This window comes from Coptis chinensis, chromosome 3 (assembly GCF_015680905.1).
Source record: "Coptis chinensis isolate HL-2020 chromosome 3, ASM1568090v1, whole genome shotgun sequence".
In the NCBI taxonomy this organism is placed as follows: Eukaryota; Viridiplantae; Streptophyta; class Magnoliopsida; order Ranunculales; family Ranunculaceae; genus Coptis; species Coptis chinensis.
In genome coordinates, this window is record NC_141458.1 from 7,679,374 (window position 1) to 7,751,462 (window position 72,089).

Consider the following 72,089-nt stretch of genomic DNA (forward strand, 5'->3'; position numbering starts at 1 on the left):
TAAGCCGCTACCAACCGGTCCACTCGATCTGCTTTGAAAGCAAATACTAGAGCCAATGGGGACAACCACACAACCCACACCCAACTCAATAAACTAGTGTAGCGTGACATCATCCCATCAAAGTCACCATCACACTCAACAGACACGAGATTCTTCACGCCAATAGGTCTATTTACTGAGTGTAAGACCTCTATATTTATTAATGTCCAAAATTAATTATTTCACAAATTTAATATATTATTGACTATGTCATACGTTGACTATTAAATTGAAGTGAATATGTATGTTTGATTTTTTTTTTAAAAAAAAATGTGATAAAATGTTTGTTTAGTTTGAAAATTGTATAATAGGAAAGTTTTTAAGTTTTAAATAATGTGTAGAGATTTGATAAGAAAGGAAACTAAAAATATTTAAGGGAGATAAATAAGGGAGAAAATGTGTAGAGAATTAATTGATATGGAATAATATTTAGCTTAATTTTGGGACCTAAAAGAAAAGAGTTTGCTTAGAATGTAAATAAAAAAAAACAAGAGAAAAAGTGGAAGAATTGAAAAAAGAAATAATGAGAGAAAGAAAACAAAATGAAGAAAAAAAATATGAATATATATAAGTTTCTAGACTTGGTGTTTTCATGGAGATTTTCATTATTTGGTGTTTTTCTTGGATTCTACATGGAGTATTTTATTTTTATTACTAGGTAATATTGCATTGGATTTTTACGCAGAGCGTATGTTATTTTTCTTTGGTTGTTCTTTCACAATAACAATAGGTGAGTAGACCTCACGTAATAATAAGCTATTCTAATTACTTCGATTATTATCTTTCAATTGTTTTCAATTTATTAAAATAAAATATATATTTTGGTGGTTGGATATTTATGAAATGAATTGGTGGATGGAATGTTAATGTTTGGTGTACGTATAATAATTATGAGATGTAGCACATCAATATTGTTATTAATTTTAATTGCATGAAATTTATTAGCATTACATTATTATTATTATTATTATTATTATTATTATTATTATTATTATTATTATTATTATTATTATTATTATTATTATTATTATTATATATGAGAAGAAAATTAGGTGTGCATTTCCTTTGTGGGTTTAAACAATTATAGGTTGGAATTATACAAAGTTAATTTAGTATTTTGGTTAGTTTGAAATAAGAACATGAATAAATGATATATTGTGGATTAATTACTACTTGTTGTATGGCAACGTTCATTGATTATATTTGCAAGAATTTATTTATTTTATTCGCATGTGATAATTGTAAATTAAAGTGCAGAATTTTAGTAAAGGGGAATATATTTGTTGTTAAGATTTGCTTGTTGTTTAAAAGGTGTTTGGAAGGATTAGAAATTATTTAGTCATGAATCAAAATATACGTATATTTTTTGTGTAACATTATGACATTGTTGGAATGCTATAAAGTTGTTGTGTAACATTTTATGGAGTGATTATTACATTTCGTTGTAAGCTGAAATTTATGTGCTAAATACTATTATATGTTATACTGTTGTTCGATAATGACATAATTAAATAAATGATCAGTTATATTTTTGAGATGCTACTAAAAGTTATTGTAGCAGTTAAATGGAGATTTGTAATATTTCTAAAGGATTTATAGTTTAGTGTAATTATTTATTTAGCACGTGAAATAATGAAAATTGTTATAAGATATATTGAGATAATATTTCTAAATCTTGTGGTTTAGTGCAATGATTTATTTGGCACGTGAAAGAATAAAAATTGTTATTAGATGTATTGAGGTATTTCTAAATATTGGGCTTAGTGCAATAATTTATTTGGCACGGGGGGGAGGAGGAGGAGAGTACATGAGGAGTTACTTACAGTCTACTCACACAGTAGCACTATAAGAACTTAACAAAACCTATAATAAACATGTTCTGGAACCTCCCATTTGGTTATCCATGGGGGTTTTACAATAAAAACAACTTGATCATTGTCTTGCAAACCCGACCGAGTACTTTGCCAATTGATATGCTTTGTGAAATTGGCTTCTCTCCAAACCGAGTCAATTTGCGATGAGTCTAAAAGATTTATGCATCTCTGCCATCTCGCTTCATACACCAAGGTACACTTGAAGTTCCAAAAGCATTAACCGTAGATGTCGAAGTCCGACTCCACCCATACCTTCCTCCATTTCTCTTAATAGCATACTCCACCGCCTCTAGAATTGCTAAACATTCAGCTATGAAATTAGCCTGCGATGACCAATATTCCCGCAAAGACACGCTAGGAACACACATTCATAATTTCTAAAGCACACACCATAGCCTGAAGGGCCAGGATTACCACAAGAAGCCCCATTGACATTTACTTTTATGATATCATCCTCAGGTGGGTACCATTTGCAATCCTTAATCCTAGGTGCCCTCCCTAACTTGTCTTGCAAACCCCAATTCTTCAAGATACGAGACTCACTACCCCCTCTTTTCATCTGACCTGTAGCAAGGCAGTAAGAGAATTGGATATTAGTCCTCAATTGTGCTTTTCTTTGACATAGACTCAATTTGTTCCCCCAAAGATGCATCGATTTCTACTTCTCCGTTGATGACCATGCCCTTTAATACCGTGAAACCCACAACCGCTAACGAGAAACCGCTTCTTCTATGTAGCCTAAGTGCCTCCGAAAAATTTGTAAAATGTCGTTACATCCAAACTGAAATCCAGCCCATTCCCATAACTTCTTTGCCTCTCATACAATCCCACAAAATATGTTGGAGTGTATCGGCCTTTACATCCCATGTAGCATCCGAAACCTGTTTAACACCTCTTTTTGGAGAGACTCATCGCTGGCAAAGACACGCTTCCTCAATAGCTTCCAAGCAGTACCCGAGATCTTTGGTTGCAACCAATTGTGCCACAAATGTTTGCACCACCAAGAGCCTGGTGCTCTCCTTCTAATTGTCTCAAATGCAGATTGAACCGAAAATTGACCTTGTTGGTCAGGCTTCCAAATCGCATGGTCTGCCCCATTGATAATAGGCAGCTGATTTAAGTTAAACCCTGCAATCATAAGAATGACTTGAAGAGCTTGAGGAATAGACCATGCACCATCAGAGATAATACTGCTAACCTTAGCTTTACATCCCTTGAGAACCTCTGGTTGTAATTGTAGCCTCTGTTGAATTGATTGCTCCCCAATCCAGCAGTCTCTCCATAGATCTACCTTCTCACCTGAGCCCAAAATCCACTGAGCCCTAGAAGAAACTTCAAGCAAAGCCCACTTAATTCCTGGCCATATAGTAGACTTTGCATAATAGTTTATCAACTCTCCGTCTCTAGTAAAGAACTTCTTTCTCATGAAAACAGCATAATCATCATCATTAAACCTTATATGCCAAGCTAATTTCATTAGCAAAGCCAGATTTAACTCCTTCAATCTTCTGATACCGAGACCACCCTCCTTATTTGGCACACATGTGATAGGTAGAGTGAAATGGTTATGAGATATAAATGAATGATATTTGAATAAGTTACGTAATGAAAATCCTAGATCCTAGCTACCACAACTCATTTGATTATATGATGTTGATTTACCCTTGTAAAGGGAATGTGATTTTGTTTCAAGGAACTTGGAGCCCTTGTAGCCAAATGATGACTTTATTTATCTCGTCGCCAATTCAGTACGAGACGAACGATATTTTATGTCTAATAAAGGCTTACTCACATAGTTTTGGCATCCATGTGGGGGTTACCTTGTATGCGACATCCCGTTTAGAGTAATTACGCTGGTGTGGTTCCATTATGTGAGTGAGGCATGCAGATGTGCATGTTTGGCTCGATAGAGGGGAGCGATTGTGGTAGACAGTAACCTAGGTAAAACATAGAGACGATGTTATCCTAGGGACACTTGAAGAAATTTTAAATAATTATTATTATTTGTCAAATTGTATGTTAACACAATAGTAAATGATTGATTATGGTTGTGAGATTTATCGTGAAGTTTGTTATCCTTGGTTTGATGGAATGATTGGAATTTTGTATATGATATATTTTGTTTTATAATATTTTATTTGCACTCACAACAGTTTTATAGAAGGGTGGGTAGAATTAATTATTTATGCAGGTATGACTCACTCTGTGATCAGGCCTACACCAGTGTAAGTATAGAACAAGTTTTACTTTTGTTATTTAATTATTGTTAGATGCAGTTGATCTAGTTTGAATTAAGGCGCGCTTTAGTGGAGGAACTAACTACCTAATTAACTCCACTATGCTCTGTCTTATCCCAAAGATGAAAAATGCCTCGAATGTTGCTTCCTTTAGACCTATTGCATGTTGTAATATTATATACAAATTAAATGTGTGTCCAAAGTACTAACAAACAAAATGAAGACTTGTATCTCATTGTTGATTTCTGGCTCCCAATCTGCCTTCATTCCTTCCTAGAAGATCTATCCAAGACAACCTTCTCTTAGCTCATGAGTTGTTAAGGGGATATGCAAGAAAAAAAGGCCAGAAGAGGTGTGTTATCAAGCTGGACATAAAGAAAGCCTATGATTCTGTTTCTTGGCAAGCTCTAGCCCCACATTTCCCCCTTTGTTCATAGAATGGTTATGTATGTGCTATGCGTCTCCGTGGTACTTAGTAATTGTCAATGGGACCCCTGAAGGGTACTTTGAAGGAAAATGAGGGCTTCGACAAAACTTCAAAAAATTGTTGAAGAGGTTCACCATAAATTGTTTGGAAGATGGATTGGTGGGAGCTGTGAAGGAGAAAATGTAGTATTCTTAGCTTTAGGACTTGTTTTTAATGACTCAACTTGTATTGAATGAACAACTTAAATGAAACAAATTGATTGATGAAAGAAAACTTGTTTGAGTGGAGATTGAAACATAAACTTGAAAAAAATGATTGAATTGAAGAACAAAAAGTAAAACAAACTTGAATGTAAATAACTTGAAAATAAATCATACACTACTCCTACATGACACTAGAATAAGTCTAGGTGCATTCTTTCATCCTACTTTTTGGTTCTTATACCCCTACTTTTACAAAAGTCTGATTTGCCCTCTCCCTCTACAATCAAGATACCTCACCATGTTTGTTTTATGTTTTTTGCTTTTTCTTTTGCTTTTTCATGTCTTCTTGATCAAGTTAGATTTTGAGCAAATCTTCCTTTGTATCAAGGCCATCCATCTCTAGTCTTCTGAGTTAAGGACGTGACTTTCAGTTTTCTGATTTTGAGTAACCTTTGACTTTGACTTTGACTTTTTCAGCACTTTTTCATAGCAGCTTTGAGTCTTCATAATAAGTGTTAATAAGGCTCATTTTGGTGCTAAGATGCAACTTTTATGATAAGTGGTCTGAAATGCTCTGTAACCTGGAAAAAGCAATAAAAGCTATAAGTTGTCTTTTCATTATGCGTAAGAAGGCTGTAATACAGTAATGTAAAGGTAATAAAACGCATATTTAAGAGCTGATAAATAGTCAGGTCCACAACCGCTTTAACATTCTTCTTTCTAGCCAGCTTTGCAAAATCAATTACAACAACACCCGTCTTCGGCCGTTTCAAACTCGATCCCCCACTCAAAATGACTCCACACCCTTTTCTCCCGGTTACCACCTTTCCTTTTCAAACATTCTTTTTCCATATCGTCAGATGAATCTCTCAACAAGTGATGATTACCGCCCCCCCCCAACGAGATCTAGCTCGATCCTTCTGCAACTCCCTCTTTTCACGAGCCACAACCGATCCACGTTCTTCAAAATAATGAGAAACCGAACTCAATAACGACTTCTTAGGTTCCCTCCCTAAAACAACAAACCTTGATTCTTCCCACACTGCTCGCCAACCGACACCGTATATTTTAGAACCTCTGCAAAACCAAAAACAACAAACATCAGCAACTTCGAACCTGAACAAAAATATACAACCAAACAACAAACCCTTTCTTACCTTCATTATTACACCGCCTAGAGTTCAAAGCACAACCCGATTCATAATATAACCCTGTAATATCAACACAGGATGTTCCCACCACAACTCTTGGTTGTTCAACTCCAAAATATCATATATACCCATCCTCAAACTCAAAACACACGTCATGATTTTCCTACACTTCAACCAAGTAAACTTCACAAACATGTATTCCAAAACATCCTTCACACTGATATCATACCCCTGTTTCTCATTCAGAAGGTCAAAACCCCTAAGGTACCTCCAGCTATTTCCAGAAAATTGCATTGGTAAGGACTCTTCTTACAATGATTCATAAATTCTACTGTCAACTTCAAAAAGGGAATCCTCAAACTAGCACACACTTGACTAGTACTTACAACAATGGTCTGCAGTGACAACTCACAGTCAGAAGTCCTCACCACATGCGCATCCGGTCACAAGTCAACAATCACCTTAAATTTCAACTTTTTCACCCCTAAGATCTCCCTAAACACTTTCTTAAGAGGTTCAACACTTTCCGAACCTTGATGCACCTTCCCAGCCACAGGATCACCCATTGGCCCATTACCCTCACTCGATCGGCCCTCACCCTTATTTGTCTCATCACCTAACCCATGATCACTACTACCGCTACCTTCCTCTCGATTCGATGACACTTCATCCATATCTAGAATCGCTTTACAAACATGACCTCTTCCACCAAAATTCACCGCAAATACTACATCCTTCGAACAAACACTTTCTTTTTCACTAACAGACTCTTTCTCTCCTGCATAAGCGTCATCAAAATTATCACTATCACTCTTTAAATCACAGCCAAATATCCAACCACACCTCCTAACCACATAAAAAGACTTTTGTCATAACACAAACCTAAAACAAACCTTCTCTAGCCAAAAACAAAACAGACAAAATTCAAAACAAAAACCGATAATAGAGATCAAGAAACACACATTTCTAACAGATACAGACTCCACTCCTTGAACGCTTCACCACCAACGATAGATAACTATTGATAGCACAATCTCCCTCACAACAACACACAAAACTCCTTGCAGTTCTAAAATAAACCTTTTTTGGCCCACTCCTTCGAGTTATATAGTAACACAAGCTAATTAAACCACAACCGTTAGATGGAAAACCATCATTTGCCTCATCTATGGCCTACAACCACGAGCTTTTGCATAACCATTTTGAGCGCCAAATTTCAATCTAAAAAATCTATATCCATGGCTCTGAGTAAATCCATCCAACGGTCCAACATCAGTACCGCCCATGTAGAACCCAACCAGTGCATTAACTGCCACGTACCCACCTTGAGCTCCACAACCGTCTCTCCAAACGAAAAAACAATCATAACCGCAACAATTATTGTTCTAGCCGTTCACCACTACTCCACGTAACCGTCCCATCATGTGACTATGGTTTCTGGATTTCTCGTCAACACGCTTTTTTCAACAGTATACTAACGAGAGAAGGCTATGTAAGGGACATCCTACCTCTCAGGCACGTGATAAGCATACAGTTCACACGCAACGACTCTGCCACTCCAACTCGACTCCACGAACGTAAGCACTCGCTTACCCGTCAAGATCGGTTCAGTACCAATGACTCGTCACTCGACTTCATCTCGTGACAACATCAACACCTGTCACTCTCATCATTGCTATTATTAGCATTGAGCATTTACCTGCCGTAATACTCAAATCAGCACCATCATTACAACCTTAGCCACACTCTCACCATCATTACACCCTTAGCCCTACTCTCTCTCTATGCCAACTCAAACAACCTAATATCCGGAGCTACCACACACGTGCCCGCAACCTGTGAGGACGTGCCGCTCATCCTAACAGCACACATGTCCATACCACCACACGTGTCACCCAACCACTTGTTCACAACACCTATAAAAGTCAACCCCATAACTACGTTGGCTTGATTCTAGTCTCACTCGCTCACACGTACAGTGATTGATACATAGACATCTTCTCACTCATGAAGAGCAACCATTTCCATCAACCAAAATCATCCCCTTTCTTCATCTAAATTAGAACTAAATCATAAACACTTGGTATAATGTCTTGTTAATCCCCTAGGATAAAAATAGACATTTATAAGCACTATCCACTATCCAACATCGTCCTAGCTAGCAGGTAACCAAAATATATATTTTCAGTCTAGACTCCGGTAACTGGTGTCAATTGATTTTCCACAAGTTTTAGCCCGTACAATACGTTCGTGATTGTGCAGAATAAATTCAAAGAAAGGCAAAGGATCTTCAAATTATAGAGGTTACGTTACACACTTACATTACGCATACCGTATTCCATATACTACGTTGCATGGCACGACATTTTGGTAGATATCTGTCTTGCGCCTAAGCGGGGTGGTGTAACATTAGCTTCTCGTATGGAAGTCTTCAGTTTTACTCTACGTCCCATTCACTGGTAGAAGTTCACTGGTTTGCAGTGGATGACTTTATCCATGTGCCGCCAGCCGCCGGGTCTCCCCTCTTTTTCTCATGAGGCATTGCTGGAAAAAGTTATTGAAGCCTTGAGAGATTAACTATTTAACTGTCAAACAAAGAGTATTTGGTCATTTCGCAAAGTCTTAATCAACATTACGTGGCTTAACAAGAATACCGTTATCTCTTAGCTAAAAAAACACTTTTTAACTCGTAGCTTTCGGAAACAACTTTTTTCTCTGGAGCTGCATTTTCTGTATGTGTTAATAAAATGAGAAAATTAAGTGCATTTTCTCACCTTATATTTTTATATTTCATAGCAAACGTCAGCAATGGAGATGGTTTTGATCCCGTAATTAAGCTTCCACAGTTTCAAAGCTTGAAAAAACAAGTCAAATCCAGAAGGGTTGTTTCTGTACATCATTTTGGAGCAAAAGGGGATGGTATCTACAATGACACTCAGGTTTAATGACTAAACAAGTTAAACTTCAGTTCTGTTTGTTTTAAATTTTCAGCCTTTTTTAGCTGAACTGCTTTTTAGTGTTGAAAATGGCGTTCTTGAATTTCAGTGAAACTAAGCAATTTGGTTGATTTAAAGTTATTTTGTGCCTAAATGTGGAAATGCGAGGTAAAATGAAGATTACCTGGAAATACATACTTTTGAATTTGAGGACAAGTCCAATGTAATTTAGTCGAAAATTCAAGCCTACTGACTTAACCCCACATTTTTATCTCTTAATTTTGAAAACTGTTTCAAAATTAGGGGGTGAGTAATGACTTAATAATAGCATTGTTGGATTTGAGAGGATGACATAATTGGCCAAATGAGCATGACTGTAAAGATTTCCGTGTTAATAAGCTGATGTTGCGTTCTTTTCTTACTATTCTGTGATAGATACTTGTGTGTAACAAATTGGTGTTGTGTTTGTCAGCTTCTTCAACATCTTTTGTATAAGGAGTCTTCTTTAGAATTGCAATATAGGCACATTAAAATTATATCGATCTATTGTCAAGGAAACAAATCTCTTTTCCAAATAATGTTTGTCCACTATTTCAGGCATTTAAGGACGCTTGGGAAATAGCATGCTCCTCTCCATTACGATTCACAATAGAGGTTCCATCTGGAAGCAGCTTTCTTGTTGGACCAATTGAGTTTGTTGGGCCTTGTCGATCAAAAGTAACATTGAGGGTACGTACCAATTAAGTGTAAGATTGCTGTGCACAATCAATTGAAGAAATTTGCTTCAGTTCTCAATCTGATACCAAAGACACCAATGTAATAGGTCACTGGTAACATTATTGCTCCTAAAGACCCTGGTGCTTGGGATGGTTTAAATCCAAGAAAATGGCTCTATTTCACTGCAGTGAAGCACTTAACCATTGACGGAGGAGGAGTGATCATTGGCATGGGAGAGGAATGGTGGAGCAGGTCTTGCAAGGTCAACATAAGCAATGTAAAGAGATCTTTCCTTGAAACTTTTATATCTCGGCTTGTTATTATTTTCTTTTTCTGACTTGTGAGAACATTTTGTCTTGGCAGCCATGTCGACATGCACCAACAGTCAGTGCTACTTCATACTCTGAGCAAGTCCATGGTTCCTTTTCTTACGTGTCTGTTACTCATTATCTTTCTTTGGTCTTACTATCTTTAATAGAAAGTCTGCTTGTTCCATATGTTCAGGCTGTTACTTTTCACCGATGCAAGGATTTGAAAATTAGCAACGTGATGACACTAAATAGTCAACAAATGCACATGGCCTTCACTAACTGTGTCCGGGTCAAGGCATCACTGCTCAAAGTGATTGCACCTGTTGATAGCCCTAATACTGATGGAATCCATATTAGTGCATCCTCTAAGGTTGAGGTCACAAACAGCATCATTAAAACAGGTTCTAAATTTTATCCTCTCGATTGTTGTATCATTTTGGTTCATAAGTTACAAAAACGTAAACCTACGAATGAGTGAAAATGGATTTGGTTGCTTCTTAAAATTTGACATTCTTGATGCATGCTATGTGGGAGTGGGTAACTGAAACGATCAAAATATCATTTTAGCTTAAATCTTAAATTTCCTTTGAACACGTTATCTCCTCTAACTTTAATTCATTTTAGGTGATGACTGCATCTCAATAGTCAGCAATTCTTCTCAAATCCAGATTAGAAACATTTCCTGCATGGCTGGCCATGGTATAAGGTAATGATTCTAAATATCGATTGCTAATATTTTTGATTATTTTTACTGTTAAGACTAATTAAAGGTACCTAATAGTATTGGAAGTTTGGGAAAATCAAATTCTTGGTCAGCAGTTAATGATGTGTCGGTAGATGGAGCCCTTCTCGCTAATACAAAAAATGGAATGAGAATTAAAACATGGCAGGTAAACCTATGTCCATTCTCTTGTACACTGTTGATAAGGAAGAGTCCATTTGTAATTAACTCCTCCAATATTTTTGCGTTTTTATTAGGGAGGCTCGGGTTTTTCCCGGACGATCAGTTTCCGAAATGTGCTAATGGAGAATGTGTCCAACCCAATAATTATTGACCAGTATTATTGTGATTCTTTTTTACCATGTTCGAATCAGGTATAAAGTTTGACATTTTACTAATTACTAGTGAGCATTTTAATGAACCTGCTTAGTTCTGTAGAGGTATACCAAAAAAAATCAAAAGATATACCATGTTGTACGTGAGGATGGATTTTGTGAACCTTACCATTGGACGGAGTGGGGTAAAATAGCCTATTAGGAGCCTCGACACACAAAACTCCTTCCTTTCAAATCATCCGGGCTTTTCCACATGGAAAAGTGGAAAACTATGTCTGAATTTGTTTGATATTGGAATAAAGTGCCTTGCCAACTACTGCAGAGCTACCCATATAAAGGGAAGAACAGATCCCTTCAAAAGATGGAGTTGATCCTTTAGAGGAAATTAAGAACTGGTTTTTTTTATTAGACTACCGAAAGAAAAACCTCGTCTTTTAGAGGGCAAGTCTGTACTAATCTTTTCAAGTGGTAGATCCGTAGTGTTTTTCATATATGGCCACTTGCTGATATGCAGACATCAGCTGTCAAAGTGGAGGATATATCTTTTGTGAATATCACAGGAACTTCTGCTACTGAGGAAGCTATACGATTTGCTTGCAGCGACACCTACCCATGTGAAGAAATATATGTAGAAAATATTCAGCTCTCGTCATACTTGGGGGGATATACAACATCATTTTGTTGGAATGTCAAGGGCTCTAGCTGGGGGGTAGTATATCCCCCTTCTTGTTTGTCATGCAGTAAAAGCTTCATAGAATTGAAGACTCTTCCCAGCAACGGTCATCTTTCCTTCTAAGATAGTCCACTGCTACTTTTATCTGGAATATAGTATTTATGGCATAATCAAGCCAAGTGAGTGAAGCCCCCTGATTGATGATATGCGGTGTATATTCTGTCAAAATTGAATTGAAATATATCATTGTACGTGAACTGCGCACTACTGTCTTCGCACAGGAAATAAGTCCACAGCCAGACAGCCTTATAGGCAGTGGGAGATATGAGTTCGTAGAAATTAATTCTTATTGTATATACGTTCTGTCAGATTTTGACAGACATTTTCCTAAACAGAACCTCTCTATTTTATCTATCCTAAATGCAAAAACAGACTGCCACATAAGTTAGGCCAAGCCATCCACACCATTATAAAATTACATAATTACCATCACTTTAGCATTATTTTTTCCAAACCATACACTTACTACCACATAAAAAGACTTTATTGTTTTTTCACAATTGGTTTTATCTTAGCATACATATAGTTTTTAACAATTGTGAGGGTAATCATGTAATTTCATAATGTTAAGGGTGTGGATGTTATTTGATAATGATTGGTAGTAGCTGTCAGATAGAGTTTACAAGATCATGACATGTGTCTTAGATGATTTGAATTCCAATTTTGTTTTTGCTTTGCCAAAGTCACAATGTATTTATGTAATTATACCTAGAAAAGGGCATTAGAGTCTAGATGGAAGAATGGGGGAGGGTAAAACTAATTGGTTTAAGTTCTGGGGATAAACCATTAGATAAAATGAACTGGGGAATATAGCTAATTGGCCCAAGTTTTGGAGGGGTAAAGTTAGAAAATAAAAAGAGAAAGGGTAATGAAGTTTTTTTACATGTATTTTGACCAAAAAAATAATATTGAAGCATGTTCTTGAGAGGTAAACCTAGGGGTGACTTCGGATCGGATCGGGGATAAAGTTAACCTCTTTCGAATTTTTCCAAAAAATTTCTAACTAATAAATAGCCAAATCCGTTCCAATTTTTTAGTATTCAAAATATATTTAACTATTATCAACTTTGAGCCAAATTTCTCCCTAACTAGATGGAAAATTAGGAATACTTGGTAAATTTTCAAAGATCTCTTTACTTTTAATTATTTTTCCTATCATACACCAATGTTCATTGTAGGGAGAGAAAACCATGTCCACAACACCAATGTACCAACAACAATACGACTTGTTTAATTTTATCTAAAACCCATTTTCATTCAAACAAGTGATCCAAGAAAAACGGAAAAATAACCCACAAACCAAATAATAGCAAGCATTGCATTCTATTGAGGTCCGGGTATTTGTAATGTTTCATCTCTTTTTTCATCTCTTGTGGAAATTAGAAGAAGTTTGCCTAATGATGGATTATGGTCTTGGACTCTAAGTAGTTTACATAATATTCTATCTAAATCAATTTGAAAATGATTTTGGTTAGAAGTGTAAAACGTATTTACTCAATCAACATTTTTTTCATATCATTGTTGTTATGGCGACGGGTTGAATGTCCGGCATGAGAGAGAGGGTCCAATTCAAGTCTCAAGTAGCATCTAGGTTATGTTTTTGTTTTGTTTTGGAAGTAAAAACTAGAAAATGAATGAACGGTCGAGATCTAAAATGGATAAACCGAGAAGTATATATTCTTTCACCCAAATTTCTCAAAAAAAAAAAAATTTGAATTTTCAAATCGGATCGGATTTTAAAATTATATCCAATCCTATCCAATTTTTTATCCGAATTTTCAAAATCGGAAAATTATAAATTTCCCATGAAAACTAAATTGAAACAGCCGGACCAATTTTAATCAAATGATTTTGGAAAATTATAGAGGAAATTGGCAAATGGAAAAGACACCCCTAGGTAAACCTATAGATGAAAGAAAACTTGAGAGGGATAAAGCTCATTAAATCCAAGTTTTGAGAGGGGTAAAACTTTAATCCAAAGGTTTAATTGATGAAGAAATAAATAAAGGGTTAACTAGTATCATTTGGCCCTAATGAGCCAATTAGGATTTCACTAGATGGGGAAATTAGGGTGTCCTCCCTCATATAGTTTTCATAAAAAAAAAAAGTTTTCAGTTTGATACAGAAAATTGCATGGTTTCTTCCCTCATAGTCCGGACCCAAAAAATCCCAAATTGATTTGGCCGTTTTTTTGTGTGTTTTGGTCAGGTGAGACCCTAATTTCCCATCTAGTGGGGAGGAAATCCTAATTAGCTAATCTAGGGGGTAATACTCGTTAACCCATAAATAAATAGCAGTATTTATGCTTATTGCCGAATTTTATCATGGGTGTAGTGTTTATCTCTAAAGGCCTCGACATAGAAGAAGCTTGCCTACGTCATCAACAAGAACTGATCGAGATTTCGGTGCCAAAATTTATTGAAAATCAATGAAAATGATGGAGTGGTACAGTAGAGAGGGAAACAAAGATGTTTGTACTTGTTTTTTTTGAAGCTGTAAATAGCACTTGGGTACTAGGGTGAACATAATAACAGGTGTCCGTGATTCCGAACGAAACTTCGGAATTCCTCCTAATATTTCGGTTTTTTAAAAAAATTGGAATTTCAAATATAAAGTTGAAATATATGAAATTCTGAAATCATCTAAAATTCCAAATGTGATAGGATCGAAATTTAATAAATTTCAATTTTTAGATTTGTTGGAATTCGGAAAATTCCGAAATCCCAAACTATACATGTGCGTCATGTCTCAACGACTTCATGAGCTGCTTTGTGGGGTTGTGGCTGCAGCTTGCAAGTAGAAACCTAAACATTAGAAAAGTCCTAATACATAAGCCAAAATGCCTTCACCAAAGGACGACAAATCTCTGATAACTCTATTACGGTGCATGAAATCCTCCGTTTTTTTAAAAAAACAGAAAAGTGTCTCGGGCTGTTGCGCTCTAAAACTTGATATGAATAAAGCCGTCCATGGCATTTCCTCCTATCCTCTCTTCGAAGCCTTGGCTTTTGTCAAAAGTGGTGTGACCGGTAAGGGTGGAATTTGAGCAGAGCAGCTCAGGTTCAGCTTGTTTAAACTCGGTTTGAACTCGCTTGTTTAACTATATGAGCCAAGCTCGAGCTCAAATTAAAACTCGCTTAACAAATGAGCTTGATGAAGCTCGGCTTGTTTAGTTTAAATACCATATTTGTAGCATAAAATAACCGAGCTACTCGAGTTCGCTTGTTTAAGTATATGAGCCGAACTCGAGCTCAATTTAAAACTTGTGTAATAAAGGATCTGAGATTGAGCATATTTTGCATTTTTTCCCCTTCTTTTTCCATTAAAATAAATGGCATTCTCATGGTTTATTTAAACCTTCAAGGGGTTACGACAAGGGCGACCCGCTTTCTCCCTTTCTATTTATCATTTGCACCGAGTTCGCTTTCTCCCTTTCTATTTATCATTTGCACTGAGTTTCTCTCCAAAAATCCGCAGATTTTAGAAAATAAAAAGCTTATCCATGGAGTGCGAATTGGTAGAAGCTGTCCTCCAATATCACACTTACTATTCGCAGATGACTCGTTGCTTTTTTTTCAGAGCTAATGCGACTGATACTGGACATGTTAAAGGTCTCCTTGATTCCTATTGTTCCATTTTTGGGCAAGCCATAAATTATCAAAAGGCTGCCCTTATTTTCAGTCATAACATGCATTGGCAGGACAAGCAGATGATAAGTCAAATGTTAAAAGTTCCGGTCTCCTCAACAGAAAGCAAGTACTTGGGTATCCCAATCAATCCCATGAATCCGTCAAAACTTAGTTTCCAGCACATTGTAGATAAAGTCTTGTTGGGTTGTGGAACCGTCGAGCTTTGCTCCGGTGTCTGTATGCCGCGTTCACGATTTTTCTGCTTGGAGAGGGGAGCGCAACCCGCGCCTTGGTTGGCTTTGGAGGAGGCGCGACCACGTTAAGTTATCGAGTGAGCCACCGACCAGATTAGGATTAGCCGAGGCGTGACCCGCGCTCATGCCTTTCGAAATTTTTACTGATTTTCGAAATTTCGGCCCAAAGCCCATTTTCTCACCTTTTTCTATGTGTACCTATATAAAGGAAATATAATAGGGTTTTGAGATAACTTTTGAGAGATTCATTTCTTGGGTATTGTGGGAGCTCTATTGAGCTAGGGTTTGAGTGAGGCCTATTGTTCTTGATTATTGTTACTTCTTGTAAACTCTCCAATCTTTACTATAAAGAAAACTTGGCTCTTGTGTGAATGTAGGTAATATTTACTGAACCACCTAAATCTTTGTGTCTCTTTGCATTATTTACTTTCTTATTTATTGTTTGCTTGTTATGGGTGATGATAAATTAGTGACTTTACTTGTTTGAGTTTGTTGTGATAACTACCAAAGTCTTGGGTGGGTGATTTTCTTGGTGCGATCTCCAAGTTGAAATCATTTATGATAGAAAGTAGCTAGATTGAAGTGTGACTTTCTAGTGAAATCTCCCAACAAGTCTCAGCTAAAATTCAAGGTTGGCAAGCTAAATGTCTTTCATTAGCAGGTAGAACTATGCTCATCAAGAGTGTAACCTCTGCTATACAAGCATACTCCATGTCTAATTTCTTATTGCCTGCTCATATCAATGATAAACTCGGCAAGCTTTCCAAAAGTTTTTGGTGGGATTCAAGCCTTGGCAGACCTCATAGTCTTCACTCAATCAACTGGAATAAGATTTGCAACAAAAAGAGCAAAGGAGTCGGGTACATGAAACTGCAGAACATGCTTTAATGGCTAAATATTGTTGGCAATTGACTGCAAAAGCTACTACACTAGTTGGGGAAAACGATACTAATCGATCCTCGCTAAGATAGCTTGTACTTGGACAATCTACTACTCCAAACAAATATATAAACTTTAACTACAACCAACAAACACAACCTAAATTATGGATAAAACTATCACAAATAGGCAATAGTAATATAAAGAAAGTAAAACATACCACAACACAAGATGTAATGTGGTTCGGCCAACGATGCCTACTTCTACAAGAGCAAATCTTTTATAAGTATGGGAAGGAAGATTACAATCACTCCTCTCAAGTCTCTCTAAACATACTAGATCACTCATCTCTCCTTACAAGCTTTTTCTCTTTGCAAAGGTTTCCTCTCAAGTTTGGTTGCTCACAAAATTGGGTTTCTCTTCAAGACTTTGTTTTCAAAAACCTAACTTTTGTTTTTATAGTAATCTGAAATTTTGGCACATCTGCGAAATTTCGTGTTTACTGTAGAAAAATCAGAACTTGGATTGTTTAGGCATGAACGCGGGTGCACTCTTGGCAAGGCCAATCTGACCACGCGCGCCCTCTTATTTTTCCAGTTTCCAAACTCCAGCAGACATGTTTCGTGAGAGGCTAAAAAAAACAATCTTTTTTTTTTACGGCAATGGCGCAAGCGCGCCTTGGGCACGACCAATCTAAACGCACGCTCGCTCTTAACTTCTTCACACGAACAGTACATGTTTCTCTATTCTTCCTCATGTGAGGGATAACTCCAACAATCTCCCCTCTCGAGCCATGAACGGGGATACCTCCATGCATTCTCAAATCAACAGGAGGAGTGTGTTACCATTCCGGCGGTAGCACAACAAACATCAAACTTACCTTTCGGTAAAACTTTGGTCATCATATCCGACCCGTTCTTGTCGTTATATATCTTCTCAATACACAATTGCTTGTCTTTGAGAACTTCTCTAATTCAATGATAACGTACATGTATGTCATGCTTGGATCTAGAATGAAAACATGGATTCTTGCTCAAATGGATGACGTTCTGACTATCATATAGAACTACAACCTGTTTCTGCTTTAGCCCTAGTTCCTCGAAGAACCTCTTCATCCATAACATCTCTTTGCAACACTCAGTGGATACAATATACTCGACTTCTGTAGTGGAGAGGGCAACACATTTTTGCAACTTAGATTGCTAAGAAACTGCTCCCCTTGTAAAAGTAAACAGATAACTGGAAGTTGACTTCATAGAGTCAACATCACCTGCCATGTCTGCATCTGTGTAGCCTTCAAGCAAGGTTTTACTCCCACTAAAACAAAAACACGCCTTGGAAGTGTCCTTGAGATATCTCAATATCCAATTAACACCTTCCCAATGCTATTTATCCGGATTTGACAGAAAACTGGTTACAACACCAACAATGAAAACAATTCCGGTCTTGTACACACCATTACATACATCAAGCTGCCTACTGCGGATGTATAAAGAATATTTTCTATTTGACTTTGATCATGCTCACCCTTTGGACACATATCTTTGGTCATGCAGAATGGCCACCAAGCGGACAACTAACTGGTTTCACTGGATCCATGTTGAATCTCTTCAACACTTTCTCAATGTGGCTTTCTTGAGAAAGCCACAACTTCCCACTCTTTCTATCACGAGTGATCCGCATCCCAAGTATCTGTTTTGCTTGACCCAAATCTTTCATCTCAAAGGACTTACTCAAGTCTTTCTTCAGCTTGGATATCTTGTTGATGTTTTGGCCAACTATCAACATATCATCCACATACAACAATAGCACTATGAAATCCCCATCAAGAAATATTTGAAAAAACACACAATGATCGGAAGCAGACTTCTTGTATCCATGCTTCACCATAAAATACTCAAACTTCATGTACCACTGTTTCGGTGCTTGCTTCAACCCATACAAGCTTTTTCTCAGCTTGCATACCAAGTGCTCCTTGCCTTTGACTTCAAACCCCTCTGGCTTGTCCATGTAAACATCTTCCTTAAGATCTCCATGAAGAAAAGTTGTCTTGACATCTAGTTGCTCAACCTCTAAATTCATCTTTGCGGTCAGACCCAATACCACCCTGATAAAAGTCATCTTAACTACAGGAGAGAAAATTTCATCAAATTCAATACCTTTCCTTTGATCGGATCCCTTCACAATAAGGCAAGTTTTGTGCCTTGGGTGTGGATTATTCTTCTCATGCTTGCCTTTGAAGATCCACTTATTATTGAGAACTTTTCTTCCTTTCGGTTTCTCAACGAAGTTATAAGTGTGAAAGAACCCATCTTATCTTGCATGGCTTTCAACCACTTCTTTTTGTTTGTACCTTCAAGAACCTCTTGATAGTACATAGGTTCTCCACCATCAGATAGTAAAACATACGTATGTGGTGGATACCTAGTTGAAGCTTGTCTCTCTCGTTGGATCTCCTTATCCATCTTTTTGTGGCTCAGGAGGATGCACTTCGCTTTCTCAGATGGTGGTTCATTATGATGCCCCAAAATATATTTCCAACTATTAGTCGGCGGTCTAATTTCTAGGAATATATCTAGAGACTTCATGAAAAAGTATACAAAGCCTGGGACATTCCAGGTCAAAACTTTAAAGTTAAAGACTATTAAAATACAAAATGGATCCAAAATACTTTTATTAACTATGGAAAATAAAACACTAAACTCTTGCTAAATAAATAGCTTATTACATCATGTCTGAAATAAATAACTTGACACTGAACTTGTCTTTGGAAGAGAATAAATACTGTTTAAAACAAAAACGCCTAAACTAAGAATATTCTGGATGCCAAATCATGCCAAGACTCTAAGAACGTGCTCTACGTATTATATCGTGCTCACCTGTAAAAAAATGATAAAATAGGGGCAAATCAACACGCCACAAGTAATCTCTACAAGAACTGTCCTCCTCGTCTAATCAAAGAATAACCAAGACACTTACATATGTGCCTAGAATAACATGTGAGGTATAATATTAATCAACAAAAGAATGCAACAAAGCAAAGCAAACAAGAATGAAACAAAATTGAATCTACAACACTCTTCATTAGAAAACAAGATCAAGACTCCTAATTGTTTCGTCTTGAACATTACAGGATAAAACAAACAAAACCACGCGACTAGCCAAGATTACTATCAGAAGTGAAATTAGTAGCTTATTGATTTATTACTTGATTAAGTTTACGGGAAAATAACATCTATGCCCGTGACTGTACATATGGTATGGTAATTATAGTCTTTCCATCAATTCCAAACCCCATATTTCCCTGGTCAAATAATACGGCGAATTTTTACCAAGTTGTCATATTATATATATACACGATCACACGCACGTATTTGCTTATGACGGTCATGTGTCGAATTCCGCCTCTAAGTACCTTATCCAAAACAAATATACCATGTCTTGGGTACAACAGTAGATCTTAAATATTTCACCGCGTTTCCATATTCGAATCAATTAATGTTTCAACAAAATATAGTTTAAACTATTAAAGTACAAGGATTTATATAAAACTAGTTTACCATTAACATTAATATGAGTAAAGACTAGGGGTGGGAATTTGGCCCTAACGACCCTAACCCGGCCCTGACCGACCCGACCCTAAGCCCTATATAGCCCTCACAACTAAAGCCCTCACAGAGTTTAGGGCAGGGCCGACCCGACCCTAAGGCCTTCTAGAGCAGGGCTAGGGATAAGGTTCTGAAACATAGGCCCGACCCTAATTCAGCCCTAACCAAACCCTAGTTATAGTTTTACATTTTCACTATAAATATACGTACCATAATTGTCCAACTCTTTGTTAAATATTGTAAATTAAAATAACATTGTCCTTTGTAATTTATCACTTACACCCAAGGGTACTTCCAATAACTTGTCAACCTATCTAGCTGCCATGAAGAACAATGAGCATTAGCCTAATAAAAAAATAAGACTTTATTCCTTTGATTATCAAATCAAAGTCTATAACTTATTATTCTCAATTTATTTTCCCACTTACTTCTTATAAATTATATTTTTATTCACATCCAAGCCAAGTCTAGAACTAAAAGTTTCCGTCTACACCATTAAAGTTTTGTAACAAAACCAAAACCAATCTTTGTCCTAAAAATGACATTTGTAAAACGAAGAAAATATATAGGCCCGGCCCTAAAACCCACCTCTAAAGCCTTTAAAGAGGGCTTAGGGTAGAGTCAGGGCTTGAGATTTAGACTTGTGACCCGGCCCGACCCGATCCTATGCTGATTTTAGGGCCGGGCCGACCTGACCTTAATATCTAAAGGGCTTTTAAATGTTTAGGGCTGGGCTAGTGGCAACAAGGAATTAAAGTATACACGTAATACACTTACAAATCAATATGGATATTTGTACTGTACATCAATACACATATAACAAGTTGTGAACAGTTCTCAAACATTTCATATGCATACACGTATGTTACTTATATTAATTACCAACAGGTACGGTTATATAGTATTGAAAAGTATAGATTAACATGATATGAAGTAATTTATTTAAGAGTTAGAATGCTTAGCAGCAACATACATGAACTTTAATTCAACAACTAAATAATATAAATATCAAGGAATGACCTACGAGAATGAATAATAATCATTGACAACATTAAATCAAATAAGTTAAATTATGTAGAACCAAGTTACCATGATACTTTCAGGCCACATTCATAGTTTTATGAGAATGTTTACAACACTAATAGGAGACTAGATATTCTCAAGATCATCACTTGAACATGAATACGAACATGAGTTGAACAAATTTATAGTTAAGTAGTAATCATATTACAAAAAAGAATTGAAATTCTAAGACTAGAAAAAGAGTAGGTGCAAGTAGAGAAACTTGCTTGATCGTAGACGGTCGGAAACTTGTCAGACAGCTAGAAGCAAAAGAAAGATGTATTATATATCTCTCTGCCCACTCAAAGCTAATGCCTGCGTCTCCTACTCCTGAGCAACCTTCTGTTCATTCTTTTATTGTTTTGTTTTATATCTACTCTAAACCCTAAGATTACCATTTATCTTATCTCTTGAAGAGTTCTACAAAGTTTGGAGACTAACAGTTCAACCGACTGTGTTATTTCCTTGTAGCTCTAAACTATTACATAGGCTTGGGCCCTAAAAGAATACTAAAGAGATATAATAGGCCCAAAGTGTCATACTCCGAATTTCGACAAAATCGGAAAAATAATATTTGTTCCTGACTCTTCGATTTTTGAGGTGTGATGCACTCTCAACTTCCAAATTAAAATCCATAATCTGTTTAATTATTCCAATGATTTGAAACCAATAAAAAATTTTTAAATAAACAAAAGTCATTTTCATTACAAAAATTCACAAATGATTAAGTTACAAATTTCTTTTCAACAACTCTTTAATTATAATTACAACTGAAAATACAAAAGTATTGTCTCGATCAACTCTCAACTTAAAATCTATTGCACCTCAAGGGAAAACAAAATATATTTTGTAATGAGACGCTAACATAAACCACAAGCAGCAATCAACTTTCTTCAACATTAATCCTATCAAGACTTATCAACTATGTTCATTTTATGAACACACCCGATAAGTAAACATGCAAATCGGGTCAGCATTATAAACAATTATAAAGCCAATCTTTCATATGATATATATATAAATATATATATATAATCATATATATATATATATATATATATATACACAATCAATAAGACAGTTAGTTCCTCCACCGAGGCGCCTTAACTTCCAATGAATAATATAACATTCTTAAATACAATAATTAAGGTATGTAGTTCCTCCACTGAGGCGCCTAAACTTCCAATTCAATAATAATAAGGCATTTAGTTTCTCCACCGATGCACCTTAGCTTCAAACCATACTAGATCAACTGCATCTAATAATAAAATAACAAAACTAAAACTTATTCTATACTTACACTGGTGTATGCCTAATCACAGAATGGGTCACACCTGTATAAATAATCAATTTAACCCACCCTTCTGCAAAACCATTGTGAATGCAAAATAAATTACAATAAAACAAACATATCATATACATAATTCCAATAATCTCATTTAACCAACAAGAACAGTCTCAATGACCCATTTCATAACCACAATAAATCATTTATTATAGATTTAACGTATACTTTGATATATCATCACAATTATTGTTTAGAGTTTATTCAAGTGTCTTTAGAATCATGTCGTCTCTATATATTATCTAGTTTCTCTAGCTACCACAATCGCTTTTCAACGCCAAACATGTACATCTATATGCCTCCCCTCACGTAATGAACCACTCCGTGCGAAATTACCCTAAGTGGGATATCGTATACCAGGTAACCCTCACACAAATGCCATTAGGTGAGTACTGTTACTATTCGGTATAAAATATCGCGTGTCTCGTTCTAAATTTTGCGAACGAGATAATCAAGCCACTATTCAGCTACGATTGCCCTACACAAGGGTCAATCAACATCTCATACACCCTACACAAGGGCCAATCATATCACATATGCTCTACACAAGGGCCAATCACATGAGTTGTGGTAGCTAGGTTATAGGATTTTTGTTACGTAATTTATTCAGGTATCATACATTTGTATCTCATAACCATTTCACTTTATCACGTGCCAAATAAATTATTGCACTAAGCCACAATATTTGGAAATATCACAATACCTCTTATTTTCATTCTTTCATGTGCCAAATAAAAGATATTGCACTAAACCACAATTCCTTTGGAAATATCCAAAAATACTATAATACCTCATAGTAGCATCGTCTCACAAATATAATGATGGAGTGTTTATATTTATTTCTCAAAAATATGGCATTTAATATATATCATAACATATCATATCATTTAACAGAACAATAATTACAACATACCACATAATGTCACAATTGTTCCAAACGTACCGCATAATATTTTTATAGCGTTTTAGGAATGCCATGTCTCTTAAAATTTCACTCTCATCACGTGTCCATAATTGCACAATATCAACGTCAAATCTCTCTTAGATAATGACCAACCAGTTTATACAGGCTTCCACAACATTCTACCATTGGATTAGTCTATAAAATTTAATATATAAAAATATAACACAATAAACAATCAATAGTCAACAATCAACAGTCCACGATCAACGGTCAAAGGGCCAAACCCAACAGTCACTAGTCCCAAACTGGTGTTCATCAAAACGGGTCCTGACGCAAACCCGTATGTAAAACACTTCAACCCATGGTCCTAATCCAACTAAATAAAATAAAGCCCAAAAGTCTAAACAACTTAAAGCCTCAACTTGACCCACTTTAAGTTATATGAACCCAGCCCAAAACAAAAAATAGAAACCGGCCCAAAGAAACCAACTAATTGGTTTCGGCCCAAGCCCAACCAAAATAGAAACATGATCGCCACCACCTCCTTCTTCTTCCTCAACAGCTCACCACCTCCACCGATTCAACCACCATCAATCTCACTCCCCACCACACCAAAACCGTGCGGTTTTTCTCCCCTTCAAAAATCCAACTCTCTGCCATTAACAATTTTTAATTCCCTCACTTCTCCAAAACTTGATCTCGACCGCCATTAATAAATTTTTGGAGCTTCAACAACACCTTTGCCAACCACCAACCACCACCAAACGGTTCGGTCTTGATCCCCATAAAACCAAACCTTTGGGTATAAACAAAACCCAATATCCTCACTCCTCACCAATTCGATCTCGACGCCGTTAACGCCTCCTTCAAGCTTCAACAACCCCACTCTCCAGCACTCAATCACCCCCACTACCACCAATCATAAACCAATCCAAAACAACAACATTATAAACATTATAAAGGTTTAAATAATATACAAGACGATTTCTCTGGGCTTGCGCCGCCATTAGCAACCTCTTCTAGAGTTCCACCAATTCCAATAGTTTCAATAATTAAGCAAAACAATATACTAACTATATAGACCCCCACTTTGTGGCTCATTAACCCACGGATCCAGCCCAGTTCAATTAAGCCCAAGGGCTTAATCCAAGCTACACCTAATAACTGGTCTATTTATGAATATGTCCAGGTTCATTATTATAAAATATAAGGATAGATGTTCAAAGAGATAAGAATTCTTTTGACAAAAACAAACAAAGTCCTCGTAGGACTCAATCTCTTCATTCATATAAAAACTACTTATTCTAATAATGTGAACTACGTTGAAACTTGATCCCTGGAGAATAGATCTTGGGTACGTAGGCAGCTATTATCTTGGTTCAGTTTCATCTCCCCCAACATCAAATTCCTCTGTTTCTTAGTGCATTTTTTACCATTGCTCTCGTTGTGTTGAAGCAGGTTATTGTTTAAACATAATTGCCGCGTCTGTGGGGAATTTAGAATCCATTATCACGTGAAACAATCAAGATGGTAAGCACAAGAAGCAGACCAAATAGTCAATATATTCCTCCTACTAATAGGAATCGCAATCCTCAAAATTCAAATCGGCCAATGCAAGAACCGTTGAACAATCGAGTTGCTCCTAGTGGTAGGATCAATTCTCAACATCCAACTGCAGCAGCACCATCGCCAACGCCACCGCAAATGGAAGTACAAACGCCGCCACCACCACCCCTAACAGTCTTGCAACAAGAAAACTTGCAAGTTGGTAATCCCTCACGTGGTCTGCCGTCCGTCCGTGTCAATCCTTTAGTTGACATGGATATGGACGTGGACATTACTCTCACACAAACTAATGAAAAAAGGGATAGTAACAGCCAATACACCCCTAATATGGTTGAGCATGAGTTAAGACGAGTTAAAAATTTAAATAGGAACTTGAGAAGGAAGTTGGCAAAGAGGCAAAGGCCGGTGGATGATGTTGCCAATTCAACTACATCAAGGCGACCACGCAGGGACGCAGGCCATTCTAGTGTATGGGACCGTCTTGAAGATCCACTTCATCATCCTCAGCAACGTGTTACTTTTCAAGCACAGTCAAACAGTGCACGCTCTAAGAGTAATGATCTTATTACTGGTACTTATGGGGAGAATCAAATTGGCAGGGATAACTACTACCCTAGACATGTTCAATCTCAAAGGGAAGATTTACCTCTGAGAAGCAATTTCAGAGAAAACCACCATCCGAGATATGTCCGACATGATTGGGAAGGCAGGCATCCCAGACAAGAGCAACAAAACATGGAGAAATGGTATAATTATACCAACCACCCTGCCAAGGGTGACTACCGGCCTAGACAAGCTGGTTACAGGGATAGACAAAGACAATCACCGGTCGGAGCTGATCGTGGGTACCGCCAAAGATCTCTAACTCCAATAAGAGATAATGGAAGGTATCCTTCTCCACATGGGCACGATCGGGGGCGTCCAGTTGTTCGAGCCAATACTTTAACTCTAAAAGAACAATAGTTGAAAGAGTTGATTGCAAAAGAACTTAACGATAGAGAGTCAAGGGATGTCAGAATGAAAAACTTGATACCAATGATGGCGTGCCATAAGTTTTATAATATTCGTTTTACCACCATCCCGACTTCAAACAACCCGATTTTGAACTTTATGATGAGTCGAAGGAGATCCCGGCTTGCATGTTCTATTGTTCAAAAATAAGTTGGTTTATGGGGTCAGATGATCTGCTCATAAAGCTCTTTCCATCAACTCTAAAGGGAGAAGCGTTACGCTGGTTTAGTGAGTTACTTTCAAGATCAATTCACCAATACAATGAACTAGAAAATCAATTTGTTAATCGTTTCCACCACAATTGCAAGATGCCAAAGGATGTCGACTCACTTCTGAACATCAAGTAACAATATGATGAAAAATTACGTACTTTTGTTACTAGGTTCCGAAAGGCAACATCGATGTTCTAGAAGTTTTTGATGGAATGCTTCTTTTTGCCTTTAAAGAAGCATTATATTATGAAAGAGATAGAAGTTTGAATTTCATTGTAAGGGATCTTTACCACTCTTTAATTAAAGATGTCCTTAAAACTCGAGATGATCGATCGTATATTAGTAATTTTGAACAACACATCTGTATCGAGGAGAACCCGCCGGGCGAAAAGCAAGAGACAAAGATATTCGGAGTAAAGATTTTTCTGACAACAAGAATTCTAACCCAAAGCAAGGACAGTCAGATCAACAACATAACGGTCAAAAGAATGACAATCAGAAGCAAGCCAATTTCAATCGTGATGGAAAGACTCTACCTGAGCTAAAACTGACCCCGCTCAATGCCAAATACTCTATTATATATGAGAAGTTGAAAAGTGGGAATCTTCTTTCCCCACCTTATCCACTTTCAGAAGATACCAAAGGTACAAGGGACAAATCCTTGCGGTGTAAATTCCATAATGACTATGGCCATGAGACAGAACTTTGTCGCTCTCTCCAGGGTCGGATTCAGAAATTAGTGGAGAAAGGACTTTTAAATGAATATCTTACTAAAAACTCTCAACAGGCAGTTGCTGCAACTTATGAGCATGTCATTAATGTTTCCCATTCTCATGTTGAGTCTATTTCCAAAAGTCAGAGTAAGAATCAAAAGCTTTTGAAAGTTAGTTATGTTGGTGAGTTTAACCGTGTCAACAAAGTCGATTTTGTCAAAGGAATCCAGACCGAAACTTCTGAAGAAGAGCCCCTCTGATTCATTGATGACGATCTCCTTGGTGTATATCACCCTCACTATGACGCAATCATAATTACTGTGTCTATAGGTGCTTCTCATGTTCAACGGGTAATGATCGACCACGGGGGCCACTTTCCGCCATTTTCAGTGGATGTTATTCTCGATGCAACTTTGTGGAGGGTGATCATCGCCCGAAGACAATCCTATCATCGGTTTTGACAGGACAACATCTTCAGCTGTTGGAAGAATTACCTTACCAATCAAATTAATGAACAAAGAAGTTGAGCTCGATTTCTTATTGATGGACTGTCGTTCCCACTATAACGCAATTTTGGGCAGAGATTGGATACATTCCATGGGGGCTGTAGTCTCCACATTTCATCAGTGTGTCAAGTTCCCATTCTCTGGGCATATTTGTAAGGTTCGTAGTGACAAAGTTTCTGCCCATGCTTGTCATGACAAAGCAATGGATGACTATAAAAAATCTGAAGTTCGTGGTAATACCATCCTTGTAAGTGCCTTGCCCAAGTTGCAGTTACCTAGTGGCGTGCCCTCTATCTATAATATTGAGACTCATGTGAAAGGGAATCTTACAGTAGTTCGCCTTTTGGAAGTGCAAGTAGGAGATTCAACAGAAGAAACCACTTTTATTTCTACCGAACTTTCGAGCGTGGAGCAAAAAGAGTTGGTTTTCCTTTTACAGCAAAATAAGCGTATATTCGCTTGGAAAATTGAGAAAATGCCGGGAATAGATCCTTCTGTTGCCTGTCATAAACTTGACATTGATCCAAGTTTCAGGCCAGTTCGCCAAAAACCAAGAAGAATGGCACCTGATCGGAAGCTCAAAGTTAAGGAGAAGATTGATAAACTACTTGCGGTTAACTTTATCCGACGATGAAAGTTACTTACCCAAAATGGCTTGCTAATGTCGTCACCGCAAAAGAAAAGAACGGACAAATTAGAATTTGTATTGACTTTACAAACCTTAACGGCTTGTCCGATTCATCTGTATCCATTGCCACGAATTTCCGAACTGGTGGACGCCACTTCAGGATTCCAACACCTATCTTTCATGGATGCTTCTTCAGGGTACTACCAGATTTCTTTGAATGTGGATGACCAAGAGTTCATCGCCTTCATCACCGACCAAGGCATTTTCTGCTATACTATTATGCCTTTTGGTTTGAAAAATGCCGGTGCAACCTACCAAAAGCTTGTCAATACAATTTTTTCCGATCTGCTTGGAAAAATAATGGAGGCTTATATCGATGATATAGTCGTTAAATCGAAGCTTACTGGTGATCATCTTTCCGATCTTCAACTTGTTTTTGATAAGCTTAACAAGTATAATATGAGACTCAATCCCGCCAAATGTTCTTTTGGCCTATCTTCTGGAAAATTTCTAGGATACCTCATGACTTGTAGAGGTATTGAGGCTAATCCTGATCAGATACGCACCATTATTGATATGCCATCACCAAAAAATAAGAATGAAATTCAACAACTTACTGGTCGGCTTGCCGCTATTCATAGATTTATTTCTAAATATTCTGATCGTTGTCATCCCTTCTTCCAGACTTTAAAGGGGGTGGCAACTTGAAACGTTGATTGTGAGATGGCATTGCAACAACTGAAGAAATACTTGGTCAACCCTCCTATATTGACAAGTCCTTCAACGGGTCAACCTATTGGCATATACCTAGCAGCTACAACTCAAGCCGTTAGTGCCGTTCTTTGTTGGACGATGGTAGACCCGCTTTTTATCGATAAGACTTTAACCGAGCCGAGTCTTGTTATTCAAAGATGGAAAAATTAAGCTTGCATTGGTTCATGCCGCCCGATTGAAACCATACTTCCGGGGAGGTTGATCGGGGTTATATCTTGTATCCCTTTACGCAAGATCTTTTCAGAACGCATACGTGAATCAAGCAAATTAGTCGAATGGGAAAGTTATCTTAGTGCATATAGCATTGTCTTTGAAGGTTGTACTGCTGAAAAAGGACATGCTCTGGCTTATTTGATAGCTGATTTTCTGATTGATGATTCTCATATTGATGATTTCTTGCGCTAGGAAGAATCTATGGAAGACATTCTGCCGCCAATAACTGGGGGCGACGAAGACCAACTTAAAAACGCAATTCCTAATACCATTGGCCTATGGATTGTTTACTCAGATGGTTCCCATAATAAATATGGGTCTGGAATTGGATGCTTTTTTGTTACACCCGACGGAGAGAAGATTGAGAAATCTGTTCGACTTGGCTTCGCCGTTTCAAATAATGAAGCCGAATATGAGGTTGCCATTTGTGCCTTGAGAACAACTTTGAAACTGGGGGCGCGAAAGCTCCAGTTATACATGGATTCTCGCCTTGTGGCCAATCAGTTTGGCGGGTCTTTTGAAGCAAGAGATGAGCATATGGCGGCTTATCTTAGTTTGATACATAGCCTTGCCCGACAATTTGATAGCATCTTTATCACTCAAAGACCCCAAAATGACATACGTCATGCAGATTCGTTAGCTTATCTCTCCGCCACAGTTAGAAGCGAAGAGTCAAGACACATCACTGTGGAGTTCCAGAAAAGCCAAGCATTGCCTTTACCAAAAAAGAGTTGCATGACTTGTATGTACATGAAAGAAATTACCTCTTTTGCTTATACGCACTAGCGAAGTACGACCCATCGTATAATCGCACCAATCATGACTCAAAAGCGGAAAAGGGAGATGGAAAATTCACAACATGACCATACTTTGGATCTTCCATCATAGTTCATAGATCCATTTGTTCCTCCTGAGTTCACTCTAGAAACAGATAGTGAGTTGGTACATGAAGCAGATGATAGTCCTGAAGTTCATGATATGATACTATCGGAGCTAGTGATGATCTCCGATGAGCATGATTGGTGTCTCCCTTATATCCAATACTTGCAAGTTTCTTCACTTCCGCCAGAACCAAAACTCACTGAAAGAATCCAACGCGATTCATGGAAATTTTTGGTGATATCTACTACTGACGGAGGTTTGCAATTATATTGCAAAGGCTCTGACTTAAACCCTATGTTACGATGCTTATCAAAACAGGAAGGACTTCAAGTTTTGGAAGAGATTCACTCTGGATTATGTGGAAGCCACTCCAAGGGACAAAGTTTAGCTCATAAGGCTATGACATAGGGATATTGGTGGCCAGAGATGCAAAAGGATGCAAAACACCTATTTGAGAGGTGTAAGCCATGCCAAAAGCACGACAATATGAGTAAACTCCCTGTTACTGAGTTACATCTCATGCTTAGCCCATGGCCATTTGCCAAATAAGGCTTAGACATTATTGGCCCTTTACCTAAAGCTCTAGGTAGTATACGATTCCTTCTTATGGCAACCGATTACTTTACCAAATGGGTAGAAGCAAAGCCTTTGGTCCAAATACATGCTTCCAACGTCAAAATGTTTTTATGGAGAGATATTGTTTGTCGTTTTGGCATCCCTGCGGCACTTGTATCAGACAATGGTAAACAATTTGATGCTGAAGAAATTCGTCAGTTCTGTGCTAATTTGAAGATACGGCATAACTTCTCCGCACCTTATCATCCGCAAGCCAATGGGTAGGCCAAAGCCACCAATAAGGTGATTTTGGCCAACCTAAAGAGACGTTTGACTGGCGCCAAAGGAAATTGGGTCAAGGAGTTACCAGCTGTCTTGTGGGCTTATAGGACAACACCAAAATATTCAACTGCATTATCACCTTTTAACCTTGCATATGGTGCTGAAGCATTCTTACCTATAGAGCTGATTTCTAGTACATCTCGGTCAGTTGCTATTGAAACAGGTTCCAATGACAATACTTTGGCTCAGTCAAAAGCTCTTATTGATGAGGTTCGCTCTGAGGGACTACAACAGCTTATTAAGTATCAAGCTGACATGAAATGGAACTATGACAAGAAGATCCATCCTAAGTCTTTTGCTCCTGAGGACTGGGTTCTCTGTAGAAACCCAAAGCTTATAGAATCAAGAAAGTTTGGAGAAAATTGGCAAGGACCCTACATCATAGATCGTCCAACATCTAAGGGGTCATATTTCCTCCGTACTATTTCTGGAAGAATGATAGAGAGGCCATGGAATGCTTACCACCTTCGCAAGTTTTACCGTTAGGAAATCTTTTGCATTTTTAGATTACTCCATCAATAACAAATCTATCTATCTATGTAGTTCATTCTATTTTATCCATCAATAAAGGCATTCAAATTCCATTCTCATATGTTTGGTTGTCATTTTATATTACTCTATTAGTCTGTACTTTTCCTTTCAACAATGTCATTTATTAACGTTAATTCTGGAGAGGTCATCCATATTATGCCTTCTTTGGTCCGAGTAAGTCACATTCATGCCTACTTGAAAGAAATCCGAGTCAATAAGATGGTTATTCTTGCTTGGTACAATTATTGCAATACTCCCAAATTACAATATCCGTGCAAATTCCACTACTAAGGCAACGGCGTTGTGTTTTAGTTTGGTCCTAGTGCACGGGTGACGACCTTGCACCTGTGACAACTCCAACAGTTGTCAGGCCTTGCCTAACGTTCGGTAAAAATATTTTGACACCTGAATAGCTAGGTTCATGGAGGATGATCATGGCCCCTTTGCTTTTCAATCACACTTTCTCCAATGGATTTTATATTGGGGGCATCTGCTTTCCCCTCGTTATATCGCTACCATATTTTTCTATCCATACTATGTATCGACATGCAGCACAACACGCAAGATCAACAGCGAGATGATATATTATTATCAAGTTATTGCCGACAATGCATGTTCATTCAAGGTTGGTAGTATTTTTACTACATTTATTTCAAAATCAATTGTCTATTAAGTTCCCTCTGGAAAAGGCACACCTTTCGGAGCAACTTTAACAATCTCCATATACATAAGATATAATTTATTATAGGTATTCTTTCTCTCTTCATTTTCTTCCAGGACATCTGCCTTTTGCATAACTGCTTGCATCCTTTCCATCTCCTTATTTCCTATCTCTAGGGAAGCTTGTGTTAACAATTTCTTGTTTTCCACATTCTCTTTCTTAGCAGCACTTAATTCTTTTTCTAACCCCAACACTTTTGCAGTTATTTTTTCGTTTTTTTCTTCTTGCGTTTTCACCTGGGCTTTCAAATCTGCTAATTCTTCGGTCCTTACAGTGGCGTTCCGCTTATATTCTTCCATCTCATTTAATTCTTCCATTATTCTCACTACCTAAAACATTAACATAACCTTAAAACGCATGTTACAGTTAAATAAATAAACAAATAATTTACCTCGTTCCTTTTCTCCCATTGCATGCTAGTTGTCACTTGGATTAAATTGTTGGATTCACCTTGCGTTTTGTGATTTTCCTTCAGTGCTAAAATGCCAAATCCAACCTGTGCAGTATCGTCTTTCTTCTATACATTTTTATCCACAGTTTTCTCCTTTTCTTTTACGCTCTCTTCTCTCCCATAACCATCTTCTAAAAATTTATAAGTTTCACCGTCGTCCTTCAACGGTAACTCATAATCTTTTCTTCTTAACGTTCTCCTCTTTTTTGAAGTATTCACTCCTTCCTTTGTATCATTATTACTATCTTCATCTTCTATGATTATTCGTTTATTCCTAATAATATTGTTTTGATTTTTTATTTTATTTTGTCTAATTAATTGTCCACTCAGCACTTTAAATTCTTTAGTTCGTTTTTTCTCCACACCTCTTTTACTATTTTTCCTTCCTACAACTTTACAACTCTCAACTTCATCCTCTCCTTCAACACTTCTTTCTTCTTTTCCCTCATCACTTTCTTCTTCACTCTCTTGCCCTTCACTCTCATCCTCTTTTTCCGCCTCTTCCTCCACCTCACATAGAAAGTCCACAATATCATATGGGAAACTTAGATCAAATACTTCGGATGGTATTTTTCCATGGAAGTAAAATTTCAAGTTATCCCTGTGTTTTGCTATCCATGTCTACTATATCAATCGGTGAATTTCATCTACAAATACAACCACCAACAAAAACACAATTAGTAATTAATTTATTACAAAATCTTCCTTTCCTAACACAATTACAGTATCAACCTATACGTAAACACAACACAGTTTCTTACCAGTAAATTTGTTTGGAACGTCCCTTCCTGTCGTGTTCCACTTCCCTCGTATGCGATACGGATAATCTTCCCAATGCTTGTAGCTATCAGGAAGACCACTAAATCTCTCCCTTCTTTTTTTAAAGTGCACGCTGAGCATTATGAAATTGTCTTTCGGAGTGACACGAGGCCTTGCAATTGAGTAAAGCTCTTGACACCCAAATCTTCGCTTGTACCGTAGTTGTAATTTTCGCATCCTTGAAACTATTAACCAAAATGGAACTGACATCTGTGCAGGTGTAACATGCCACCATTCTAAGATCCTTGCAACGGTATTATCCAAAGAAAATTTCAACCCATATGATAATTAGTGCCATGTTGATACTACTTCATCTTCTTTGGCTTTTTGTAAAACACTTTTCACGCTGTCCACATTGCATTCTTGTAATGCAAACCGTTTCTTCATCTCCGTTATTGAAGTCTTCCTTGGTTGACCTCGTATGTATAGAGTACCTTTTGTTTTGGCCCATCTTCGTTGAAGTTGAATTCTCGCCATTATCATATCAAATTCTCGCTTCTAATTTGTTATATCAGGTTACTTAATCTCGCTTTCCTGTTATTTTTTTTCTTTTATTCAATATGTTTTATCCATGTGTGTCCTACCTCGTTATTTATAATGATGAACTCTTTTGTTTGAGTTGGATTAGAACTGTAAATCTGTTTCCATATAGCAATAGGACTCTACTCTACGTTCGAACAAATTCAGAAATTTTATTTTATTGGTTTCTTTAAACTACAGTGTTTGCTCTTCACCTTTTTTTTCAAAAAAGTCAAATCTCAAAATTGTTTAGTTTTGTCTTGTGCGTTTTGTACCTTTCTCAAACCTGACGGTCTAATGTGTTTTGTCTCTTTCTCAAACCAAAAACAACGCCAAAATAGATAAGGCCGGCCATACGTATTCACATGGCCTATTATTTTGTCATCTAAGTAATATCTATCTACGACCGCTCAATAACCAATTACTAAAACAAATCCTATTCCCAAAACTTTTAGCCGGTCCTATCCTTTTATCAATACTTATTAAACCGGCCAAATTCCATGTGCTTAAAACCAGCCAAACATTTTTACTTCAAAAAGCTCCAAATAATCTCTTTTTCAAGTTCCAAAACATTATTTTTACCATCTTATTATTTTTTATTTTAGCCAACCTCACATAATCTCTTAAGTTAAAAATTTTTCCGCCAATTATTTCCATCGATAATTTTTTCGTAATTATTTTCGCCAATAATTTTCACCAATTATTTCTGCCAATAACTTCTGCCCTTCCACCAATAATTTTCGCCAATTACTTCTGCCAATAATTTTCGCTAATTATTTCCGCTAATTATTTCCATCTTTTGTCGCCAATAATTTTCGTCTCTTGTCATCGCTTACTCTAGTATAACTTTTGACAATGAGATTACGCACGCCAATACTTAGTAACATTTATTCTATTTTATTTTTTTCTTTTAAATCGATGTTCTTCCATTCTTTTTTCTATATTAACTTCTTTGCCACATGGGCTTTGTACATCCACCAAAGAGAGGGCGATGTATAGACCCCCACTTTGTGGCTCATTAACCTACGGATCCAGCCCAGTTCAATTAAGCCCAAGGGCTTAATCCTAGCTACACCTAATAACTGGTCTATTTATGAATATGTCCAGGTTCATTATTTTAAAATATAAGGATAGATGTTCAAAGAGATAATAATTCTTATGACAAAAACAAACACAGTCCTCGTAGGACTCAATCTTTTCATTCATATAAAAATTACTTATTCTAATAATGTGAACTACGTTGAAACTTGATCCCTAGAGAATAGATCTTCGGTACGTAGGCAGCCATTATCTTGGTTCAGTTTCATTTCCCCCAACATCAAATTCCTCTATTTCTTAGTGCGTTCTTTACCATTGCTCTCGTTGTGTTGAAGCAGGTTACTGTCGAAACACTAACATTTAACCAGTTTAACAATTTGATAGGACGAAAAATAACGACAAAAGAAGAGGAGCAGCAAAAGTGAGCGGAGACTTTGGATAGTAAAATTATTTCTTTATACACGTAGAACAAACTCTAGGATTCGGTTAAATAGAAAAATAACTACTCACCTTTCGTATTGCGAAAAAAGTATATAAAATATGACGCCAAAAAATCCGATCCCAAGCTAGCTAAAAGATGCACAAATCCGCCTCTTCTCCTTCTTCTTTCTTTTAGTTAATGTGTTTAGTTTTTTGAAAACTACGGATTAATATCCTAAACCACAAAGTGAAGAGGCTATCTCAATTTGATCTCTTAATTTTCTAAGTACTTATGCACCATAATCACTGCTCATTAACGTATTTCGGTTTATTTTCAATAAAAATATATTCTAATTCGAAAATTTGTCACTAAATCACCATAAATCTAAGAAAACTATTATACAAGCTAGATTGAGTTTAAGATAATTCTATTTGAAAATTACGGATTAATATCCTAAACCACAAAGTGAAGAAGCTATCTCAATTTGATCCCTTAGTTTCTAAGTATTTATGCACCATAGTCACTACTCTTTAATGTATTTCAGTTTATTTTCAATAAAAATATATTCTAATTCAAAAATTTGCTGCTAAATCACCATAAATCTAAGAAAACTATTATACAAACTAGATCGAGTTTAAGATAATTCTATTTGAAAATTATGGATTAATATTCTAAACCACAAAGTGAAGAGACTATCTCAATTTGATCCGTTAGTTTTCAAGTACTTATGCACCATAATCGCTGCTTATTAACGTATTTCAGTTTATTTTCAATAAAAATATATTCTTATTTGAAAATTTGTGTGAGACATTTTGTAAAGCCTTTTCAACACACAAAATATTTAATAGATCCCGGGCGTATGCCTGGGTCCAAAATTATTCAAGAGTTCGCAGTTGACATTGTTGCTGGAAATCTGACATGTTTTTATAACAGAAGCCCTCCAGGCCTCAACACATTGGCACATTAGAGTATGAGACAGTGCGACAATCCCTAGTCAATAGTAACACTAAACAACGTATAATAAAGAGACTTCACCGAACAATAATCAGTCCCAAAAGATAGGAGAAAATTGCCTGAGTACTTTAGTAGATTAGTTGTTTTAGTCAGTGTTTGTGATTCTGAATGAAACCTCGGAATTCCGCCCAATATTTCATTTTTTTAAAATTGAAATTCCAAATATAAGGTTGAAATATTGATTATTCCAAAATCAATCGAAATTCCAAATATGATAGGGGTCGAAATTTGATGAATTTCGGTTTTGGATTTATCAGAATTCCGAAAATTCTGAAATCTCAAACTATGGTTTTAGTAGATAAAATTGTTTAGATTTGATTTCAGAAGAAAATGACGGCCAAAAAAGAAAAGACACACACACACAAACAAACGTTTGACAAGAACTGATCTATATCCTTCCTCAGTCTACATCTAAAGAAAACGATTCAATATTTACAAGAATTTAAGTTTAGAGAGTGAACCTAACTAACCAAACCAATACCATATGATACTACACTCTATGTTGGAAATGTGAATGAACTTTGTCCCTCATTTCTTTGAACCCATGACCTTTTGTATCTACTACATTCCATCTGGGGCTTTAGTCCCAATTTTGGTTACTAAACTTAAGAAATCTTAAGTTTATATTGGTTGTTTTGCTTAAAATATAGTGTAGAGAGATATAAGGAGGTGATCTTTTCAATATAAATTCCTCCTTTTAAATTTTTGGCTCCAGAAAACCTTAGTAGCGCTGGCGTGTGCCCACACGTTAAACACCCAGCCTGCGATCCACCCAATTGGGCTTCAGCGTGGAGTGCGAGTACTAAAAAATAGTTTTATCAAATAAAAAAAATAAAATAAATATTAAATATTACAAAATCTTTCCTTGATTTGAGTCAAACCATAAAGGCAATTTTAGTGTGATTCTAGCCTTGAGTTGTAGTCATTTTCAGATCTATAAAACTAAGGTCTCTCAAAATTTATAAAATATCTCAAAACACAACATTATTTTCCATAAATTAAAAAAACTTGTCCCGTATCTTGAGAGTTCCTCGGAGTTCGGTCATTGGTAGAACACGCTCATCCATTTTGTATCCCGGGGAGACATTATTTAAAATTTAATCCATCTTTGTGAACCATACCGGGCCATTTTGCCTTAAGGAAATTGTGCGAAATTACAATTTAAAAGTCTTTATCACAATTCTTATTTACTTTTCATTACTAGATATTACACTCTACAAACAAAAAAAAACACTTACACAACAGCTTCATTTCTAAACAAGGTTAGCTCAACAAAATTTCATCTGGATCAGAAATCCAATTTGTGCCCAGCAGCACAGAAAATAGCTTAATAAATAAAATTTTGCAGCAAAATATATCAGAATCCAGTATTGATCTTTTCAATATAAATTCACTGATTTTAAATCTTTTGTCTTGGCCTGACTATGCAGATTCGACATTGGAGTATATTATCAAAAAATGAAGGGTCCATGATATTGATGATTTTGGCCTTTCTTCCTAACTCCTAAGTACAAAAGTAATATTTATTTAAATCTATTTTTGACAGATAAGAAGCCACGTACACTTCTTGAAGTACCAATTAGGTCTTTTGGGCTTCCAACCGGCAACCACAAATCTTCAGCCGCACGTTCCTCTTTGAACAAAAAGCATTCTTCAAATCACATGCGTACACGTAATAACTATTCAATCAAATTATCAAAGTCACTAACCACGCAATCCAACATTGACTAACACGTTTAAATAATACTCGTATTAGAAGCAGTATAAAAGCCAAACTTACTGTCACAAAAAATTAGAGAAAATGGAAACGAACAAGAGCAACTCCATGTCTTCTTTATACAACAAAGTCGTAGAAAAAGAGTCCATGCGAGGTATGGTTAGTAACAGTAGACCAATTCATATAAGATCTCAATTTGGAGCAACTAGTGCAGCGGCAACAAAGAAGGTCATGATCAGAAGCAAGGAGGTTGATATTAACGAAAGTGCTGAAGCATTCATCAACAGATTCAGGCAACAGCTTAAAATCGAACGGCTTGATTCGATTGAGAATTATAAGAAATACTTAGAAAGAGGGTTATAAAGTGTAATGAAGTCCTTATTATTGTATGCTTTGTTGTGGTTTGTTTGATTTGTTCACTGTTTGATGGTATTTGTTTCCACATTTTAATGGAAATTTTCCTAGTTCATTTTTCTTTTAGAACAGAATTAGTTGAGTTGATTGATAATTGTAAAGGAGCATTTTAGTTTCCTTCCCATACAAGGGAGGAAGGAGAATGGAGTTGGGATTGGATGTGGGAAAGGGCTTAGACCAAGTTCGTTGTTGAGCGAACTGCCTACGTATCTTCTCTTGATTCTGGGGGGAGAGAAGAATCAGGTCTCACGTAGTTCATATAGGTGGTATTTATAGGCATAAAGGAATGTTGATCCATGAGACACGTGTACTGACATGTACATATGTAGGGTGGAGATTATGAATGTGTGTTTGGTTGGTTTTGGTAGGAATTGTGTGATGATTGGGAGTGGGTGCAGTAGTTCATATATCACGGTGATTGGAAGTACAGGTAAGGCTCTGGTAATTATTACATCTGGATAAGGGATGGTATCTTTATTCGAAGCATTTTGCTTTAGGTTGTTCATTCGCCTTGAGGTATTCTTGAGCGAGTTGAAGTGTACCACCTACATGAAGCGAGCTGCTCATGAATCGATCTTGCAGGTCAATAACATGAGTTCTTTACGATCTCTGCTTATGCTTAACGCGTGCTTAATATTCCTCAATGAGAATATTACTCCCTTACATAGCCCCCTCTCAGTAGATTGTGTTGTACATTGAAGCGATTTGCTGAGAGAAAATGGCAGTACGTGTTGAGCATGAGTGGAAGAGCGGGCTGGTGTGAACGGAACTGACTGCCGCACCATAAAGGTCGAGTCGTGTTGTATAACGACTTGATGTGAGGTGGAGGTTGTCACATGACAAAATCATAATAGTTGGCAGGGAAACATGTTGCCGCATTTTCCGAAATCTTGAAAAGACAGGTCTTTGAGACACGTATGCGGGCTAGGGCGTAGGTTGTAATTATAATTTCTTGGGAACTAAACGGGCGGTTGGACAAAATCAAATTTGGGGGAACTAAAAAGCTATTTTATGTTTTCTTCTTCAGCAAAACCGCATACTAGGGTTTCTCAGGTGAGTGCTTTCGCTACCGCTGCTTTTCCATTTTCAGTTTTCTTTCTGCTTGGGCAAGTGTTGTGTGTCTAATAAGTAGGCCGGTGTCAGGTTTTGTTGCTTAGGTTTGGGTATTTGATAAGAAGAAAACGCAAAAATGTCTGACTCTGACAATACACGATCGGAAGAGGTTCAGGAAGTATCTTTAAGTTGTGGTGACACTACACCAGAAATGGCCGAAAACGATGGTTAAAGCCGTCCTAAATTGGGATTTACGACGGAATATGTTGTCTCACAGATCGTCGCAAATTGCCCTGTCGTTAATATTAACGACGGTTCTGGACGTCTTAACGGAATTAGAAAGACGACGGGGTAAAGATCTGCTATTGCCGCTGTCTATGTTGCGACTTTAACAACCGGCCGTAAATCACTTTTTAATTTTGGCAGCTAATTTTCAAACTTGAGACCCTAAATTGCGTCGCAAATTGTGTCTTAGTTTTAGCTTTAAGACATTCTTTTCCGTCGCATTTGCAATTTGGGAAAATCAATTATGGAGTCTGGACACCTTTGCTGGTCCCTTTTTTGTAGTTATTTTATTGAAATAATTTTTTTTCCCTGTAGAATCTAGTTTTTCCTGAATACTCAGCTAAATTCACACATGATCACCATTTGAACGACATAAATGGTAACATACTAAAATATTGCATAAAAAAAATTGATAAATAATATATTGATATTTTCCAAAGTTTACAAGTTTTTTGAGCTTTATAAGCGAACATCAAGTTTTTTTAACAATGTACAGACATAGTATGCTATACTTTGCATCAAAGTGAGTGCTGATGATTCCTTGTGGTCTCTGCGCACCTGCAAACACGTAGATGCAATCATATTATTATCGACATAAACTCTAAGCATCATTAGTTGAAACATCTGTTTGCATAAAAAGAATACCAAGTCAAAACAGGCAAAGTACCATACCACCTTAATTGTCTGTCATTTCTACAAAGGATAATCAAGTATCTACACTTTAAGGAAGTCTAGCTTCACAAGGAATCATTGACAACATATGCAAGTGAAAAAAATAAAGAACGGGTTTAGTGTGGAGTTATAAGCATCCTTTAAAGTACAACCCCCCCATGTATGATGTACTCGGGCACTCGTTTTAATAATGGATAAAAAAGAATACGGAAAAAAAAAACACCATAAAATTCATCCGAATTCCAAGTGACATGGTACTTAGCCACCAATAATCATGTCCACTCATGAAAATACCATGCTTAAGTAAGCATTACAACTACAACAAGAAACCAATGAGTACACCGAGAAATAATACAATCAAGTGGCCCAAGGTATTGTGTACCAACAATGTTACTAAAGAAATTGTGAAATCAGATTAGTCTTTGTTTTTATCAAAAAAAGGTAAGTTCTTGTCTAGGCTTAGGTAATCTGTCCTCTTGCATTCATAAAAACAAGTAAAAACAGAATAAAAGGCACTATTGGAACTAATTCAGAGAATATTACCTCACCGTGCAGTTAGCTTTATGAAAGTATAACCTTTTATGACCCATGCAAGTAGGAACTATGAGCCCTTTGAGGAAAAATAGAATGAAAAGCAGTTTATAAGTCGCCTTTTGCCTTTTGTAGAACAGAAAAAGAACTTACCGTTTGGAACTCTAGATACTAAAGTTACATGAATGAAGCATTGCAAGCTACACAAATTAAATAAGCAAGTCTAACTAATCATACTCTTCCTAAAAACCTAAAAGCACAATAGAAATCACAGGTGGTGAGGAAAGAACCTTGAGTTGTTCTCTAACAAGGTACTCATACTTATAAATAGAGGGGATATCTAATAACATGGGGATCAAAGGATTGCAAAAAAATCAAACTAAAATGCTTCCTTTTGTGTATATCAAGCTCAGCAACAGCAAGACTAACTTGAATATGGAGAAATTTCGTACCTTGTAGTCTGCAAACAAACCCCAAAGTTTGGAATCCTCTTGCAAAATCCTAAAACAGAAATTTTGAAAGAAATTAATGAATACCCAAGAGATAAATAATTAATTCCCCAATATATACACAACAGATGGTATGCTTGGTGAAGACGATTAATGTCCCATGGTAATTAATGTCATGTCAAGTATCATCACCTCACCTTCACCTTCGAGAGAAAAAAGAAGAGTGAACAAATTGGGAAAAAAATTAATGAAGGCAATGAAGCCTTAAATATGCCTGCAAAAGGAAAAATGACACGAGATGAAGAACCCTCACAATGAAAAAAAAAAAAAAAGTGTACTTCAAAATTCCTATCTTCATCACCTTTCATTTTTTTTTTGAGTCATTAACCTTTCATGACTTTTAGAAAGTAGAACAAGCAACCTTGAGAGTCTTCTAGAGACTGAACGAGTAGCCCAAGCAGAGGCAAACAAGAATGTAAAAAACAAGAATGTGTATTAGTGTCACACAAATGGATTCAATCCACAAATCCGATCCTTACCTGGGGTAGCAATGTAGAGTGGTAATGCCTCAGCCAAATCTCCACCCTCCCATTCTTCTTATTAAGTAGAAGAAGCATTATCCCACATAATTTTTATTAGGTAACCTACATGACACCACAATAGGATGTGAACAGGTGAGACCCCTAAATGAAATGAAACAAGAAACAAAATCATATTTGCCGTTGTATCACTTAGACTTAATTATATGAACACATTATATATATTAGTATAGTTTAAAGATCAACGAATTGTAGCAAATGTTAAAATAATTAGACCAACATTCATGCATGCCTTGTATAATCTCTAATCTTTAAGCTGGGGATAGAAGACACATATATAGATCTAAAAGACTTCATGAACTTAAATGCTATAAAATGAAATTCTACAGAGAAGGATAACCATGAATTAAATGATTAAAGACACTAGCCTATTGAATCACTCACACACGATTTCCTATTAAATAGATAACAACTTGTATACTATCGTACTCTTGGCCGGAGAGGTTTGTTGACAGATCGAAGTCATGTGAGTGGAGGGCGACATGGGGTGGAATGACAAACGAAAATAAGCCACCCCTCCGGAACTTATTTGTTGTTGTTCATACGGAACAAAAACATATTAACAACTTAACTTTATCCGGACTTCACTTAGAAGCGGAACTTCCATCAACATTTGCAGGACCAAGACATCTTAATTGCTTTAGCTATACTATGAGCAATTGCTTGAGATTCCGCAACATAGCAAGTATCTACACCAATACCTCCTATGTATACACCAACAACATCCTCATCACTCTTCCTAAAGACTGCCCCCCAACCTGAGTTCCCTGGATTTCCATGAGAGGATCCATCTGTACATTGGCTTTGATTACTCCTGCAAGTGGAGCATTCTAGTAGCACTCTATGATCTTAGGGGCTCTTCCTCGAGTTTTATTCAAGTCCGAAAAGCATGAAGGGTAGCAAGATCCTCGTGGTAGAGTTGTCCATAGTGGTGTCCACTAACCTAAAAGCTTTATGCACCGACTTTCTAACCTCAGATACGTAAGGAGAAACTTTCCGTTCGACCATCATAGAGAATTTTCTTCCTGTTTTTCCAAATAGCTACTAAGCTTGAGACTGCAGCAGCTTTCCAAAGGTCTTGAATGAGAGCGGCTCCATCTTTCTTCCTTCTAATTGGTAAGAAAGAAAAAACAGAAAAAACGACTCCTTGGCCCAGAAAAGGCTTTTGTTTCTACTGCACAATGGTATCAAAAAGTTGTATCTGATGGAGCCTACTTGCCCAATGCCATAAGTCCTAAAGGCTCTATCCAAAGGCAATGGCAAAGATCCTCCAGTTAATATCTGTAAATAGTCTTACCCTTGCACTTATAGGTCATTTAGTTCAACTCGAAGTTTCTGCTTGGCTGATAGGTGGTAGGTCGGGAACCGCACTACGGGTCGAGGTCTCTAGGTCGAAGGATATCATGGCGGGTATTCAAGGTTTGCATAAAAGCAGCCATTTAATTGGAAGAAGTACCATCCAAAACCCATGCTTAGGGGCTTGACTTCATCATTAAAGAAATAGTGTTTACGGTGGCACCAAATTTAACTTAAATAAAAAGGGTTTATTGTTGGGTTGGCAGGTATCTTGTGGATCTCCATGATCTTCTGCAGTCCTTTACTTGGCGGACAGGTTGAGCAAGAGGAGAAGGAACGAACGACCGATAAGGAGAGAGATGGACGGCGTTTGGGTGAGAGAGCCGAATAGATTGATCGGTTATGTTATGGAAGGGACAAAGTGGCAACAAGTTTCACTAAGTAAAGGACTGCAGAAACTGCACTCCAATTTCTACAATGTTTGTTCATACCCAAAACCTAATTCCCACTCGAAATTCACTTGACTGATTGTAAACCGAAGGTTATCGGGAAAAAATCCTGATTGACCTTTCTTCACTAAAACTGTCGTAACTTCCTTTTATAACTTGGATTAGTACAAGGTAAATTGGGTTTGGAACATAATTAAATTACCCACAACTAATGTTTAGACCATGAAAGCAGGTTCTTAACAGAAAATTCACAGAACGCGACCAAACACAGAACTTGGTCATAAAATCCTAACGGACCTCTCTCAGATTAAAACAAGTTTAACTTATCGTGTAGATATTGAACGAGGTGAATCCAACTATGTTGGAAAGAAAACTTGCAGATCTAAAAATCTTATTCAAGCCCGAGACCTCATTCCCAAGCATGATTTTTCAGGACTCTTCTGAACCGACCCCAGAAAACTAAACCAAGAAAACTACTGCTTACATACTATATTATCAATTCATCTTCCTACACATATATGTTATGACGAATAGAAAAGCATCATAAGATAAAAATAAATCATACACGTAGTGAACATAAACAAAATACTAAATACTCACTAGTTTCACGCAATAAGAATAGATAGCATATATATAGTTACTTGGCACGCTATGTAACCGACACTAGTGTCGGCACACACAACAACAAGCTAAAAACAGATATAGCGCAAACTGACTGAATGAACTAACTTTTCATCCTAGGTCACTATATCCCAAAACCCACTCTAACTAAGAAAAAATATAGCGCAAAGTCAGACCAGCAAGTCTGCTTTGAGCAGACTGCAGCACAAGTCTTGTATATAAAACCCGACACCAAAAACTGCAGCACTAAAAACTCAATGGAAGATTGTAACTACTTGCCTTATTATAGATTATTGAAGGCAGAAATTGTAAATCTAAACTTAAAGTTTTTCTTGGTACTTCAAGCAATAAAACCTGAAAAACTCCACAGCAACCATATGTTAATAAGACCAAAGATCTGATCTTTGGCACATTCGGGAATGCCCAAGTCTTGAAAATGATGACCTATGTAATTAGTGACCACTAAGAAAATAACAGTTGCTTTTAAACTTTCATTACCAAACAAATTTGAGCACCTCCAAATAACTATAATCGATTTGTATAAACCTTAACATTTTAACGAATTAAGAATTGGGAAACAATAGGTAATGAACCCTAAAAAGACACTTAGACACCTAAATCGAACCCAAATAGGCAAAGAACCACCAACCTAATGAAACTCAACATTAACCCCAAATTAAAAAGAGATAAAAAAAAAGTATAATCCTAAAAGGATGGAGGACGATGAAGCACCTGTATTTAAAAGTCGATCTTCAAGCGTGAACAAAGTTCTACTTTAGCGGCCGGCTCATGAATGAACCACTTTGGAACATGTTTTGTTCGATTAAGAGATGAAAATGAGATCCGACAGAAAAAATTTAAAGCTTTCCAAGAACTTGCAAATCAACCAAAAAATCAGCAACAACATAAAACCCAAATGCAAAACCAATAGCGAGAACCATGGACCCTTATGGCCTATTGATGACTTAAAGTAAATCTATGTCTTCTGAGCACTAGAACATAAAACTTTCCTCCCAAACTGCGTGATAAGAATTAAGAACAGGATTGGTAAAAACACGCAGAGTAAACTAGCTACTCAGTTTTGCAGATGAACTAGAGTTGGTTAAATTAATACCATGTATCCAAAAATTGATAGAGAACATACGGCTTATGCAAATGCCTAAGCAGATTAGAACTTAGTGTAGCTAACAAACAAGAACAATCAAATCTAATTTTCTAGATTAACGAGGAATCATATCAAAATAAAATCAAGGAATATGAGTGCACTTAACTCTAGGCCTAATTTCAAAAAGTGTTAATGTCTCTTGTCTTGTCTACCGACCATTCCCTCCACATTCCAATACAACCTCTTCCATTTCCAACGTACATAGTGAATTTACATCAAGTATGGGTAACCATGCTCACAGTATTACTATGATGGGCACAAGTGAGTGCATAGAAAAAATAAAACAGTAATAAGTCAGGGGCCAACGGAATTAATAGATCAATCATCAATGTAACATGCTTTCATTATTTAAGGTAATCTACTTTAGAACAAAACTAAGTGAAAACAATTCATACCCATTAAATTCAGTCCAAGGAAAAATAAAAAGTAGGAAAATGAAAGAGGAAAACAGTGGATACCCCTTTATTTTTATTATCTTCTTATCCTCCCCCGGTAGTCTTCATGAGAGGTAATAAAAGAATTTATGATGGTACTTCATCACTTGGAGCAGACCAGCTATTGCTTGGTTCAAGATGCTCACACACACATTAGTTGACCAGTTATATTGAATGTAATTAAAGTGAAGCAACCTGTTAAGGATTTGTTAAGCACATAGTGGCTCCGAGCAACTTTCAAGATGTGAGAACTGTGCTACCAAAGGACACTACTACGATTAACTACTACCACCAATATAATGCTAATTGCAAAATCAGAAGAATACCAACATCAAACAAGGGGAGGGAAATACTATTGCTAATGTTAACCATCATGCTAAAATTGATCACTGCCAGTATACACACAGCTTTGAAATAAACAAAAGCATTGGGAGTGCAGCATAGACACAGGCACACCGCAGATACGTCATTACGCCGTTAACCCATTGGGAGTGCAGCACCAGTACCCCAAAAAATAAAGAAAACCCGATAAAAAAAATAAAAATCAAACCCTTCAACAAAGTTCAGGAACTTGTGAAACATAGAATTCCCAATGGATTTCACAGCAATATACCATTTTAGCAAATATAATAAAAGAGGCGAAAAGTCGAGTATCCAAAAGCATCAAAACCAATCAAAGGGAAAATGGGTAAAAAGAATTACCTGCAAACCAAACTCGTTCAGAAATCCCCAAAAAATTTCAGTGAGTGATTGAGTAAAGGAGAAGCATCAGTAACTTCCAAAGCTAGAAGCTTGAAGCCTAAGGCTTTGGCTAGGATTCTACACAATCTGTAAAATCACAGGTCTGAGCTTTCAAACTACCATAAATCACTAGCCATGCTTCGAATTTGAAGAAGATAAATATAAGAATAACTAACCTGGTTCAATTGGTCGATGTGAAGGCAATCGACTAGATAGTTCTTACCCTTTTCTCATCCTCCAGCTTTCTCTTTATAACCGAGATCTGAAAACCGTTTGCAATCCTCTTTCTTCCCCGTTTGCAATCCAATAAGAAATGAAAAAGAATGAAAAAAGGAAAGAACTTTACCTCAATTTGGAGAAGGAACTTTGACTTGATCCAAGATTCAGATACCCATTTCAGTTTAGTGAACAATACATCAATTTAACAAACAAAAATCAGACGAAAATACACAAACTTGAAGCTTTAAAATCATTAACTAATTAAATTTTATGTTTTGAAGAGAGAGAGAGAGCCCTTACAATTTCACTGAAGCTCACTAGCTCTACTTTGTGCTCCTTGTGTTCCTTGCAGAAGCTCTGAACTGTTTGTTTGAAGCCACCTTTGTTTTTTTTAGTGTTTCTCTCTCACTTTCCACTAGTGTCGATCTTTGGGGCTGTGTTAGTGAAAAAAATGAGCGCGAGAATGGAAAAAATGAGCGCAATAGTGAAAGGCAGTGAGAACGAGAATGAAAAGCTAGCCCACCACACCGGCGGCGAGTTCCGAACTACCTTTACCGTCGTGTATTTACTACACCAAAATCCGTCCCCTATTTTAGGTTATTTTAGGTTAGGTCAGTATACGACGAACTTATGCCATATGCGACGGTTTTTGCAGTCCTAAATTAAGGACGGTCATGACAGTCCTAAGCTAGTGTTGTTTTTCAGCAATTCTGGTTTAGTGTGAATATGAGGAGGATATCGAAAAGTCGATGAGTCTTGAAAGTCGTTCTGAGTATGGTGAGCTTGAAGTTAGGGAAGATGAGTGTGGTATACGATCTGGCTCTGAGGGTGCTGTGGCTAGCACATCAGGTCATGATGAAGGGTTGTCCTCAAGTGGGTTGCCCCCTAGGACGTTGGATCGGCTTGCAGCAAGTGCGTTCCCCGAACTGAGGGCAGCTTACGAGATAGATATACCCGACTTGGAGATATACGAACTAGGCTCGAGTAAAAATGTGCGGAGTGAGGAATACAACCCGCTGAACGGTGGGGTAATAATCTGTGAGGGTCAGCTGAGAGCGCATATGCAAATACCGTTCTCGAAGCTGGTTTGTGACTTTTTAGCTCATTGTTGGAAATCCCCTTGTCAATTTGTTGGTAACACTTGGCGGCTATTCAAGGTGTTCGATCTACTAAATGCAAGTGGTGAATACCACATAGGGGTATCTGATATTACTGAGCACTTCGTTGTAAGGCGATCTGGTAATTTCAATTTTAGCTTGCAATCTATGACAACGCGTTCCAGTGTGATGGACGGTGTAAGCAACGAGGCCTGGACAAAGAGGCCGTTGCTGCTAGTTGGCAACTACTGTGCTAGCAGATGTAGGTTGCAAACTAGGATTTGCAATATCTCCGGTGGGTGGGAGTGTCTTGCTCATGTCGTTTTAATGGGTGCGTTATTGTTATATTAGTTGACCTGTGTTTTTGTTCTGCTTGCAGAGTTCGCTGTAAAAACACGAACTAATCGGCAGGAGATAGAGAGGTTTGCACGGTTAACTCGAGCCCAGAAACAAGAGAAACTGCCGGAAGTAGCTCATTTCTTTGTAGAAAAAGGAGGTCTAGCGATCAGGGAGAAAAGAAAATGGCTCGGGGTCAAGCTAGTGAAGGGGTGATGGAGAAACAAACAAGTGATTTGGTCACCAGGGAAGATAGGAACCTTCTAGACAACCTTACGGAGGCGCTGGTGCTTCGGGGGCTGGTGGATCGGGCTGGCGACCTAAAGGGGGGTCGATTGACTCGCCTGTGGAGCTGAGAGGGTGGTCTTCAACCATCGTGCACGGAGCAGCTCGGTGAAGAGGAAAGCAGACGTGTCGGAGCAGGACGCTGCAAAGGCTGCCAAAGCTGCGAAGCATGCGCTTGGGGAGAGTTCCAGTACGGGGCGGTTCTGGTGGTGGTCGAGCTGACGGTAAAGCCACTCGCAGTACTCATTTGAGACCAGAATAGGTTATGGACTTGGCGACTTTTGGAGCTAGACTGTCACACCCGAAATTTTCAGAAAATTAAAAATAGGGAATTATCCACACCCAATTCCATCTTCTGAAAATCCAGGATGAAACAAAACCCTAATAACCCATTAACAACCACGATATTAAAATCTGATATCAAATTAAAACTGAAAGAACAACGCTTCATTTACAAATAAATTTTTTTACTAACCAACTCTATTACATCTATTTCAATTCAAAACCGTACACTTTAGAAAAACTTAAACCAGAAGACTCCAAGAGCAAATCCAAGTCACGCGTCTTCATCCACCGCGACTCCACCATCTATGTTCCTAAGAACACACCCACGCTTACAAAACAAAGCAAACATGGGTCAAAAAATTGAATTTGCTGGTATGAGTAGACTAACAACAAAATATATATAATAATCTTTCAAATGAATAAATATAACATTACCAACCATTTCAACTTGGAAGACAATATAGTTCCGTTTTCCTAAAACGGCGTGTAGTTTCTTCCTAAGTAAGATTTCACCCCTAATATAAAATTTCAAGAATCTCATATAACAGTACTCATCATTCCCACTTTTCAAAATAGCTCACAACATAAATACCACTTACATTCTATTTATTAAATGCACATATGATAACCTAATTAACTATGAGTTTGGTATACCTTACCTTTAAGCCAACACGTCGTCTTAGGGTAGGATATTTACGTCCCTGCAGAAAAAATTAATAGATCCTATCCTCCTGCAAAACAGAGTTAGACATCACAATAAAATGATTTATCTCAGTCAGTCAAATTTCCATTCATAACCCAACCTCATTTAAGACATTTAAGTCTAATTGATATAACCTGGTTCGTCCCAATATTTCGAATGCCACTTATCATAATACCTATATCAAGGGTAGTCATTCATATGACATTATTACGTCATAAAGTTTCTGCGTGCATAACCATAGATCTCAGACTATCATAAGTCATTAATATTTTCTTAATAACATATCAAGTTATAGTCATTCCACACTCACAGAAAAGATCACAAGCATTCAATAATATTATTCTCAGTCACACTTCACATCCATAACCTCACACAAACCACCTATATATTTCTTTGTAAGAAAACATATACATCATAATACATAAATATTCATAGGCAATAACTCACCCATACGTAAAATCAATATTTCACTTTGCTTATTAATTATCTTGTTGACTCATTTATAAACAGACTCAACCTAACCTTTAGTTCCTACTCCACGATTTGCACTCCACACATTTGTCAAATCACACATACACATGTGCCTCTCTCCCACCGAGTATCACTATATCACAGCCATCTCTGGGCTTTCCATACACATAATCACAGCCTCTTTGGCCATAAAATCTCAGGTCATTCATGGAACATTCAATGAATACCTTGGGTCATTCCCGCCACATTCAAGGAATACTCATCATAACAATAATGGGCCATTCATGGCACATTCAATGAATGCCCTGAGTCATTCCTGCCACATTCAAGGAATACCCAAACCTACATTCCCATGCATTCAAGGAATATGACCAACCCGTAAGGCGAATACCTTAGTTTATCTCTAGGGCAGTCCAAACTGTTGGGTCATTCATGACACATTCAATGAATACCCATCTATCACATGACATCATAAGTCATAATATCTCATTACCAAATCCTGAGGCGTGGAGAGTTCTACAGATGTGGGCGACACATTAAAACATTATTATCATTTATAATTATACTAGCATTACTCATGTCAAAACAGACCATACATACAGAGAGTCATTTTCGCACGTCAAGGCAAATCAAGTACTTAAATATAATTGAATGTAAACAGACTTGTAATCAAACAAATACAATTTACATAACCACACTCATATACACAATATCATAAACAAATAGTTCATTAGCCCAAATTCAAGTCCACACACACTAATGTCCAAAACAGATCTACATATACTAAAGTCTATATTCATATACAACTTCTATCTCACACATATATATTTATGTAGTCTCAAAACAACAGTAATTTCTAACATAATCACATAGTTATCACACAAACTAATATATTTATTATAGATATAGTGTAGTGGCTGCATTTTTGCTCAAAGTTGCCTACGTATCCAAATCTTACAAGATTGGAATCAAGCCTTCGTAGTTCTTACCAGCCACATAGTTAATGCTATAGTTTTTCCTACATTCATCCAAATGACATGTAACTTAATATTTATAAACTAAGGTATGTAGATATAATTTTTCATGTAGAACTCGAAGTCCCAACCTCAGCCCATCTAGAAGAAAACTTAGGTTGAAAACGGTAAAAATCTTAATTTTCAGCAAACTAGATTTCTGACGGACTATCTTCCGAATGACACAACTCTTTCCACAGGTGTCAAAATGCATCAAGGCTTTTTGTGTTGCAAAGCTGATACACAGAACTTATTTTCTTATGTTTTATAAAAATACTCAATCATATTCTAAATGTGCCAAAACTAGGCTCGAACACAGTGCGCAGAAACTGATTTCTGACACACTGTTTTCTGCCAGTCAAACTTCCAAACACCATAATTAATTCCACGGATCTCGGAATACGATAAGGCCAATTGGAATAGAAATCAGACTTCCAAATCTTACTTTTTTATGTTTTATAAAAATTCTTACTCTCAACCTAACTATTTTAAAACTGGACTTGAACACAGTGCGCAGAAACTGATTTCTGACGCACTGTTTTATGTCAACCAAACTTCCAGACCTTATATCTATCACCACAGACCTTCGAATGCAACGAGGAAAATTGGGTTGGAAAGCAGACACATAAAACTTATTTTTTTATGTTTTGACGAGAGTTTGAATCTGATTCTAACTATGTGAAAACTCGATTCCAAACCAGACACAGACCGGATTTTTGCAGTCAGAAAATTCTGACATGCTAACTTACGAACACCGTAACCATATCCACAAACCTCGGAATGCAACAAGGTCAATTGGGTTGAAAAACAGACTTCCAGACCTTACTTTTTTGTGTTTTCTAAAAAAACTAGTTCAAACTCTAACTAAACCAAAATTGAGCTTGAAATCAGACTAGCGCTAACCTTTTTTAAAATTTCAGCAAATCTATTCTTACCTTCAATAATTGTTTTCACATCAGCTATAGCTATACCGAACTTTTACATGCTCATAAGAATCAAAGATTCAACTATATATTAAGGGCTTCCAAATAATCAATGCCCTATAGACCACCAACGACAATACAAAAAAACCCATATTTACCAGAGTGTAGAGAGAATCCATGTCAGACCAGAAGTAAAACTATACTCACATGTAATCAATTCCTTGGATCCTTTCTTGGATTTTATAACTATTTTGTACTTTTGTAGAATCTATATTATGACAGTCCATTTATGTCAGAGAGCATTTAAACTATAGCCCAAAATAGTAACTCCACGAAGAAGAAATTGAATTGCTTAATAAAACTTTCAAGTCTGTAAACACATAACTAGAATAAACAATTATTGTCAATCAACTGTATATATAAAGTTAGTCTACTCACTCGTGATACGTTCCTGTTGCCAGCAAAACCCCAAGCAAGAAACCTCCATTTCTTCTTTGAGTAAAACTCTCTCTCTCCACTCTAACACTCTCTCCCAGTAAACACTCCTTCCTTTTTTTTCTCTTGTACGTCTCTCTCTGTTTTTCTTTTGTATTTCAAAAATCAGAAAAAAACACAACAAAAGGAGAGTTCGATTGTAACCAAACCCCTCTAACTCTCCCACAATTTTATCTTATCTTATTTTATCTTTATCCTTTTCTTTTCTTTTTAATATTATTATAAATTTTTTTTAAATCCTAATAAATAGGAAAAACAAAGAAAATAAATGGGGTGTTATATAGACCGAGCTTGTCCCCTATGCTGCGAGAGCCTACCCCGCTGGCGAAGGTGAAGGTTCTAAGTAAGGCTAGTGGGAAGTTGACTATGACTGCTGATAACTTGGAGTCGCAGATAGTGTACTTGGATGAGCAGGGGGTGGTGCAGCGGACTGTGATGCGAACTGATGTCAGCTTCAGGTCGAGTAAGGTATCGGCCTGCTTGCTTGAACATATAGCTCTGGATGGCAACCGTTAGGAGTTGGATGCCAAGGGGCTGGCTGATAACCTGAAGCGGATGGAGATAGTGCAATGTTTGGTAAGTGAAACTGTCCAGATTTGGTTTGCTTGTTCGTTTATGAAAACTACTGCGAACTGATTGTTGTTGTATGTGTGCGATGGCAGCTTGTGAGTGGATTTCAGAAACTGAAGGAGATTGCCCAGTTCGCTGAGTCAAATAGAGAGACTGTGGTGAAGTTGAAAGACGAGCTGAAGGGGGTTCAGGATGCATATGACATAGATTGCCGTGAACTTGAAGTGGTGAAGAAGGAGTACCAAGAGCTTAAGTTGGCGAAGCTGCTGAAGGACACTGAGGTGGACGAACTGAAGCTGAAACTACAGGCTAATGAAGAGAACGTTAACGCTGCTACTATAGAAATTGGTAGGCTGAATGACTACGCCATACACTACAAGGGCGTTGCTTAGGACGCTACTAAAGCTTATGACCTTCTGGATGCTGATTTTGTTGAGCTGGAAGCCGACTATAAAGCTTTGAAAGAGGAGCATGAATGCGGGGCTCTCCGTACCTCAGTGGTACAGGTACAGGGAGATGCAAGTGATGCTCTTACTTCTTCGGTCGTTGCTCAAGAGGTTGCTGATCCTCGAACTGATGCTGTTATGTCAGATGTATTTGTGAACTTAGATGTGGATGGTGTGTCAGTTGTGATTGAGGGGAGGGATGCCGAAGTTGAGGACTCGCTGGCGGCTGCAAATTTGGCTCTGGCGAGTCGTGAAAGTATATTGTTGATGTTGATGTTTGTAATTTGTGATACAATAAAGCTGGTTTCCCAGGGTAACCTGGGCAGTTCGTTTTTCTTGTTTATGTTTGTTAACCTACTGAATGACCTGGTGCCCCGTATTGGTCTAGGGTGCCAATATGATGATGAATGGTGGTTAGCCGAGCTGGATTTCCTGAGTAGACTCAACAACTCGGCTAAGATGCGAACTATGATCTGGGTTTGCCCGACCAGTTCATCTTTTTGCTTATATGCTATGTTTGTTGTTTGCTTCTTTGTTTTGTTTACCTCTTGCATGGTTGAATGTATGAGTGGCAATATTGCTATATCGGTGTGGTTGCATAGACGACTCCTTGTAAAAGTAGATAAGTTTAAGTAACATGTGGTCCCGAGTGAGGGTCCTGTCCTTAATTTGTCCTTAGGGTTGTAGGTCGCATGTAATGAGAATTAGTGACTCTGTCTGACTACGGATATAGTAGACATATATGCGGCTCTTTAATTGGAGAGTCGGTATTTCGCATCGCGTGACACGTGTAGGAATATGGACGGTTAGAAATATGAAATGATGGCTGCCAGGTGGCCTGACGTTTGGCGTCTCGATGTAATTATGGCATGCCTAGGGAAGATACGTTATTTGAGAATAAGTAGAACTGTTCCTAGAAGACCAAAGACATTTGCTCTTCTTCTCAGTGCATTTCCTCTTCTCCAAACCATTGTGCGCCATTTTCTTTGCTGCTTGCTCAGGTATGTTTGTTTCCATATTTGGCTATACCTTTTGAACAGAAACCTGTGTCCTGGTTGCTAACTCGCTTAATGTTAGCCTTGCTTGTAGATTTCCTTATGGCCAGGTGCGTAAATATACTAAGGGTGAAGGGAGTTTGAGGGAAACTTCCTCCCTTATAATGGAAGAAATGGAGTTCCACCCTCATCAGCATGGTGACCATGGCAAGAGAAAAGCTGTTGCTTCAGAAGCTAAGGGCAATAAGCGACCCAGGAGTTCAGGTCGCTAGACTGGTGGCATTGTATTCAGGTCTCCTCCGCAGATGGATGAGGCCGATTTGGCTGTTGAAGAGCGTAGCGACCAGGGTCAAGGCCACCACGTCGCTAGTGAGAGTTCGCCCCAGCGTCTCGGGGATGTGGGGAGCAAATTCTTCTATGTGGGGAAGACGGGGAAGAAGCGTCTGTGAAACGTTCTGACTGCAGCTTCCACTCAGCACCCATATTGACCAGTCTTCTAAAAAGGATCGTGTTGGATGGTGATAAGGCTGAGGTTGAAGACGAAGATATGGAGACGCTGTTGGGGACCATGGACATGGCTACTTGTTTGGTGAGCTTTTCATCTGTTATGTTTTTCTTTTTGTTTCATGGGCGACTCTAATTTTGGTATTGTACTTACAGTTTCTTGCGGGGTACGACAGACTGACGAACGCTGTGCAACGTTCTGGCACTAATGTCAACGCTCAAGGCGAGTTAGGAATAATACGAGCTGCATGGGGTGTTGACAAGAAGAAACTGGAAGTAATGACCACAAAGTACCGGGATGCTGTTAATGAGAATTCTATGTTGGTGAACGCAATGAATGATCTGCAGGGGAAGCTGGCTGAAGTTACGGAGTATGCCAAGCAATGTCAGGGGGTCGCACGCAAAGCACAAAATGCGTACGATGTGGCCTGTATCCAATATGCCGAACTGGATGAAAAGTATTTCCAGTTGAAAAAGGCATGTGATGGTGGGGATCAGGGTACGGGTATGCACGTGGTGCTGAGAGTTGCAAGGCACAACCCCTCGACCAGTGTTGCCAAAGGATAAACATGTTGTTGTTGCTCCTTGATGGTGATTTTCATTCTTGTCTTTGTCAGTGTTGAAAATTTGTAAGTATTTTGTCTGTTCTCCTCTCTGTATGAGAGTTAAACAATAGAGCTAAGTTCTCAGGCTTGCCTGATTAGTTCGCCTTTTTGGTACCGAGACGCAGTAAACTGGTTTCCACGAAAGTGGTAGTTTGATATTTTGCTAACTTGCATGAATACCGATCTGGATTTCCTGGGTAGACCCAGCAGATCGGTGGATTCGTGAACTGGTTTCTTGACATTGGCCGGGCAGTTCCATTGATGAATGTGTATGGAATGCATGTTTTTGCTTGATTTTCGATTGCTTGTAGCTAAAGTTTTTATATGTAAGTTGCCTACACGTAAGAACCATATAGGCTGTGAACCCTGGTAGTTTAGGTGAGCGTGCTAGCTTACTATGGTGTAAGGCTCACTGAGAGCGTTCTCGTTAAGTTGATCCTAGAAGTATAGGCCCTCAACTAGTTAGAATTGGAGAGGTTCTGGAGCCTGTTAGCTCAAGAGAGCGTGCTGCTCACGGAGGGCATGTTAGCTTATGAAAGCGTACTACTCACTGAGAGCGTTCTCACCGAGTTGATCCTAGAAGTATAGGTCCTCAACTAGTGAGAATTGGAGAGACTCGGGAGCCTATTAGCTTATGAGAGTGTGCGGCTCACGAAGAGTGTGTTAGCTTATGAAAACATACTGCTCACTAAGAGCGTTCTCACCGAGTTGATCCTAGAAGTATAGGTCCTCAACTAGTGAGAATTGGAGAGGTTATGGAGCCTGTTAGCTCAAGAGAGCGTGCTGCTCACGGAGGGCGTGTTAGCTTATGAAAGCATACTGCTCACTGAGAGCATTCTCACCTAGTTGATCCTAGAAGTATAGGTCCTCAACTAGTGAGAAATTGGAGAGGCTTGGGAGCCTGTTAGCTCATGAGAGCGTGTTAGCTTATGAAAGCGTACTGCTCACTGAGAGCGTTCTCACCGAGTTGATCCTAGAAGTATAGGTCCTCAACTAGTGAGAATTGGAGAGGCTCGGGGGCCTGTTAGCTCATGAGAGCATGTGGCTCACGGAGAGCGTGTTAGCTTATGAAAGTGTACTGCTCACTGAGAGTGTTCTCACCGAGTTGAACCTAGAAGTATAGGTCTTTAACTAGTGAGAATTGGAGAGGCTCGAGAGCATGTTAGCTCAAGAGAGTGTGCGGCTCACGGACAGCGATGTTAGCTTATGAAAGCGTACTGCTCACTGAGAGCGTTGAAACTCAAGACAGTGCTAGAAGTGCGCGTATATTGGTAATGCTCCTATTGCAAGGTTGGTACTTCGTCATGAGGTTAGGTAGAATAGGTTGTAATGCATAAGTAAATGAAACTTGAATTTACAGTAAATGAAAAACATGAAATATACAACAATATGGTTTTATTGATAAAACTTATTTAACAAGTAAGTATTCCAAGGGCGTGGCAATAATTTTCCTTCTTGGGTCTTGATCCAGTACGCTCCATTACCGACAACTCGTTCCACTATGTATGGTCCTTCCCATGTTGGTGCTAGTTTGGAATCATCTTGAGTCTTTTTCAGAACTAGATCACCAGGTTGAAAAGATCGAGGGTGTACTCCCTTGTTATAGGACTTCTTCAGAGTTTGTTGGTAAGATGCTACACTGATAGCGGCTAGGTCGCGCCGTTCTTCTAGCAAATTGACCTCTTGTGCTAGGACAGAGTTATTGTGTCCAGACTCGACAAGTTCTGATCGAGCCATAGTGACGGTCAGCTCGGTGGGGATAACGACTTCTGTGCCATAGCATAGGGAGAATGGTGACTCGCCTATGCTGGAGCGAGCTGCGGTGCGATGAGCCCACAAAATATTTTCTAATTGATTTGGTCATTGGCTTTTGTTCTTTTCAATTTTTTTCTTCAGATTTTCTAAGATTGCTTTGTTACTAGCCTCTGCTTAGCCATTGCTTCGAGCGTACTGAGGAGTGGAGAATGCATGAACGATCTTCCACTTGGCCAGAAACTCCTTGAATATTTTTCCCTTGAATTGGGAACCATTGTCCATCACCAATGTATGTGGCAAGCCAAATCTGGTAATGATATGAGTCCAGATGAATTTTCGACGTGTGATTCATTGACATGAGCTAAAGGAATTGCCTTGATCCACTTAGTGAAGTAATCAGTTGCGACTAAGACAAAGCGAAAACCGGTACTCTTTTGTGGGATGAATGGTCCCATGATGTCCATGCCCCACATGTGAAATGGCCAAGGGTTTGTGATGTTAATCAATTCACGAGCTGGTTGTATGATATTGTGGTCAAAGGTCTGACATTTGACGCACTTGAAGACATATGTTTTGGTGTCGATCTACATTCGAGGCCAAAAGTATCCTTGGGAGATTGGTTTATGAGCCAAAGAGCGGCCTCCAGCATGGTTTCCACATTCTCCCTCATGAATCTCAACAAAAATCAATTGACCTTGTTCTGGGCTTATGCACCTCAAGTGAGGGCCGCCAGCGGATTTTCTAAACAACTTGTTATTGACCAAGCAGTAATGGCGCGCCTGATATAGGATTTGTCTGGCTTTGGTACACTCTTTTGGGAGCGTGCCCTGTTGGATGTACTCTATGATGGGCTGCATCCATGTTTGACTCATCTGATTATCAGAGAGTGGGCATAGGTCGCTGATTTCTAAGACGTGTTCCACTTGGTAAGCAGGTCAGTCAACTACCTCAATGAGTAATTATCTAGGGGCGCAATTTGGTGTTTGAGTAGCAAAGTAAGCTAAACTGTTTGCGTGGACGGTTCTCGTCACGCAAAAAGTGATGTATGGTGGCTCTCTTGAAAGCCGGAAGTAACTGATAAACAACTTGAAGGTACTTAGAAAGGTTATCTTCATGGGTAATGTACTCTTTAGCAACCTGGTGAACAACCAATTGCGAGTCACTAAAGACTTGGAGCTCTTGGACACCGAGCTGCAACGCCATGCGGAGCCCCATTATTAACGCCTCGTACTCCGCTTTGTTGTTGGAGGTCGCGAAGTCGATGCGAACTGATTTTTCCAACATTGCTCCATCTGGGGATACTAGGACAACTCCGATTCCACTTCTTCTAGGATTGCTAGATCCATCTACAAAGAGAGACCAGACGGTCTTGTCCTTCTTCTTTGTGGATGGAGTAACTGTTTCTGATTCCCAACTTAAGTTGTCAATAAGGAAATCTACTAGGAAATCTGCAATGACTTGTCCTTTTTGCAAGGTACGTGGGATGAACTTGATGTGGTGTTCCCCGAGCTCTTCGCCCATACTACCATGTGAGTTGTCTTGTTTTCCTTATGAAGGATTTTCTTCAGCGGAAAGGTCGGTGAGTACTTTGATTAGATGTGTTTGAAAGTATGGCCGGAACTTTCTTGCAGAATATAGTAATGCGAGTACTACTCTTTCAATGTAAGATTAATTCTTTTCAGCTGGAGTGAGTGTCTTACTTGTAAAATATATCGGCTTCTCTGAGTTGTTTTCTCTTTGAAGAGAACCGAGCTGATGGCAAAGTTTGATATTGCTAAATACAGCCCCAGCGTTTTGCCACCTGTTGGTTTTGCCAGGACGGGAGGTGTAGTCAGGTACTCTTTGAGGGTGGAGAACGCTTGGTGGCACTGGTCGTTCCACGAGAACTGCTCACCTTTTTTAAAAAGTTCCAAGAACGGTCGACATTTGTCGATGCCCTTAGATATGAATCGGTTTAGTGCTGCAACCATTCCTGATAGCTTCTGTATTTGCTTCTTCGTCTGTGGATCGGGCTTGTCCAAGAACGCTCTGATTTGGTCTGGGTTAGCTTCGATACCTCTTTGTGATACTTGGTACCCTAGGAACTTCCCTGAGGATACTCCAAAAAGGCACTTTTCAGGATTCAGCTTCATTTAAGTCTGGCGTAATCTGGAGAATGTTTTCTTAAGATGAGAGAGGTGGTCACCTGCTTTCTTGCTTTTGATGACCATGTCATCGATATAGACTTCCATGGTATCCCCTAACATGTCTTGGAACATGTCAGTGACCAGCCGTTGATAAGTTGCTCCAGCATTCTTGAGGCCGAACAGGAGGACGTTGTAGCAGTAAATTCCTTGTTTAGTGATGAATGATGTTTTCTCCTAGTCTTCTTCAGCGAGTGGGATCTAATTGTATCCACTGTACGCATCCATAAATGACAGGAGCTCATGGCCACAGGTATGGTCCATGAGTCGGTCAATTCTAGGCAAAGGAAAACTATCTTTAGGTGTTTCTTGGTTAACATTGGTGAAGTCAACGCAAAGACGAATTATGCCATTCTTTTTTGGAACGACTACTATGTTGGCGATTCAATCTGAATAATCGACTTTTCTGATGAATCCGATTTGCTTGAGTTTGTCGACCTCATCATTGATTGCTTTTTGAAATCTCAAAGATAACCGTCAAGGTCACTGACGAACTGGCCTAGCATTAGGATTTACATTTAGTCTATGACATGCAACATTAGGATCTATACCCGGTACATCGATATATGACCAAGCAAAAACATCTTTATTCATTGCTAAAAGGTTTACAAGTTGAACCTTAAGTGTAGGGTCTAAGTTAGCCCCTACGTATATGAACTTAGGGTCATCTTCTGTTCCTAGGTTCACTCGCTTTCTATTTGCAGGTTGAGATGCTGCCTTTGACGTTGATGTGTCCTTAAGTGGACTGATCTCTAGAGATGCTTTGTTGACCTGAGGGAGAGTGGAATTGGTAGCAAGAGCTGGAGCGACCTCTGTGGCGACGACAACAGAGGCTGATGTGGCCTCTGTGGTCATGACAACAGGGGCTGGAGTGATCTCTGGAATCAGTATTGGCTGTGTGACCCATGATGGTGCGACCTCTGGAGTTTTGATGAGCGGAGCAACAAATTACGGAGTGACTTCTGGGGTCGTGGTTGGTGGAGCAACAACTACTGGAGTAATTTCTAGGGTCTTTACTGGTGGAGCAACAATGACTTGAGTGATTTTGGGGTTTGAACAGACGAATAGACCTTCTTGCTGGAGCCCCCAGCGTTCTGTGTTGGTGCTTTGTCTCTGACCTCAGCGACCAGGTCTTTAGCCATTATGTAGCTGGTGGGCTCGTTCCTTGTGTGGGTAGGTAGGTCGGTGATCTTGTTCACTGAGAGGATTTGATTACAATGATAAGTCTCGAGCTAATTGCTTTGAAGCTCCATCATGCCCCTTGGGCCTGGGAAGCGGAGAACTTGATGCAACGTTGATGGTATAGCTTGCATTTGATGAATCCAACGCCGGCCTAGAATAGCATTATAGGTCGACTTGATGTCTAAAATGCTGAAGTGCGTATTGAAGCTGACTTTGTCTTATCTAGATTCCACCGAAAGTGGGAGTATGATGTCATCGATTAGGTCGGCTCTGGAGTTGTTGAACCCGTAGAGAGGAGCAATGGGGTCTATGAAAACCGACTTGGGCAAATTCATCTCTTGAATAGTATGGTAGAATAGAATGTCACATGAACTACCGGGATTTATCAAGATGCACTTTATTGTCTAGTCGCTGATTTTGGCGTGATCTACAAGTGCGTCATCGTGTGGGATGCAAACCTTGTTGAGGTCGGCCTCCATAAAAGTGATATCACCTGAACTACGACCGAAACTGCGTGGGGCAGGTGCGGCCCGGGAAGAAAAATGGTAAACTTCTTGAAGGGAACCAGCACGCCGTCTTTTCTCTCTAGACAATGTTACTGAATTATCTGGAAATGTTACCATGTGAATGGTTCTGTCATTGTCTCGGTCAGACGAATGCTAACGACGCTCGTGGCGGGAGCGATCTCTTGGTCATCCTCTGCTACGGGAGCGAGCTTGGACGTTGTGACGCTCATGGCGAGGTGGAGATTGACTACGCGCACTCTGCAAGCCATGAGCTTATGGCACAGATCGCCATCAGCGATGTTGGTGTACTACTTGATATGTCATGCTTCGATGAGGTCCTGAAGGTAATATTTTAGCCCCCAGCACGCATCGGTCTCGTGACATTTGGCACGGTGAAAGGCACAATAAGGCATGCCTAATCGATCTTCTGGTTGTCGTACAGTAGGTCGGTAATAGGTAGCTTTCTTGATCTTCTCCAGTATGTAACTGGGAGATCGTGTGAGAACAGCGAACTCACGGTCATTGTTCATTTTGTTTCCCAACTTTCGTTCTTCTTCTTTGCGGGGTTGCTTTTTGGAGGTCAGGATGGTCGGATATTCTTTCGACCTCTTCTTCTTCTTACGGTAGGCCTTGGCTTCAGGGCCTCACACGGAGCTTAATATACTTGTCGACTCGAGCGTATAGCTCAGATAAAGTCTCGGGGCGTTCTTTCATTAGCGATCTAGCGAGTGCCGTGTTGCGCACACAGCAGCTGTTGGAAAATGCTAGGGTGGCAAAGGACTCTTTCATACCTATTTCCATGCACAGTAGTTCGGCTTTGAACCGACCTAGAAATTCACGAATTGTTTCGTCTTCCCCAAGGGAGAGCTGGAAACAGCGAATCGAGATCAGCTTTTTTACGCCTGTTATGGAGGTACTAACTAGCAAATGAATCGGTGAGCTGCTCGAATGTCTTTATTGAGTCTGGCTCGAGTGAGAAAAACCAATCGAGTGCGCCATCTTTGAGACTAGCGGAAACAAACGACAGTGGAGGTGATCGAACTCTGGTGCACTATATAGTGCCAGGCTTTGAATATAGCGAGCCACGTGTTTACCAGGACACGTGCTACCATCATACATTGGAAAACGAGGTTGAATGAAATTTGGAGGAGAAGCTTTACTATGTACCTCAGCAGCGAACGGAGATGACCGGTATGTCTTCAGCATCTTTTGAACGATCTGGGAAGCGTCTTTCTTAACTGCACTTTGGTCGATTTGTTGTGACAATTCGTTAATTTGTTGATTAACCTCATTGATGCCGTCCTCTGCTAAGGTAGCAGGTGGATTCTACGATGTCGACTTGGGCACATAGAGTGACATTCTCCTGTTTGAGCATGGTGATTTGTTCATTCATCATTCCTAGCTAACCTGCCAAACTCTGGATTTGAGCTTCGAGGCTTGCCATGCTTCGTGGGCTTGAGTATTTTTTCTTTTTTATTTAAGGATTTGTGAGGTGGTTTCTCAAGAGATCGAGACCACAGACGGTGCCAATGTAAAGGAGCGTTTTAGTTTCCTTCATATACAAGGGAGGAAGGAGAATGGAGTTGGAATTGGATATGGGAAAGGGCTTAGACCGAGTTCGTTGTTGAGCGAACTACCTACGTATCTTCTCTTGATTCTGGGGGGAGAGAAGAATAAGGTCTCACGTAGTTCATGTAGGTGGTATTTATGGGCATAAAGGGGTGTTGATCCATGAGACACGTGCACTGACATGTATATATATAGGGTGGACATTATGAATGTGTGTTAGGTTGGTTTTGGTAGAAATTGTTTGATGATTGAGAGTGGGTGCAGTAGTTCATATATCACGGTGATTGGAAGTACATGTAAGACTCTGGTAATGATTACATCTAGATAAGGGATGATGTCCTTATTCGAAGCGTTCTACTTTAGATCGTTCATTCGCTTTGATGTATTCTTGAGCAAACTGAAGTGTACCACCTACATGAAGCGAGTTGCTCACGAATCGATTTTGGAGGTCAATGACATGAGTTAAATTCACGATCTCTACATGCTACATGAAGCCTCAATGAGAATATTACTCCCTTGAAATAACCGGACATGCGATGGAGGTATTCCAAATGATCAAGATCGTTCAAAATTTCAAATAATGATATTTGGACGTTGGAATGGCCGAATGGCAATATAGCATTATGGCATACATATTGTTACGGGGAACCCAACAGGCCTCAGTGATGTCAAGTGTTCCCAATTAAGCCCCAGATAGCAACAACGGCACAATTTATTATCTCAGGTAGGGTGGGAATCTTATAGAGTTGTATTCCAATATATCGGGTTTGGGTTGATTTTTTATCCGAACATTCAAATTTTCGAATAATGATATTGTTACGGGCACAATTTCAATAATTTTGCGGTTTTTGAATTTTTAGTGATCCGATCGCAATATAGCATTATGGCATACATATTGGATATTAAATTTCCATATAATCCTCAGTGATGTCAAGTGTTCCCAATTAAGCCCCAGATAGCAACAACGGCACAATTTATTATCTCAGGATTCTCAGCCAACTCTAAGTTTCTGACATTGTTCGAATTGGAAACAATTGATATTATTGAGGGCCTGTTTAGGAAATTACGCTATTGTTATCCTGGGTCGCCAGTTTTTATTTCTGTCGCCCTAAGCGCAAGTAGAATTATTGAAAGCCAGACTAGATGGGCCGCCAAAAACTATTTATAAAACTGTCCCAAAGCGGACTTTAGGTGTCCGTTTCAGCATTATTTGTGCTAATTTTCCGTCCCTTTCAAAATTGATCCATTACAGGCTTTACAGCTTTTAGAGGAATGCGAAAGTGAAGGTTTAATATTTGATCAAATATGGAATGAGACTAAGAGTCCGAATTTGAGGACAAGTCTGTCCACAAACATCAGTTTCTTATTGGTTAACAGTTTTTTTGGGTCAATTTAATAGTTTTTTCGGGCAGCACTCCACCAATCACCAGCTGCTATTTTGTGGACAGCAAATAATTGCTTGTCTACAAACATAAACGGATAAAAATGGTTTAGGTTTTTATAATTTGGTTTCGATTTCAATAACGGACCCAAACCAAACCGAACCCGAATGGTTTAGGTTTTAATAATTTGGTTTGCTTTCCACCGATCCAAAACTGAACCGAACTAATAAGATATTGGTTTAGTTTCGGGTTTTTCCTCTACCGAGCCAATATGAATTTGAGCCAATAAGATAACATTTTAGTAATATTTATGATTAATTTTGTATATATTTATTTAATTTAAGATTTAATTAATTTTATAGTTTTTGGTTTGAGTTCGGTTTACAATATATCGGTTCGGTTTGATTTCAGATGAAATATAATATTATCAGTTCGGTTCGGTTGGTTTTGGGTTATTAGTTTTCTTATCGGTTCGGGTTAAGATTTTCTAGAATCCAACCCAAACCGATCCATTAACAGCCCTATTCATATATAATGCACCTAAATAAACCTCCAACAAAAAAATACTATGTATAATACATACTATTTGGAACTTAACACACTACTTTGAATGCCTGGTCCCCCCACCCCCCACTGGAGATCAAGTTAAGGGGCATAAGATCTCATAAAATCAATTTGATTAGGTCTTTTTATTCTTAATGGCCTTCTAAGAACGAATAATAATAAATAATAATAATAATAATAATAATAATAATAATAATAATAATAATAATAATAACTTCTCATCTTCAACAAACAAAGTATATCTGAAATAAATGAAGTTTTGCTTCATTGTTTATACTAACTTAGCTCAATGGCTCCTAATTTACAAATTTGTGTGTTTACTGCAAATACAAACTGTTGAAGTCATTTTTTGTTGATGTGTGTAGAATTAATTTCACATTTACAAGCAAGACAAAATTTAATTTGTGTTAGCAAGTACCATCGGAATATATTTTTGGTGGCTTATAAGTACTGTTAGTGGTGATACTAGAAGAGTTATAACATTATTGTAATGAGGCAAACCAATAAAAAGAATAATGGAGGCTAGAAAATAAGGGTTTAGAGAGTATATACATACTCTAACCTGTAGTTCATATATGTATTTAACCTACCTTGGGTGTTAAGTTGTCCTTACACATGAGAAATGAAATAATAGATACAGTTTAGTTTTGCATATCAAATTGATAGGGTGCCCCTGTACATAAGCAACAATATATAGGCGCACGTTAAATCAGTGTTATTGTTTGCAATTTGTATTATGACAGCCATACAACAAATGGAGTAAGCAGCAACCAAGTGCACCACTAAATAGGTGTTATGGTTACAGTTTGTGATTGTGTTACAACTTCAGTATTCAGTTTAGGTCATTGCCTAAACCGATAATTTCACTTTCCAGAACCTTAATAGTTGTTCAAGTTTTTCAACAAAAGACAGTTGTTTGAATTTCACTTTCCAGGTAGTAGCGCTTCTTGGCTGCTACTATCAATATCGTTGTTGTAGTCAACAAAATACTGTTATGAGTACTCCTTAATACTAAATATTGTTGCAGTTAAGGCTTCATTGCTACCTAAATACTAATACCAACTGATGCAGTTTGGGCATGACTTCTACCTGTAAACACGAGTGTAGTTTAGGCATGTCTACTACTTGAATATTATTAATACCAACTGATGCAGTTTAGGTATGATCTACACGAATACCAAATCGATGCGATTCGGGCATGATCAAGCACGAAAACACGAGTCGCGGTTTAGGTGTGATTCAAGCCTAAAAGAAATCTTGTCGCGGTTTAGGTGTGATTTGCAACCCCGATAGCTGAATATTGAATAATGCAGTTAAGGCGTGACTACAACCTGAAAGCTAAATACTGAATAGTGGGGATGTCATTTTCTCATACGAATATGGATCTCATACTCTTCCACACACGTCTCCATATTCTCCCCCTCAAGTTGGAACATACACGTGAAGACTTGTATATTCCAACTTGATCAATATCTACAAAGTAACAGTAGCATAATCCTACATGTTTGTTCTATGTAATACTTATCAACATAATATTTACCTGTAATACTATAAAACACCCTTGGAAGTGTGCGATATAAACTCATGAGAATACTGGAGAGCTACCTACTTGTGGAATTCTAATTAGCTCAAATACTACTCAATCCCATATTCCATATTCTCCCCTAAAGTTGGAATATACAAAGGCATTTGTAAATTCCAACAAACTTGAAATAAAGGAAACCAAATACTAACTCAAATCTATAATATACTTGCAGAAAATTGTTGATGGACATTTTATGACAACAATATAGATATTGTCATCATCAGGGGTTGCCTCAACACGTTAACAGAACGCTTTGAACATTAACACGTTAATTGTAGACCTTAACACATTAATAGAACGCTCTGAACCAAGTCCATAACGTTCTCCCCTCAACACACATCAAGTACAAATCATCATCCACCACCTCTGCATAGCAGCGCCATTGCCTCACCAACTACAATCGTCATCCCTTCTACCAACTACAACAATAACCATACCTCTCCACCAACTATATTGTTGATCTACATTCTCAACCATAACCCATCTTTTGTCATCATGACTCACACCCTACCACCATGTCTATAAAATCCAACCCAAGAACTACGTTGGGTTGATTTCAGATCCTTCATTCTAACCTGATACGTAGGCATCTTCCACCAAAGAGAGCAAACATTATCAAACACCCAAAACCTCTTATATTCATCACAAATTAATTTAGTTCTAACCTCATTTGGTGTAATATTAGAGTGAGTCCTAAATAGACTCATTTTGGTATTTACAGTGTTTATTGAGGACCTCTCTCAATTTGTAGAGATTTTCACCCCAAGCCGTAATGAGGTTATGCTTACCCATATGATAGTTTGGGTCTGCCCATGTTTTGCATGGCCAACCAATAACGGGGAGATGAAGAGTGCTTGACCTAGGGGAGGGGTTAATCTAACCCTTTGTAGTCAATTTTTCTTATACTTCTTCCATACTAACTATTCATAGTCTCAGGTTTAAGTGGCCCACCCATTCATATGTCCAATCAGCAACGTTTAACATTTTGTAATCAACAAATGTTGAGTCATTCAATTCACATGTTGTAATGAACGAAAATTGAGTCATATCAATGGGCTCATTAATTAACTACGGGAAATTGGGAAATTGACATCCAACTGCCGCAGATAATGTGTCGGTTATTGTTCTTATCTATATCTATATATTAATATTAAAGTTCGAGTATTTTTTTAGTTTTCGTAAAATTTTACGTCATCAATTTCTATTAAAATAGAAATTTATTTCCTATTAAAAAGAAAAATTTTAGTATTTTTCATTAAAACTGGAATCTTTTTTCTATTATAATGAGAATTTCTCTCTTATTGAAAAAGAAAATTCTAGCACGTATTTTTAATTAAAACGGAAATCTTTCTCTTATTAAAAATGGGAATCACATTTCAAAATTAAAATGGGATCCCTCCCAATTATAAAGCAGGTTTTTATAACTTAATTAAAACAATTTGTTAGAAAATTTAAACGGGTTAGCAACAAAACAAGAATCACATTTATTAGAAAATTTATATATGTATATATAGTTATGATTGTTAAACAAATTTTTAAAAAAAATGATGCATATCAGCATATACACAAATCTACTTTATAGTCTATCTATATATGTATATATTAATATATAGCTTCCATAAAGGGTATTTTTCTAGCTCTCTTAAAATTATACATCATCAACTCTTATTAAAACGGAAATTCCTCTCCTATTGAAAAAAAATAAAAAAAAAAAAAAAATAAGCACTCCTAATTAAAACGGAAATCCTCCGCTTATTAAAAACGGAAATCACACTTTTAAATTAAAACGGATCCCTCCTCCAATTAAAAAATGAGATTTTAAAACTTAATTAAAACAATTTGTTGAGAAATTAAATCGGTTTTAAGACTTGATTAAAACAATTTGTTAAGACATTAAAATGGGTTAGTAACGAAAACAGAAATCACAATTTGTTATGATTATTAAGCAAGTTTTTTTTTAAAAGTTGGTGTGTATGCACGTGTCTACTTTTTAGTCTATATATTAATATTAAAACTCCCACAATCGGTATTTTTTTAGCTCTCTTAAAATTTCACGTCATCAACTCCTATTAAAACGGAAATTACTCTCTTATTGAAAAGAAAAATTTTAACACTTCTAATTGAAACATGAATCATTCTCTTATTATAATAATGGGAATTCTTGTCCTATTGAAAAAGAAAAAATCTAGCACTTCTAATTAAAACGGAATTTTTTTTCCTATTAAAAATGGGAATCGCACTACTAAATTAAAACGGGATCCCTCCCCCAATTAAAATTTGGATTTTTAAAATTTAATTAAAACAATTTGTTATGAAATTAAAATGGGTTAGCGAGAAAATAAGAATCACGATTTGTTAGAAAATTTATATATATATAGTTATGATTGTTGAGCAAGTTTTCCATAAGGGGTATTTTTTTAGCTCTCTTAAAATTTCTACGCCATCAACTCCTATTAAAATGGGAATTGCTCTCCTATTAAAATGAGAAATTCTAATTTAAACAGGAATCCTTCTTTTATTATAATGGGAATTCCTCCCTATTAAAAAGGAAAAATCTAGTCATTCTAATTAAAACGAGAAATTTTCTCCTATTAAAAATGGGAATCACATTTATAAATTAAAATGGGATCCCTTCCCCAATTTAAAAATGGGATTTTTAAAACTTAATTAAAATAATTGTTGATAAATTAAAATGGGTTTTTAAGACTTGATTAAAAACGGAAATCACATTTCTAAATTAAAACGGGATCCCTCCCCCTATTAAAAAATAGGTTTTTAAAACTTAATTAAAATAATTTGTTAAGAAAATAAAAACGAATTAGCGATGAAAACATGACTCACGATTTGTTAGAAAATTTCTATATATATAGTTATGATTGTTGAGCAAATTTTTAAAAAAGTCGTTGTGTATGTAGAGTCTACTTTCTAGTCAATATATTAAAACTCCCACAAAGAATATTTTTCGAACTCTATTAAAATTTCACATTATCATCTCCTATTAAAATGGAAATTTCCTCAGTATTAAAAATAAAAAAAAAAAACATATACTTCTAATTAAAACATACGAGAATCTTGCTTTCTTCTATTAAAACATGCCCGACAGCTGATTTTTTTAAATTCCAAATTAAATGGTCAACCACTTTTTTGGAGACTAAACTTGGCATGATCGAGTAAAAAATATTGGAACGTAAATTCTATTCAGACTCAACAACTGGATGACACAAATTCACAAATTGAACTCAGTGGCCTCAAAAACAATGAACTTAGTAAGGAAATCAATGAGCGTAGCCAAGGTATACACCCATTCTATATTATTATTTATGTCATTTACAATGCACAATGTTTACCAAAATCATCTCCAACAATGATGTATCATTATTGCAAGAAATGAGAAACCAAAAACACTTGTCTTGCGATACAATACTGATAGTGTGACAAGCAAGGTTTTTTAAAATATTTTATTTTCATGCAATGGACGGAAGTCTTCCTTAACATTCACGGGAAGGCATTTCTCTTGTTGCTTCTGCTGCTGTTGTTGTTGAATCATCTGTTGCTTTTTGAGACTAATTCGCGAACAAGCTCGAATTGCTTCTCCAGCTAATGGGATGACGGGAAGATTATCGCAATTGCAGATTTCGATCATGAAACCATCTGGGTCATGGAAAAACAATTGGTCCACATATATGCCACCTTCTTCCACTGTCCTCGATATGAATTCTAATCCCATCTCCTTCAGCTTTTTCTCCACTGCAGCCATACTTTCACACTACATAAAGCAGAATTCACATTAATTGGGCCTGCTTATATGTCAAACATTGAACTATTAAGCCAACCAATCCGTGACTAAATGAAAATGATTACAATTTTTCATTAAGTGGAGTACTAATGAAAACATTCTTGGCTGATACTTGGGCAAAAATCAACGGATTATTTGCAGCACCCGATTACAAGCACTCGATTATAATTGCAATCGGGTGCTGACCTCACGAAAGTACTGTAATAATAATTGGAGGCTAACTGCTCTGGGGTGATGTGATTATCCTAGTTAACTTTTACTCTTAAATTAGATTTGGCTTCATTGAGAAATATATTGTCATTTAATTATCTTCCAAAAAAGACGTACGAATGAGCTAGTGTTAGAAAACAACCAAGTTGAGAAACAAAACAAAGTAAAATCATTAAAACTTTAAGAAATGAGTTTACCTGGAAAGAAATGTGATTGTCCTTTGGATTAATTTCACTTTTCGTCACCTTGTTATCAGGTTCTTCTGATTGAAGCAGATGTATGCCAATGCCATAGTTAAATAACCTACACAGATATACAAAAAAAACAACAACAACAACAACAACTGTTATTATTAAGAAAATAAACAAGAAAAAAGGATATCAAGCAAAATTAAGAAATTATACCGTGGGTATTTGTAAAACTTACCAATATCCATCAAAATCAAAAGACCCAGGCCTTCTAATGGGGAAGAACCCAAGAACATCTTGGTAAAATTCAAGTGATTTTCCCACTGATTTGCAAACAAGTGAGATGTGGTTAAGTGATGTAAGGTGCAATGGATTATTACCCATTTGTCCTATATTGAAAAATATTCAAATCCAAATAACTTCAAATAATGAAACAAAAACAAGAAATAGAGGAATTGGAGAATACCCAAGTGACAAATCACTCAGAATTTTACTGTCTATATTGATCAAGACCAAAACTGATGATAAGAAGTCCAAAAATTTTAATAGGTTAATTAATTTGATCCGGAAAGAAGGTACGAACAAATGATGAATGCAAGAAAATAAAAGGAAGAAATGCCGAGGATTAAAGATTAGAGATAGAGAGGAACAATAGTTCAATTTGTTACGGAACTTGGTTTTAGGAAGGGCATTACTTCGTCAATTTATAGAACATGTACCTAGTTTTCATGATTGACTCGTGTAATGACACCAGGTGTCGGGTGATAATATTTTTACATTTAATGACACGTTGCTGACTCAGACTACAACTGTTATCCTCCAATTTCGATTGTTGACACGTAAAATATATTTGTTTGTTACTTGTGTAAAACTTGAAGGAAAAAAAAATATGAAATTATGATGATTTTCTTTGAGACCTTTAGAAATTAGAAGACTATAACATGACACAATGAACAATTTGATGCGAAACTATTTTAGATTTCAATTCCAAGTTGTACAATGCAATTCATTTGCGTAAATGAAAAGCTACTAAAACAGTAAGAAAAATCTTCGGGGTCTAGACCCTTAAATTTGACTAGTTCGATTTTTAAGTCCTATATTGTGCAAGTAATGGATTACATTTGTTGAAAACAGAAACTCTACAAGTTCGATAATGCTAACTGAAAAATAGACTAGTTCGATTTTTAAGTCCTATATTGTGCAAATAATGGATTACATTTGTTGAAAACAGAAACTCTACAAGTTCGATAATGCTAACTGAAAAATAGACATGTAGATGTTGGGGAGCAGGAATGAGCTGGTCAAGTGTGGACCTGAAAATATGCGGGCTCATATGTGGGCTCTCCGACGCAGTCAATTTTTTTTTTGGGTCTGCCTAAGAAATGGAAGTTTAGGATAAATTGTGGGATCTTGATTCTTGACGGACACAATGGATTTATTACGAGGAAAAGTCGTATGTATTGTGTTTGCATTTCGTTGTTGGACACTTACCATCTGTTCCTAGAGTTTATTTTT

At 37.6% G+C, this 72,089-nt stretch overlaps 2 protein-coding genes and 2 long non-coding RNA genes across 6 annotated transcripts; 2 read left to right on the plus strand and 2 right to left on the minus strand.

The window, feature by feature from the left end:
* Positions 1 to 8,579: 8,579 nt before the first annotated feature.
* On the plus strand, positions 8,580 to 12,016 carry LOC147507667 (Pectin lyase-like superfamily protein). Of its 2 annotated transcripts, XM_086600375.1 has the most exons (9): positions 8,585 to 8,870; positions 9,465 to 9,596; positions 9,691 to 9,861; positions 9,948 to 9,968; positions 10,089 to 10,296; positions 10,520 to 10,601; positions 10,677 to 10,785; positions 10,874 to 10,990; positions 11,466 to 12,016. In XM_086600375.1, the coding sequence occupies exons 1-9, from the start codon at positions 8,679 to 8,681 to the stop codon at positions 11,745 to 11,747; spliced, it is 1,314 nt and encodes a 437-aa protein (XP_086456501.1). In that variant the 5' UTR covers positions 8,585 to 8,678; the 3' UTR covers positions 11,748 to 12,016. The 2 variants fall into 2 exon arrangements, with proteins under 2 accessions (XP_086456500.1, XP_086456501.1); XM_086600374.1 differs by having other exon boundaries at positions 8,580 to 8,870; positions 9,948 to 10,296.
* Positions 12,017 to 38,362: 26,346 nt separating this feature from the next.
* LOC147507668 (uncharacterized) lies at positions 38,363 to 39,618 on the plus strand. Its single transcript, XR_015217734.1, has 2 exons — positions 38,363 to 39,465; positions 39,556 to 39,618. It is a non-coding gene; the product is annotated as an uncharacterized LOC147507668 (long non-coding RNA).
* A 2,032-nt stretch (positions 39,619 to 41,650) lies between these two features.
* Positions 41,651 to 47,380, minus strand: LOC147507669 (uncharacterized). Of its 2 annotated transcripts, none has more exons than XR_015216215.1 (3): positions 46,884 to 47,220; positions 46,669 to 46,794; positions 41,651 to 41,676 (listed from the first exon to the last, which is right to left on the minus strand). It is a non-coding gene; the product is annotated as an uncharacterized LOC147507669 (long non-coding RNA). The 2 variants fall into 2 exon arrangements; XR_015216214.1 differs by lacking the exon at positions 41,651 to 41,676 and adding an exon at positions 47,227 to 47,380 and having other exon boundaries at positions 45,359 to 46,794; positions 46,884 to 47,077.
* A 22,263-nt stretch (positions 47,381 to 69,643) lies between these two features.
* LOC147507670 (glyoxylase I 4-like) lies at positions 69,644 to 71,326 on the minus strand. Its single transcript, XM_086600376.1, has 3 exons — positions 70,813 to 71,326; positions 70,584 to 70,689; positions 69,644 to 70,146 (listed from the first exon to the last, which is right to left on the minus strand). Exons 1-3 carry the CDS (start codon positions 70,956 to 70,958, stop codon positions 69,829 to 69,831), a joined length of 570 nt encoding a protein of 189 aa, XP_086456502.1. The 5' UTR covers positions 70,959 to 71,326; the 3' UTR covers positions 69,644 to 69,828.
* Positions 71,327 to 72,089: the final 763 nt, after the last annotated feature.

Excerpts from the sequence above, each read along its gene's own strand:
- LOC147507670 (XM_086600376.1), bottom strand. The coding sequence starts at position 70,958 with ATGGGTAATAATCCATTGCACCTTACATCACTTAACCACATCTCACTT. Across the intron at positions 70,690-70,812 it reads TTTGATTTTGATGGATATTG|GTTATTTAACTATGGCATTG; the intron begins GTAAGTTTTACA and ends ATATCTGTGTAG. Across the intron at positions 70,147-70,583 it reads ACAATCACATTTCTTTCCAG|TGTGAAAGTATGGCTGCAGT; the intron begins GTAAACTCATTT and ends TGCTTTATGTAG.
- LOC147507667 (XM_086600374.1), top strand. The coding sequence starts at position 8,679 with ATGAGAAAATTAAGTGCATTTTCTCACCTTATATTTTTATATTTCATA. Across the intron at positions 9,597-9,690 it reads GATCAAAAGTAACATTGAGG|GTCACTGGTAACATTATTGC; the intron begins GTACGTACCAAT and ends CCAATGTAATAG. Across the intron at positions 10,991-11,465 it reads TTTTACCATGTTCGAATCAG|ACATCAGCTGTCAAAGTGGA; the intron begins GTATAAAGTTTG and ends GCTGATATGCAG.